Genomic DNA, 72089 nt, shown 5'->3' on the forward strand with positions numbered 1-72089 from the left:
ATCCATTGGAAGAATCACTAGCAAACAAGAAGTAAAAGAAATGAAAATCAAATATTTACAGGGGAAAAAATCACAAACCTTTCGAATGGGAAAATAGAGACGTAGTAGATGAATGAACCGGTGAATATGAATTGATCGATGAATTGGTATCAATCCGCTACCGACGATGTTGCACAGTGGCGAAATCGAAGAAACGCCGGTGTGGAGGCGAGATAATTTTGTGAGCGACCACTGATTGATAAAGGGATGTTGGTTTTCTAGGGTTTAACTAATTAAGGAGAGATTAATTGAATGATTTTTTACCATAATTAGATATACCAAGTTTACTATTATACCCTTTTTTAATTTAATTAATGATTTATTGTTTCTTGAATTCTCATTGGTGCATTTAGGCACACAGTACTTGTCAAAAACATTTGAACCTAACTCTATATATATATATATATATATATATATATATATATATATATATATATATATATATATATATATATATATATAAACAAGAAGCTAGTGAAAAAGAAAACGATTACATCAAAGTATGTAAAATATGGCGTTGAAGCCACAAATTCTAGTCAATATGGAACTTATACTTCCTATGAACCACCCAGCAAAAAGAAAAAGAAACAATATCATCAACAAGTCTATCATTTCTTAGCCCGATAAAAAACACACTTGTTCCTAAAGTTCCAAAGACACCACCAAGTAGTAGATATAATAGCATCCAACACATCTTTACGCGCTTTAGATAAGGAAGCCAAATCAATCACCCCCCCCCCCCCCCCTCGAGCATCACCAACTAGCAACAAAGAAGAAAAATCAAAATCACACCATTGGTCAGCCTTGTTCATAACCTTATTAGCAACATAATATGATAGAAACACATGATTAACATCCTCCACATGCACACCACAAATCGGACACAACACATTAGGCACATCAATACCACAAAGAAGAAGATTATATTTGGTAGGAAGATGAGTTAAAAACACCCTCCAACGAAAGATGTTCACTTTAATGGGAATTAAAGTGTCTCACTTGTTATGTAACCTACCAATAGGAAGAGTAGCATCATCAATGAATAAACAATTATCTTTCATTGTGAATTCCATCCCATTTGTTAACTCCTAAGACCAATTGTTAGGACAATCTGAGATAACCATCAGATGGAGAAGATCTAAAAGAGCTAACAATTGAGCTTGTTCGATACCTCCCCTCAGTCCACGTCTCCATCTCCATCTCCAATCTTGATTTTACCTCCTATCAGTAATCGAGCAATCCAAATCAGTTTCAAGAGTCGTAAGCCTAGGAAACACTAAGGAAACTCCACGTTTCCTAACCAAATATCTCTCCAGAACAAAGTGGAACTACCATTACCCACAACTTTTTTCAATGTATTCACAGAATAATTTGTTTTTCATAGAGTTTTAAAGTTACAGAAACAATGTCTGACCAAACACCTTTAACAGGAAGCCGAGAGCCCTCTAGGAATCCTCCTGGAGCAAAATTTAGATTTAACATAAAACAACATCAACAAAGGGGATCTAACATTATTAAATCCTTTTAAATTTTATATAACAAGGAGTAAATTACAATCTTGGTCCCTGTGGTTGTCCAATTCAACACTTTTTGTCTTTTTGTTGGAATTTTAATACCAGTGGCCCTTATCGGAGATTTGGGTAACAATCAAGTCATGGACTTAACAATCCTAACCAAAGGGCTGTTGAACTTTTGAAAAAGATTATTTTGCGCTTCTTGCATATTAATGAAGATATGCTTTACATGCTCGAATTTTTAAATACACAATTCTTTACACAATACTATATTATAATGAAAAATACACTCTTTGCCGTATAATTTCTAAAATGTATTCACAATAACACGCATCATACATTAATGAAATTAACTAAAATACCCTCAAATTAACTCCCATTACCACCAAGGGTTATAAAACACATCATACATTAATGCAATTAGAATTTATACATAGTTTGTCTACATTACCACCAAGGGTTATAAAACACATCATATATTAATGCAATTAGAATTTATACATAGTTTGTTTTGTTATATGTAAATGAAACCCATTAGATTTTGACTCAAAAGAATCAATTTTGATACCAATAACATCCATGGACAAATTCAATGGTGTTTGACTCTAGTATTTATTATAAATCTAAGAAAACTTCTGTAAAAAGTCTGATATATTTCTTAATTGTTTATTGTAATAAAATATGAAGACTTGTTAATCATTAGAAACTTGTATGGAAATCTGAAAAGAATATAAGGGTGATCAGAATTCATACATCTAAGCTTTCTTTTTTGAAGATCACAAACTCATAGACATTTTCCAGCTTTTTGCTCCAAGATCATTGATAGTGAAATGTAATCCATTTGTATAGATTCACAGTTCCAAGCAGGTGAAGTGAATTCAATATATTAACCATTTTAAAGTATGATCAAGAACAATTAGGTGAATGTCCACGCATTGTTCATGTTAAAGTTATGTGGTTAAAATTTTGAAAAATGTACTGTTGAAAATGATTATGTTATTTACATTACCTTTATAATAATAATTCTTATATTAAGTTGATAGATAAAATTATACCTTTGTTAACTATATGAATAGATAGACATATATTAGAGTCACACTTTACAAATAGTTTCCACCCACGTTTTTACACATGAATAAAATAAAATACAATAATTGAATTAGTATTATTTTTAACAATTGTTATGATTAATTAATATTACTAATTATTGATATGATTAATTAGTTTTAAAAGTAATTTATTTGATCAATGTTAAAACCTAGTGAAACATATTTACATGAATTACCTAAAAATCTCAATTGTAAAACACATAATAACAATAATAATAATAATAATAATAATAATAATAATAATAATAATAATAATAAATGTTACTTGTTTAAAACATATTGTTTGAACCTCATTTTTCACGACTTTCAACTGAATGCATATTACGTGTATTACTCGTGGATTTAACATATCGTCAAGTCATTTACAACTAATATTAAATTATTTATAATATATTATTCATGTCATATACCATCTTCTAACAAGCTTTTTGATTATTTTACGATTTCATTTTTTAATACTTTGTAAAATGACGACAAATAAAATAGCTTTGGAATTGAAAATAGAGCAGTTTAATATGAAACAATATGAAAAATATTAGAAACAATATGAAAATAACAAAAAATAGAAACAATATGAAAAATACATAAGAAGTTTAAAATAACAAAACAAAACATAAAGTCAAATAATAGAAATAACTTTGGAATTGAAACTATATTAAAATAACAAAAAAAAATAAAGTCAAATAATAGAAACAACATGAAAAATACATAAGAAGTTTAATATGAAGATAAAACAAAGAAAAAATGATAATAATAATAATAATTTATATGACCAACATGTCTATCATAAAAAAAAACTAAATTGTTGTTTATTTTCTAACCTCTAAAGTAGAGTTTTATAGAAATAACAAACAAACGAACATAATCTAATAATAGAAATAATATATAAATACAAAAAAGAAGTTTAATATGAAGAAAAAACAAAGAGAAAATGGGAATAATAGTTGATTTGCCCAACATGTTTATTACAAAAACTAAACTATTGCTTATGTTCTAACCTATAAAAAATCTACCACACAACCATCCATAATTCTTAAAACCCTACCAATATATATATATATATATATATATATATATATATATATATATATATATATATATATATATATATATATATATATATATATATATATAACGCCCACAGATTCGGGCTAGTCAATTTAGAGACAATAAACGTTAAATATGACTTTTTGATAGAAGATTATTTAGAATAATCTTAACCAAAGTTATAGTATATCTCACAAGGATTCCATACATACAAAAAATGTTGAAATCCAACTTATAAAGAAGAAGTTATGACCCGTCGAAATTTCACGATTAAACCGGCACGGCTCCACGTATCGTAAAGAGTAAATTTTTGGTAAATTGCTTTTTAGCCTTAGTAATCTAAATGAAAGTCATAATAGTCGTTAAACTGAGAGCGTGCATATAGAGAACTTCCAAATCTGACTTCATTATAGGAAATTATGATTTTTCTAAGATTTAGTATAATAGTGTACAACTTCGAAATCGAATTTTAGATCGGTCGATCTATAGCAAAAACAATCTAAACGAGAATTGAAGATCTCGTTAATAGGAGCTCAACGATAAAAAGGAAGTCGAAAACGGAGCTCGTATGCGAAAGATATGGATGAAACTTAGTCCTTACTCTTCGAGCACAACGAATTCGATATAGATTTATAAATCTGAGATAGAATGAGAATTAGCCGATGGAGTCTAAATAAAAGTTGTAGCACTCGGAAATACCAACATGTGGATATAAAGAACGTCGAGAATAGAGCTCGTATGTGTAACACCCATAAAATTGAGCCAAATTAAAACATTTTATCTCATTCAAAAACCATTAGGTTCATACATCTTGTTTTCAAAATAGTTTAAACATCAGAGTATCCCCTAAAACCATATCACATAAATCATAAAACATGAGGAGCGGTACGATCACGCCTTTGCCTTGCCATGATCTCCAGAAGTACCTGAAACAATACACTGAACTGTAAGCCCGAAAGCTTAGTGAGTTACCCCCAAAATACCAACCACACATAAACATACTCATAACATATCACAAATAGAACAACAGTGCACATCGGGTCTACTATGTGACTGGTCCGCCCTCACCGGGCCTTCAGTCCACCTGGTCCACCCTCCGAGTCTAGCCATGTACATCGAGTCTACAGTGTGATTGGTCCGCCCGCACCGGGCCTTCAATCCACCTGGTCCACTCTCTGAGTCTACAATATGACTGGTCCGCCCACACCGAGTCTTCAGTCAGCCTGGTCCACTCTCCGAGCCTCGACACGTCTGGTCCGCCCTCTTGGGGCCTTCAGCCTATCCGGACCGCTCGCTGGGACTTCGAAATGTCTGGTCCGCCCTGGGTATGTTGGCCTACAGCACAAAGCAGGACCCGCCTCAACCTAACCCCCGTCAAACAACCATGTGCACATACAACAATTATTCACATAACAAATCCTTAACCAGACAAACAGTCTAAAAGATCACATAGCATATCAACATCCTAATTAGGATTCCGACCTAACCGGTCACTAGCATAACATTATCCTATATACCGGGTATCGACTTTAACCAGGTCACTAACATAACATTACCCTATATACCGGGTATCAACCTTAACCAGGTCACTAACATAGCATTACCCTAAATACCGGGTACCGACCTTAACCAGGTCACTAACATAGCATTACCCTAAATATCGGGTACCGACCTTAACCAGGTCACTAACATAACACCATCCTAAATACCAGGATGCAGATCTAGCAGAACAATAGCATAACAAACAATGCCCGGATTTCCATCCGATAAAGGGCCGGCCTTGGTGCCGTAGACGCTGTCGATATAGTGAGGATAACTCACCTGCAATTGCCGACTGAAGAGATGAGACCAAGCTGCTCCGACCACCGAAATGAACTCCACCACAGAACACTACCAAAGAACCAATTCCATAAATACCAAAATTACCAAAATACCCTTGGAAATCAAACTGGTCAACTCTTGGTCAAATTCAAAGTCCTCAGTCAAAGTCAACCCTCCTAGTTGACTCTACTCGCCAAGTCAGCCCGTCGACTCGTCAAGTTCCTATACTCAGGAAATTCCCACAACACAACTCAACTCGCCGAGTCACCCCAAGAATCGTCGAGTTGAACGATCTCGGAATTCCATCCTGATCAACTCATTGAGTCGCCAACCGACTCACTAATCCAAAACTTTAACCTAAAGAGGTTGGTTTCTGCGACCAGACTTGCCGAGTACAAGAACAGACTCGTCGATTCCAAGTCAATCTTCAACAGACTCGATGAGTTGTTCTTCCAACTCACTGAGTGCATGCACATGTTCATACAACTCGTCGAGTACACCCACGTGACTCGCCGAGTCTCTTCAGTTCTCAATCCATACAGAGGCTTTTCGAACCATGCAGGGGCTCCAATCCATAGATCCACTCTTCTACAGCCTAACCATCACATAAAGTTGCAAACTTTACGTGAAACCAAGGAGATATAGGCCCAAAATGGATTGGGTTTTAGACAAAGGGGCTTCACCAACAACTCAATGACTGAAACTTTATGACATTATGGACCATCACAAGCCTAGATCTGAAGTAGCAACCTCAAATCTAAGCCTCTAACTCAAAATAGCTCTTAATCATACCAAAGTGCCCCAAATCTCACATGATAATAGATCTAGATGCAAAAGAGCCCAAGCAACAGATTATTACCTCCAATATAAGCTCCAACTGAAGTAGATCCTGGATCTACACCCCTCCTTTGCAGCAAACCTCTTGATCGTCAAGCCCCTTTCCACCAAAATCACTTATTAAGGCTCCAAATTGCTTCCAAGGGTTCTCACTCACAATTTAGGCTTTCTGAATCTCAAAAGGGTAGCAAAGAGGCTGAGGGTGGGTTATAATGCTCTTTATATAGGCCACAACCCCCTAGATTAGGGTTTTCTCACTTCAGCACCAACTCGTCGAGTCCAAGCCGCCAACTCGACGAGTTGGCCACTTAAACTGCGACAGAATCCCGCTCTGACTTGGCGAGTAAGCGAACCTACTCGTCGATTCCCTTTCCTAAATTTACACTTTTGGCCCTTCATTGAACATTAGAAATTTCGGGTGTTACAATATGTTAAATAATATAGATGAAACTTAGTCCCTACTATTTGAGTGCGATGAATTCGATACAAATTTGTAAATCTGAGATAAAATGAGAATTAGCCGACAGAGGCTAAATGAAATTTGTAGCACTCGGAAATACCTTCACGTGGATATAAAGAACGTAGAAAACAGAGCTCATACGCAGAAGATGCGGACGAAACTTAGGGCCTACTCTATGATTAAACCCCTATAAACAGAGGATGAATTATTCATGTTTCCTTACTCCATTCCTCTAAACTCTCTCTAGAATCCTTCTTTCTTTCTTGTTCGATTTCTCCTAGTTTTAGGTTGAAATAGAGAAACTATTAGTCGTCAAAAATACAAAGAAAATAAGTTTTTAGAGTTGGAGTTATGCCCGCGTAATTTCTCGGTTTTCTTTAAAATCCATGTAAGTTAAGCTACATTATTTTGTTTTCAGTGTAACTTATATTTATAGTCATAAGTCATTATTATGAACCTATAAATAAGATTTATTAGTAATTCCAAGTCGTTATACTAATTGATCTACTTACGGAGATGACGTCTAGGCTGGATTTAGTGAGGTGTTTAAAGTGGGATTTCCAAACAGTATACTTCGTATACCAAACGGACCCTACCTCCGATATGATCCTGCTTGGTTGTTCCCTACTTAATAGATCTTGACGAATACTTTGAGTTAATGATGAATCTATACTAATAATTAGTCGTAATAAATAATAAACTAAGATGCGGTGATAATGATACTAGGTTACGTCAAAGGAAAATTCAATTGCTAGAAGAGAAGCGTTGTCCGAATTTCGAATCATCACTTTACACTACTAGAAAAACAGCCTTTTACGACGTGCAATGCGTGTCGTAAAACGCTCAGACGACGTGCAAATGTGTGTCAAGGAAGGCCCTGACATAACAAGGGACGACACGCTTTTGCGCGTCGTCTATAGACGACGCGCATTTACGACACGCATTTATGATGCTCATTTACGACACACAATGCGTATCAAGGAAGTCCCTGTCATAAAGGAAGACGACACACATTTGCGTGTCATAACCTTACGACGCGCATTTAGGACACGCATTGCGTATCATTAAAGCCCCTGTCATAAATGAAGATGACACGCATTTGCGTGTCATAAACGTCATCAACCATTTACGATATACATTTACGACGCGTCTTTACGATACTAATTTAAGCATAATGCAAAAATATGGAAACAAACATATACCAAAACAATCAATTTCATCCAATAACATCATGTCAAACAAGTTATCAAAAAATTGCTATACATTGATATTAAGGGGATCTAATACTACATTGTTATTAAGAGGTTTTCCCTAACTATATAACATGATACTACATCCCTATATAACCTCATCCTTCGTGTCATTGGTTTGCCACCTGGTGTACCATGTAAAAATGTTAAACTGAGTGTCATGGGCGGTTGTCCACTGGGCGTGGATGGCAAGTGAGGGCTTGAAGTATTAGATGAAACAAAATAACTTTTATTAATCACACAATCAACAAACTTTAGAAGTACCTTATAAGCAATACGACTAAAGGGTTGTATTGTTCCTGATCTCATAATTGTAACAAATCTTTTTGTTCGTCCCAATACGACTAAAGGGTTGTATATTAAACTTGAAATGTCAAATTATAGAATGCTATAATAACAAGTATATGTTTCATAACTCTACATTTAGTCCCTACTTTCATCCTAATGGTTGTTATATATTGTATTAAAGAGTGTACATCCTGTCAAAATGAAGTACCTGATCTGGATTTATGGCAACAAAAAGCTTTGATGCAACTGCTATATCTGAGAGAGAAAGAGCAGCATGTACTTCATCGAGAAAAGAAAAAGAAGGAAACCATTTTTGATAATTTCACCTGTAGCTCATTTTTTACTATTCCACCCCGTCAGAATTGAACAAAAGATAAAGTAGTGAAAATGACTATTTTACCCTTCTTAATCCTCTTCAACCAAAAAATAAGATTAGATTTGAGTAGCATGCACTTGTGATGATTTGATTTTATTGGAGTTGCTTCTGCTTACTACTTACTGCTTAGAGAAAGAGAAAGAGAAAGAGAAAGAATGTAGTACAGTAGAGTAGAGTACCTTGAGCATTTCGTTTTTGTCGACTTGATGCTACTGATTCTAGCTCATGTAGACGAGCCTTGGCCAATGATAGTTCCTGATCCTTCTCTGTGTTCATCTTTTGGACTAAATTCGCAATACATCTGAATGGTGAACTACCCCTTCCTCTCACCAAGCTTTTTTCACTCTTCTCCAATAACTGTGCTTCTAAGCTAGACTTTGATGGACCTGTCTTCATTAAACTAACCATTGCTTCCAACGACTTGTAATGTTCAAACAAATTGAATCATGTTGTTATGCTTGGTGTTAATTCATAACATTCACATACAACATAACAAAGTAATATTATGCTTTTGTACCTTCTGCTGATACTGTAAAGCTTGAGCTTCTGCATGGATTACAAGTTCAGATATATACTATGTACATTGCTTCATCTGAAAAACAATTCCCAAAAATGTGATAAGAAATGAATCATATAAGCAAATTTATATGTGATGGTTTTCCATTTTTTAGGGTCCAAATGTTCCACCTCATTAGCTTGTTCTGCTCTTTCATATTCAAGATCTTTTATCTGTTCTTGAAGTTTCCTGTGACCCCACCAAAGATACCATTATACAATTAAATCTAACAGTAAAAAAAGGATCCTTGAAATTTTAGAAGAGAATACGATCCAGACCTTCAAATTTGATACTCATATTGGTCAAGGTTACTGTTATTAGAATCCATGCAGTCTCTAAAGCTTTCAACAGTTAACAGTCTTTGACTTAATGATTGGAGTTCCACTTCCAATGAATCTCTTATCTTATGTTGTCTTTGTAGCTCCTCTTCCATTTCATTCACCTAAAGGAATGTTAAAAGTATAAGAAAGAAAACCCAACAGGTTCTTGAATTTTCTTCATTTCAAAATCACATAAACTAACCCGTTTCTCCAATACGTTTATGGCATTGTCAAGTTCTTCAACAGAATTTTCTAGAATCTTAATCTTCTCATCGTTTTGTTCGGCATACATTTTTTTGCCTCTGACACCTGGATAATGGTAAAGAATAAATAAATTATAAACAAACACTAATATAATGAGTGTCACAAAAATTGGTTACCTGGTGTACGCCATTTCAAGCTTTTCTTGTAAAGAATTAACTTGTTCACATAGCCGGTATCTCTCACTGGAAGCCCTATTCAGATCATATGTAATCCCTTCTAATGAAAATAAGATCTGTTCTTGTACCGAAGATGCTTCACAATCAATTTCCTTTTCTAAAGATTTAACAATCTCCTTTTGTTCTTTGAGTTTCTCTTCGGTTTCTGACTTGTTATGATATAAATCCTCTAAAAGACTTCTCAATTCATCATTTTGGTATGACAGTGCATTCATAGTTTCTTCAGCATGTTGTAGACAAGTTTTTGAGGCCAAAAGAGCAGATCTAGTATCAGATAAACAAAATTCGAGTTTTTCATATCGAATCAGCATATCATCAAGCTGAGTTGTTTTCATCTTTAGCTCATGTTGTACTTGTCTTAAATCTGGGAATAACTTTTCAACTTCATCTTTCATGTCTTTTCTTGTAGAAGCTGATTCTTGTAACAAGCTAAAATCGAAAAGTAAACCATTTAACAAAGTGTTTTTCCAATAACATCTGAATGGTGAACTACCCCTTCCTCTCACCAAAGTGTGAGACCTTTTTACACCATTTGATTCATGTGTGTTTTCACTGGGACCCAAATCATTTTTCACCACCACAGCCACTGCAAATACACCAGAAGAGCCCAAATCATCCGCCATCAAACAGGAAACTGTGGCTCCTGATTCCACCAACATTAAAATGATATTTATAGCTTTAAAAAAAGGAAATATACATACCTTTATAATGCATGATATAAACAAGCTTAGCACCGGAAGACAATTCCCATGTGTACAGAGATCCCTCACATGTACACGTACATGATTCCATAGCATGTTGATACACCGGCTACAGTGCCACTGCAAACCACACAATTACATCACATCATTTCATTGTTTCTAATTAAAACAACTTCTTAGATACATAGGCTAATGTAAATGTAACTTGGATCCAAATCATTTAGCAGAATCAGATGTTGCTAAATAGTTGTGTTCTGTTGCTGCACTGCAAGAGTAAAAAAAACAATATGGATAAACTGATTCCTTAAAGAATTTATAGCTTGAAGTGTTAATCCTTGATTTAGCCTCATGTAATTGAGTATCTTTAAAAATATGGATAAACTGATTCCTTAAAGAATGTATAGCTTGAAGTGTTTGATGAGAAAGAAAATTCCTCCAACAATATTCATAAGCAGATCCTTCTCTTTCAGCTTCTTTCCATCCTTCATATGCACGCACAAGTGCCATATGATCACTGTAATCCTTTGCAGAAAATCTTGATTTTGCTATACTAGCTTGCTGAAATAGACATACAAAAGATATCAGGAAAAGACCAAAAGACCAAAATGCCCTTGTGTGAAAGTAACGGAAATACAAAATACACAAACGATATCAAGAAAAGACCAAAATGCCCTTTACAGAAAATCTTGATTTTGTTGTACTCGCTCTTCCTCATTGTATGTATCTTGTTCAGTGAGCATGCTGAAGAGCCCAATGTCAGCACCCAATGGTTCATAATCTTGGCTTCAGGGAATGTTTTTAAGCTGTTGCATGTCTATGTGAACTATTCACCCCACTCTGCAATCTTCATGTTGTTTCAATTACTATTATCAAATGTGATGACCAGTCTAAGTGTGTTCCCTTGTTCACCTGTAAATGAATGTCTAGGGGGACATTGCACACATACTCAAAAACTAACAGCCTGTGATTCCCTTTAATGCAAAACCCAGCTAACCATACCATATTTTTATGTTGTGTACAACTTAATACTCTCACATCCTAATATAAATCAATAGGAGTATTTGAATAAACTTGTTAAGAGGATATAACATATGTATTGAGATTGGAATTAATGTAATAGAAGCTAACATGTCGGACATCGCCTTTAGCTTGATTTCCAGGTTCGTACCTCCTTGCAACTTCGCTTGAAACTAACAGACGTTGATGAACTAAAGCTCCTTGATATACAACACGCATTCCTGGTTTGTCCCTGTTGTGAACGATCTCACCCAATGTTTTGAGCCAAACCATGTATAAACGTTTCTCATCACAAATTTTCAAGTTCACACATGTCTGATCAGTACAAACCGTATGGTCGTCTTCTCGGTTGATGTTAATTCTGGAACAACATATGCGTGATACAACCAAGGAATTCATCCATTGTTAAGAAAAGAAAGTATGAATAACATCGTTATCTACCACTATTATTTTCGGGACATCACTTATTCTTTCTAATTTCAGTATTTTACCTCTAGGAGTGATCTCTGTGTAAACCCAAGTAATTCCTTTTTTGCGTCTCTCTTTCCATTCTGTTCTATTATGCGAGCGTACCCCTTGATCCCGTTGAAGGACTTGAGACGTTTTTGGTAAGGGAAACCCATAGAAATGTTGATCAGGGTTTAAGTTGGGTAACACGCTTTGGATCTTCTGATTCTCAGTCTTGGGCCTAGACATCTTTTCCCCTCTACTACCAGTCCAACCCAACACAGATGGGTCTTGAGTTGAATAATGCACAGGACTAACTCTAAGTCCAATGTTTGGTAGATTACGGAAACGATGGGATAGAGTACCGACTGAAGGAAATAACCCCTCCTCAACGTTGTTGAGGAATTAGATTATTTCATAACATAACAATATAACAAAAGCACTTACAGAAACTTCAAGTATGAGGTGGGGTTTTAGGGTTTCTTTTGATCGATGAAGATTTTAGGAACTTCAAGTATGAAATTATCGATCTGTTACACACAATGCTTTTAGGGTTTCTTTTGATTGGATATGATTTTACAACATCAGAAGAAGAAGAAGGACGAGAGTATCAAGGTGGGGTTTTTGATTTTTTGGATTTCATTCTGCCCTGGCAATTAAAAAATTGGAGAACGCGCGTTCATAAACAAAAATATAAAGCGACAGTTTTAGACGACACACTTTTTTATGATAGGTGTCCTCCGTGTTTTTAATTTTTTTTGTTGGACACTATTTTTAGGGCACGCACAAATGTGTGTCCTCTATCCTTCAAATTTTGCAAAACTGACATTATTTTTTAGGGCGCGCACAAATGCGCGTCCTCTATCAGCGAGTGTCAATGTTTGCGCGTCATTAAAGGGCTGTTTTCTAGTAGTGTTAACAAGTGAGTACATAGTTACTTTCATCTTACACATATATATGAAGTATTTAATATTAATAAATGCTATACGTGCTTATTATCTGTCTTCCTGATAGCTATGCTAGACGACGATTTATACATGTTTTACTTAATCTAAACTGTATATGTATTTTTATACCTATAAATATATTGGGTAAATATTGGTAGATGAAAGATGATATGGATGATGAGAGGTGAAAGATGATATAAATGTTGAGAGGTGTAAGATGACGAGAAGCCTTTACTTTAAAGTTAATCCAGTCATCTAGCAAAGTATAGATGACGACCACATACTATTCTAGACAGTACAGTGGAACGCTAGCAGGCTCACAACCTGTAGGTGTTTGTGAACAACGTGTTCACCAGATGTACTCTAAAAACCCTGAAAGCTATGGACTTAGTGCCTTATGAATGAACATTGGAAGCTATGGACTCGGTGCCTAATGGATAACATTGGCAGTTGTGTCTAACAGATAACATCGGCAGTTATGGACTTAGTGCCTGTTAGATAAACCCTGACAACGATGGACTTCGTGCCTATTCCTCAGGAAAATCCTTAGGAATAAATATTAAAGAATAGATGATTCTTAGGGTAGACCCTTAAGAATAAAAAAGATAATGCGGATGGGTAATCGGGATAATTATTGGACATGAAGTATGTGAAGAGACAAATTAACTATATTATTGTGGGTTAAAAACCCTATACTCACCAGGTTTCCCAACCTGACCCACTCAGTTTATTTGTATCATAGGTATCAATGGGAACATACATTACACTGAGAGATTAAAGGAGATGTAAATTGTTAGTGTAAATGAATGTAAGGTCTGTTTATGATTGTGCTTATGTATTGACGATGACATCCCAATGTTTTAATATAAATAAAATACATTTCTTCGGAAATGCTTGGATAACATATTTATCATATTTTTGAGGATAAATTCCGCAATAATATTCTTCAAAAAAGATACTTCGATTTTAAAATAAGCATAAATAAATTTTTTAAAATGACCGTGAATTTGAGGATGTCACTATATATATATATATATATATATATATATATATATATATATATATATATATATATATATATATATATATATATATAATAGTCAAGGGTCATAAGTCCCATTAAATATTATACGTTAAAAAACTCTTGAATGATTCTTATTAATTAGATGAACATAAAGAGTTAGATGGTTTAAAATCAATATGATGCAAGAAAAAATGCTTCTTTCATAAGGTAGATAAATAAATAGATAAATAGATAGAGATAGACATATATCGATATAAATATAGGTAGATATAGATAGATATAGATAGATAGATAGATTTTAACGTTCCTAACTAATTATACCATATCCAGCCACAAATCCATTACACATATATATAACATTTGTACACATTAATGAAAGTCAAGTTACACGCTTTACACATTAGCTAGTAATTCCATCATTTTTTTTATTCATATCTTCTGTTGATTTTTGATCTATTATGTATTCTTAGGCTATACTTGACCTTTTTCGTATGAATATGTGTACATTTCAACACTAACACTGATTTGTTTTGATGATTTTTTTGTAAACATTGTATTGAATAATGCCAACCCCTTACAACTTCTTAGGTATAAGAAATTTTTGGTGAAACATTCATCAATCATAAAACTTACAAATATAATATAAATTCACAAAGCAAGATATCAAATGGATTTCTCGGAGAAATAACATCAAAAGATCATAGCTAGTGGCCTCTTCCAGGCATTCTTATTTAGATGCAGATCTAAAAGCATCAAATGAATGTATACTCGACGAAAATTCCTCACTACTCGAAGAACTGGTGGTAGGTGGCGACACGACTGAAAACAACAAAACCACCTGATTCTCTGTTTCCTCATCCTCATCTTCTTCACTCTTATCACTAGATTTTATATTAACATCATTCATATCTTTGTCTTCATTCTCATTATGTCTACCATAGTTTTCCTATATAACATTGTTTCCAAGGTGAGTAGTCTCCCCTTCCTGCAACATTCCGTTGATATGAAGTTTCTTCAACACAAATTAACACATATGGATGCGATGCGAACGATATTGACATCAAAAGAATTCCACGGAGTCAGAGATTGAAATTTATGATAAAGGAGAGTTCAGGAGTTTTGGCTACTAGAAAAATAGCTGAGTAGCTAGCATTATCAGATTGTCAGTACATTCGAGCAAAGTGGTTACGGATAAAAATCAAACCTCTTATTCATTTACCAGAGTTTTGGTTTTTCGGTGAGCCGCAATTCCTTTATAAAAATAACATATCCAATAATGACGCCGAGTATATCGCTTTCATGAGTAAGGGAAAATTTGACTTTTTACATCTTAGTTGGAAAGGTTTAACAGAGCCTAACTGAGACATGAACATGATTCCAAACTTGAAATAAGGACCAGTGGTGTTAAAATCGCAATAGAAGACTGAAATATTAAAATTAGACAACTACAGGGACCAAAACTATAATTTACTCTAGACAAAATTGCAAAAATGGTCCCTGTTATTTGCCAAAAATTATTACTTTGGTCCAAAAAGTTTTGGATTAACAGCACTAGTCGAAAATATGAATTTTATTGCAGTTTTGGTCCTTCCGTAAAGTAAAAGGACTTAAATGGTTGATCTGCCATTCTTATTTGTTGGTTCTTTTGTTTATGTACTTAATCTTATTAAAATAAACAAAATTTAGTGAGTTCCCACGGTCATCATTGGTACCTGAAAAATATTTAATCCACAACTATATGCCAAAGCTTAGTGAGTTCCCCAAAATACCACACACAAGAATATACATATAATGCATACACACCGGGACCACAACACAAAGACTGGATTGCCCTCGAGCCCACAACACGAAGACTGGATTTCCCCTGAGCCTATAGCTTAAGACTAGATTACCCCACTCGGGCTACAACCTAACACTGGATTGCTCCCGGGTTTGTTAGCCAACAACACAAAGTAAGACCGCCTCAACCCACCCCACAAAAATATGTCGACATATGAAACAAGAAAGTAATCAATTAATCATATAAGCACATGCAACTATCTACCTTAGGCTACTTGTCTGACAACTTACTACTACGTACCCGACCTCATACAGTACTACACCACTACTGGAAGATCTCTAAGGAATGCATGGTTATATGTATCCAGAGGTGAGATAAACATTCGAACAGGAAATCCCACTTTAGAGCCACAACCGAACAAGGAACATGCAAGAAAGTCAAGATCAAGAGTTCTTAGGCTATCCTACATAACTACATACAACCCCTAAGGAACTCCACTATTCGATCACCAACCTATTGGTACTCTAACCAGTACGTCACTACCCTTATATCCTAAAATACAATGATATACACTGCAATACATAGTATAGTGAGGAAACTCACCTGAATCGAAGACCTAAGGAAACACAATGATAAGCTCACACCCTACACTGATCACTCTCACGAATCAATTAACACCAAAACAAGGTGGAACCTTAATCAATAACCCAATTCCCTCAAGTTTGAACTAAGGTCAAACTGGTCAAAAATTCAATGGTCAACGGTCAACAAAAGACAACAGTCAACGACCCCCCATGACGTAGCAAGCTATTGGCCACGTCATGGCCAACAAAGGACAAAACAGTCGATCATTAGAGCACCACCACGATGTGGTAGGCCCTTGGCCACGTCATGGGAACTCGTAGAATGCCAACTCCTTCATTAAGTGCTTAATTCCTATAGATCTAAGCCCAAACCTTCAGATCTACTCTTTCACACTGATTTATGGATAAAGTTGGAAACTTTATCCATCAGAACTCCATACTAAGGCTAGATCTGCAATCCTAAGTCCATTAAGTCCTTAATGAGGCTATAACTTGAGCATGAATACAATGTACATCAAACATGGTCCTTTTTCTTATTCCACAAAACTCTAATGTCCTAGAAAGCCATCACAAGCTCTGTAGTTCTTTAAACTCTAAGTGCATTCAAGGAAGAGACCAAAATCTCATTAAAAGGACTCAAACTTGCACCAAGAAGAACATAAGTCAAGATGAGAGTTTTATAACTCTAATCATTCAGAAATCTGAAGTAGATGGTAGATCCAAGCTAGTTCCTTGCTCCCTTGTACCAAGATGATCTTCCTCTTTCTTCAATCTCCACCAAAGACTAAGAAGTAAGATTCAAACCAAAGGAACAAACTCTCAAAGCTTCAAGGAGGCTAGGGCTCCATTTGGAAGGGATGAAGCTCGAATAGTATGCCCTAAACCTTGAGTTTAAGGGCTTAAATATTGAGGAAACCCTAAATGATCATGGGCTTGGGTTGTAGTTGATGCCACGTCGTGGCCCTCCTCTTGCTATGTTGTGGTAGACACCTGAATGCACGTTCATATATATGGAATTCCATGACTTAGTTCTCCATTTGTCACATCATGGCATAATGTTTTTCCCAAAAATCATGCCTTTGATCCTTCCAAGCCTTCAATCAATCTATTATGGGAAACGGTGTTATAATATCCCTATTTTATAAACTTCATCTCTCTCTCTCTCTATCTCTCCCTATATATATATATATATATATATATATATATATATATATATATATATATATATATCTTCACTGTCCACCAAAAATTAACTGGCCACCAACACTACCCTTGTCTTCGAAACACCATTGAAGGCTTTCTCAGGTCAATTTCAGCGCCACCGGCTTTTTTTTCTGTTGCTACGATCACCATCTCTATCTCTTTGTCTCTTTTCTACTGCTACAACTGTCGGTGCAGTTAAATTGCTCACCGGATGGAGCTAGGGTTTAGATCTGCTATAAGTTGATGTTAACGGAGGTAGACAAAGGTGTTTAGATGATTGTATTATAATGTTGCCCCCTTCTCAGTTCGTCTTCTCCGATAAGGTTCTCCAGTGATATGAGTTTATAGCGACGTCATCGATAGTGATATACCACCTAGGATCATTTCATATCTAGATCTCAAAATACCCTAATTGACCAGCCCTTCATCGTCGACTTCACCCAACACCATTAGAAAACCTTAATCAGTTGGTGGTGGTGGTATTTACAGATTTGGATGTCGACTTTGTCTTTCTACCTCTCTGTCGAAGGTGTTAAGCTACGATTGAGACATCTATTTTCATTTTTCCCTTTCACCAAGCAAATAACAGAGAAAAGGTTTGCACATGATAGTGGTCCAACAAGGGTTTACACATAGATACTCTAACGACGATGTACATATCTGGACGACTTCATCGGTGGTGGTTTGGATGGTCCGACAAAAAAGGTATCTCCGATGAATAGGGTAGCCCAAAGGGCTGAGGTGGTTGTCCGACAGACTAAGGTGGTCTGGTATGCTAACATGGTCCGAAAAGTAGTGGTGGTCCAACAAACGGTGGTGGTCTGATAGGCAGTGGCAGTGGTCCAACAGTAATGAAGAGAGGGAGAGAGAGAGAGAGAGAGAGAGAGAGAGAGAGAGAAAGAGAGAGAGAATATAGCCAATGAATTTAAGAGTACGAGGTGGGTGATGGGTTAGTAGGTGAGGGTAGATATTCATTTTATGTTTTCGTTTTAATTAGAAAATATTAAAATAAATAAAGAAAAAAGAAAATACCAATGATAAACTTGTTATTTAAAAAAAATCAAAACAAATTAAAACAAATTCTTAATAAAATCAAAGCTTTAGACCTATATTAATAATCAAAAAATTTTGGACGACTTTTTTGTCTTTACTCTATTACAAACTAGGTTAGAGACCCGTGGAAACCACATGTTTATAAGATAAACAATGAAAGTAGATTGATAAAATAAAAAAATAAAATAAAAATTTAATAATAAACTATATTGAAGTATGATTGTCAATATAAGATAATATTATACTTTAATAAATAAGATTTGTATGATTCTTAATTATATTTTGTTTTTTTTTTTAAATAATTGTAAGATAATATGATCTAAATAAAAAAATTATTATCTTTTGATGAAAGAAAAAAAATAAACATCGTATAGATCAAAAAAATAATTAAGTACTACAATAAATATTTTTATATGATTTATATAAAATTATGTCTTCCATATATATATATATATATATATATATATATATATATATATATATATATATATATATATATATATATATATATATAAAATAATGATTAATGATTTTAAAATTTAAATCCTGATTTGATTTTTAAATTTCAAAATATAAATATTGATATTTATATTGTTTTAAAGTATTAAATGTGAATAAAATTTCAAGAATGTGACATCATTAGAATCATATTCTATTTGGTTTTTAAAATTCAAAATATAAATATTAACATTCATATATTTCTTATTAAATATTAAATATAAATAAAATTTTAAAGATGTCATTAGAATATACTCTAAAAAATATAGTAATTTAGATAGTTTAGAACTTCAGATTTAGTTATCTGTTAAATATAACTACTCGTCGTGAGTCATGATATCAATATAAAATATAATACTAACTTAAAAACATTAGTAAACCCTTTCAAATATATGCAGGAACACTCCTACCCTACGCTTACCCTACCCCCACCCCCATTCCCACCCCAACCCTATTTAAAAATATGCAAAAAGCCCAATGCTTTCTCCCATGCACTCTTTGTCTTCAACCTCCAACAATTTTACTTATTCTTATCTCTTTCTCCATAACTTTTTCTCAAGCTTATACTCTCTCTCTCTCTCTCTCTCTCTCTCTCTCTCTCTTATAAATATATAGGTAGTCACATTCTTATGCAATCATACTTGTGATCATTAATTTGTAAGACTTCTCTGACAAATTAATAAGGAAAGAAACCCTTCTTATAATACCATCTCAGTTGTCCCTCTAGATCTCAATGTCTGGCAGAAGATCTCGATCACGGCAAACTGGAGTTTCCAGGATCAGCGACGATCAGATTGCCGACCTCGTCTCCAAGTTACAACAAATTATACCTCATAATATCCACGCAACCCGTTCTGACAAGGTCATTGTTTTCTCCTTTTAGTCTATGTTATATAAATTCATGTTTATACGTATACATATATATACACCTTTTGTAAGTGTATGTAATTAAATTAAATACTCGTATATATAACATGAGCTACACAAATCTATTGCAAGTGAGGTACAAGTACTACCCGCAACCCACCCCACAATGCATAAATGGCTTATACTACTTGATGCATGTGTACTCTGTGTGTGTGGGTGAGTGGGTGTTCACATATGTCTATTTTTATTAAGTTATTGTGTTGCATGGAATAATAGCTGTAGGTGAGTTCGATAATCTGTAAAAAGGACGTAAAATTTACAAATTAGTTATGATTTATATTTTAAGAGATGAAAATGTTTTGAGTTGTGATTTTAACGTTAAAAAAATTAAACACCGGTTGATGGTATATACCCACAATAGAGCCAGAAATATTGATCGATCGTTAAACCAAGATTTGTAGGTTTTACGAGATGGGGTATGAAGAGATCGAAGTCTTTCTATAATCTTTTTTATGTTCAATGTTTTAATTTATATTTTGCTATAAGAAAGCCATCGAATGGAACAATAAATCAATTAATTAATCTTTTTTTTGAATGGTATTCCGATCACTTCTTAAGTCCTTAGTAAAAATAGTATAAGGTGTAAATGTACTAACCTGATATGATATTTTTTATATTCGACTTTTCGATCGTTTAAAATTTAAAAGTCAAATCAATCATTTTTAGCATCAAAATCAATCTTAATCATTTCTAATAAACCGTACTATATAAATACAGAAATAAAAAATATTTGACTTAGAAATTAAACTAACTAAAAACATCTAGATTTATTCACATTTAATTTTAAGATACTAATTTGAGCTTACAAAATAAGATATAGAATTAAGTAGCTAGATTAAATACACTAATTTGCAGACATCGTTAGTATATTAAAGTCGTAACTAAATAACTAATTACTAGAGCTAAACTTATGTTTTTTTCAATGGTATAATACAAAGTTATATGTTGAGTTGGAAATTATCACTTACGCATTACCTAAATGATATCAAACGCAGGTTTCTTTATCTTTGAAAAAAACAAAGAATACATTTAATAGAAATAATTGGTTAATTGATTAATAATTATAAATTTGGGTGTAGGTTTCAGCTTCAAGAGTGTTGCAGGAGACATGCAATTATATCAGAAGCTTACACAGAGAAGTGGATGATTTAAGCGAAAGACTTTCAGAGCTTTTGCAATCTACGGACGCCAACAGTGCTGAAGCAGCCATTATTAGGAGCTTATTTATGTAACTATATTGTTAACAAATTAAGCAGTTAATGTAAGGCTTTTCTGTGTTAATAAATCAGCATAAATATGTTTTCTTTATGTCCTTTAATCTCATTTTTTATTTTAGAGTATAAATTCAGGACTCCAATCCAGTTCTAAAATTATAATTTATGTGGTTTCCATCTTATAAAGATCTATTTCATAAAAATGTCAAAACATGTAATTTGATGCATGTAATAACTTCTAATAAAGGGCTTCTTGCGAAGGAGGATCCAGAAAGAAAGAACCTATAGTGGATGACAAATGTACCTTTCTCTATAAAATTACATCATGTAGAGTAACAATTCACCATCTTTAACCTGATGTAATAGTGCATAAGGCAGTGTGAGTCAATTTGATGTCCATATGATGTTTAGAAGTTGGTAACATGTCGTCCTAGGAAGCTTGCAAATCAGATGTTAGCAGTTAAAGAAAAACATTGCTAGAAAAAGGTAAGGTTTCCTACAAAAATTTCTTAAGACCAAAATTTTTTCGCTACTTCCTAAACATTACCGATGAGCTTCCAAGGAAAAAACATGTTTTTGATATTTTCTTAGAAGTTTCTTGGTAACAAGTAGGAAATAATGATGAACCATTTGTCACCAAAAGTGTCACCAAAGACGGTCAAAAAAGTATGGTCCTAAGAAATTTTTCGGAAATATATTTCTTAAGATATTCATTGGAAAACATTTCTTAAGAAATTACTCGAAAATATATTTCCTAGGAAACTTATCAGAAAGATATAAACTCGAAAATGCCTCGGGACTTCCAACAAAAATCTCCTCGAAAATCCCTCACAAAAAGTTTCTTAGAAGGGTTTTTCTTATGCACACCTTTTCATCGATGTTTCCTCGAAAACTCTGGTTTCCTGAAATTTTCGAGGAAATTGTCCTCCGAAATCGGCGTGTTTTTTGTAGTGAATTTAACACCTAAAATTTTTAAACTTTAGAATGCTATGGTTTTAAAAATCTGTTCGACTATTAATCCACATTTAACAAGAATCGGTCCTACAAAAACATTTACAAACATTGGATGTTACCATTAAGCATCATACAAATCATAGCAAAAAATGAGAATGACATCAATACAATATATAAGGAACTTAAGAAGTTTCACTTCATTCTCTATCTCTTGACTTTTAACATTTATCTATCATCCTCTCTTCTTAACTGTGACCTGAGATACATGACATTAAAAGAGATACGCATGACAATAATGTCTCTTGAGCTACTTGGGTTTGTGACCCAAAACATTTATCACATTTTCATCAAAAACATTCCATCTTTGCAAAACATAGTTTTAGACCATAAAACATTGTCAAGTATTTTCAAGGAAAACTCTTTTCATACACATCATAAATATTATTTCATATCTTATCATTTCATTTCAAAAGACATTTTTCTAAATTTCTTTCTCTTTTATCAATGACTAATTTCAGTATTAAATTGTTGCCAATTTTTATACTTAGGGTACCCCCAAGTCTAGACTAAGATGGAAAGAACAAATCAATTCACCAAGGTATTGTGCTAACTAGGACATCTACTTCGTGAAGGGGATGCGTCACCCCAATAGATTCCTATGGACCTCTTAAGAGACATCATGACTCGGGCAGCTTTCATTCATTATTTACTTTTTTTTCCTTTTTACTTTCTTCTTAGCTTTCACTTTTCACATTAACAATACTTATATCATCATTTACAGTATCATAGGTTATTATGAAGATATACTTTGAAAAGACACATTTCACATATAAAACATCCGTTCCTCCAAGACATTCTTACTTTCAAAATATTCTTTCAAAACATTCTTTTCAAAAACATTTAACGCTTTCATTTCAAAACATTTCATATATCAAAGCATTATATTTCATTATCATAAAATCATTTTGCCATGTACCCCAAAGTGGGAAAATGCCAAGACGTACCTACCTCAATCACATGAAAGTTAGTTAGTCCTCTTCTAGTCCATTTCCTTAGAGTGATACTCTCAAACACCACCTATACAACATGTATAAAAGTCAATAAATGACCAAAATACCCCTACAAGGGTTCTACACATTTCCTAATCTTTAATATGATAGATATATATGTTGAAAAGGTTTCAGGAAGGTTTCAGTACATATAGGTGAAGATCAATGATTTTTGGAACAATCTTCACCGTAATGACAGTAGAGTTCACCGTAATGGTGGGAGGTTTTACCCTAACCCTACGGTGAACCCTACTACACACTCAAATGTACAGTTTTTCTCATTAAGGCCATGCACTTTATATAGTTCTTGAAGGCCCTTTCTAATTCACCTTGTACCATTTATATAGATTCTCACACATGATTAGGAAGTGTTTTATCATCCAAAAACACTCCTCTTAATCCATTAAGTACTCATTGAAACCCTTCAGAACATAATGATCATCAAGTTGTAAAAGAAAGGTTAACTAGTCTATTGTTCAATTGCACATTCCAAAACTCACATAGTTTGTTCCGAACTCATTGAACACTCATATAAAAGTTTTCAAGTATATAAAAGCACCATTAATCTCATTATAAGTACATAAACTAACTATGGAATCCTTAATTCCATTATATGTTTCTCAAATTGCCCTTTAAGTCAAAACAATCACTAGATCTAGAACTTCACTAGAATTCCTTCATGTTAATGTTCCAATAACATATCTAGAGTGTTAATTAATGTTCATGAATGTTGTTCACTTATTAGATGTCAATCACTATGTAATTATGCACAGATTTCCTAAAATGCCCTTATGACCAAATATTCCACACATTCAACTAAGCATCATTAAAGTCCTTATGTTTTTGCATTCAAATCATGTTATTAGTATCAACTCATGTTTATGAGTATCATATACTTATCAAATGCTCACATACAACGAATTCTATTGTTTCCATTCCAATTTCTACAAAATTAATACAAATCCATGTTTATACTTGATTCTACCATCATGGATGAATTTGAGCATTCTAATTGGTTATTGGATTTGTTACTATTAAATATCATCTAGGTCATAGGATCCAATCCCATTTGATCATCAATTATAATATCTCTAAATTAGATTTCTAGGGTTCATGGAGTTTTTTTTTCCAAATCATCAAATCCATCAATGAGATGGTTGGATTGTGGTCAGAACCATGAAACCCACTCAATGGAGGTTAGAAAACCAAATCCTAATCATTTGTTGTAGCCAAATTCGATATTGAGGTTCAACCCCAATCATAAACTCAAAAATAGAGTTAGAGTTGGATGATTTATACCTTCTTAGCCTTTAATTACTTCTCTTCTTTGCTTGAATGTTTCACAACTCCACTTGGATCAAACCCTATATACCAAAGAGCGAAGAGTCACCATTTACCTATCCCCTTCTCCTAATCTTGTTCTTCCCAAGCATATGAGAGAGCAGACCCATTAACTAGCTTTGAACTTTCCCAACTTATCATTTTTGGTCCTTTTTTGCATAAGCTCTTTCAAAATAACTCCAAACTAACTTTGAAGCTTTAGTTAACTTCCAAAATGCTCCCCCTCCATCCTAATCTTCACAAACATAGTCCAAGTTATTAGTTTGGTCAAATCTATAGTCAAACTAAGTTTCACCCATTTGTCACAAATGCCCCTTTAACTTTTAAGATGTTATGATGTTCACTTATAACTTTCTAAACTTCATATCTACTAATGATATGATTATCCCTTGATGATTTATTATTTACTTTATTAATTTAAGAACGTAGTCATAATATAGAGGATGTAACAGTAAATGTGTGTGTGTCTATATATATATATATATATATATATATATATATATATATATATATATATATATATATATATTCAGAACATAACCAAATTATAAAACATATCATCAAAAAGTACATAAAAATAAACCATGAATATTAAATGACATGTTCATAAATGAACATAAATTATTTTCATGTGTTACGTGTTACTATTATGTGTTATATATATATATATATATATATATATATATATATATATATATATATATATATATATATATATATATATATATATATATATATATCAATTGTTAAGCATAGAATCTGTTAGTTATCCTGAAACATCCCGAGATTTTTGCAGGTATTTCTGAACCCTCCTCTATCATTACCTTGTCATTTATAGTCCTTGGGGTTGGAAGTGTAGAGCCAAGATAAGTTTAAGGGGCAAAGTTGCAACCTTGGGCCAAGAAGGAGTGTGTTGCGCGTACATAAGAGTACGTTAAGTGTATTAAGGTCTGCCTTAGTACGTTGGGTGTAAACTTGTGTACGTTGGGCGTACTAATGTCAGGATGAAACCCTAATATTTAGGGTTTGGGGGCTATATAAGTAACATTATGAGCACCTTCCCTTCCCTTACCCCAGCCTCCACTGCTTAGAGTCGTTTTCCCCAAACCCTAGCCATTTCCTTGAGAGTTTGAGCTTATTGAGTGTTTTAAGAAGAAGTGTTGCGTCAAGGAGTTAGAGAAAAAGATCAAGCTTGTAGATCTGAAGTTGGGTTGTGCCTTAGAAGCTCCAGAAGGTAAAAAGCTTCAAACTTTATGCATATATGTATAGATCTTGCCATTTTTCTTTAAAGAACCATTTCTTGTCCTAAAAAGTCCCAAGATGGTGCATGGTGTGATTTGGACAAAAAGAACTATCCTTCTAGACTCTTGAAGGGGCCTTGAGTGATAAAAATGAGGTCCCAACAACTAAATGTGTCCCATGCATGGAGTAAGAAGGTCTTAATGGAGTAAGACCAAGTATTAAGAGCTTTTTGGACGTCCAAAGTGATAAAGTTTGTGACTTTATGGGTCCTAGGCACGTTAGGTCACTAGATCTAAAGTGTGGGCTTAAGTGCTTAAGCCATTAAGCACTTATTAGGGTTTTGGCAAAACCCCATGTACACCCAACGTACTGGGTCAACCACCTCGATGGTAGTCAACATCTGGACGAGTACGCCCCGCGTACGTCCTCTGTTGGGCCTTTGACATTTAGGCTTCGAGTTTTGGACTATTTATGGGCTAATTGGATTTGGGCCTTTGCTGGACTTTATGAATAAGATGTTTTGGGCCAAGTTTTGGATATTGGATCTTGGGATTAGGCCCAATTAGGGCTTTGCATTAGAACTTTCAAGGCTATGGACCTGGTATTGGGCCTTGGCCCAATAAAGAGAATGTACATGATGGATGGTGTGGACACTTAGTCAAGACTGTAATGTTGATTATTGACTTGATATTTATTATGTGATAGTTCGGGATTTCCGGTGAGACATCGATCAGAGGTTTACGGTACTTCGGCACTACTTGCAAGGTGAGTTACCTCACTATACTAAGGGGTCTAAGGCACTAAGGTCGGCCCATTGGATATGATATCCTAGAAGTTGGTAGTATACTGAGTATGAGTTAGTGTTGCATGCTAGTTGTTATGCCAGTTAGGTAGATCTGTAGGACTACCTGTAGTCAGTGTTGTAAAAATCCCGACTAGGTCCCAATTAATCTCCGATTAATCCCTAGGCGCTACCTGACCGATTAGAGGGCGTCTAGCGATTAATCCCTGCATACACAATGAGTGAAACAGTAGAACCCAATAAAATTTTAACACTTTGAAGAAGTTATATCTCAATATAAACTATTTAAGGTATTATTATTCTTTTATTAATCATATTAACCTATTTTGTTATGATATTAGTGGTATTTATGAACTTTTATATGATGTTAGTCATATTTAATGTTTAAAAATTCAACAAATTAGCATTTAATGGTCTCCGATTAATCCCCTGATTAATCTCTGCCTAGCCGATTAATTCCTTAACCCTAGTCCACCGACTAGCTAACGTCAAGCGATTTTTACAACATTGCCTGTAGTATTATGTGATTATCTGTATGTGTATTAGTTGTGTTATATGTCGACATATTATGTGGGATGGGTTGAGGTGATACTGCTCCGTGCAGTAACCAACAAACCCGGGAGCATTCCATGTACGAGCTGAGGGCCAGGTGGGGCATGCCAGACTCGTACTGTGGGCTCGGGGGCATTCCAGATACGAGCTGAGCTCGATGACAATCCAGATGTGAGTTGTGGGCCCGGAAGGCAATCCAGACTCACACTGTGGGCCTATGGGTAGTCCACTCTGTTAAGCTATGGACCCAATACATGCTGTTATTTATATATGAGTTATGTGAAGTGTGTCGACATTTTGGGGGAACTCACTCAGCCTCGGACTTATAGTTTTTAGTTTATTGTTTCAGGTACATCAGGGGATCGCGGAAAGGCAAATGTATGATCGTACAACTCCTCATATTTATGTTTATGTTTCCGGGATACTCTGATATTATACATTTTGAAAACAAGTTTTGTAATGATTAATGGTTTTGAAAGGTTTTTAAAAGTTTAAATCTGACATGATTTTTATGGGTGTTACAGATCAAATGTAAATATAAGCATGATAACGTAATATTCCTATTGGCTTGCAATCGTATCTTAATTTCTTAGGTTTAACAACCTATCTTATGGTAAATCATATGACCTTATCCTAAGTAGGTATTTTTACTTAAGCCTTACACATATTATGTTTAGGTTTGAGTTTTAACACCTAACTTGCTTAAATTATGACTCTGATAATAACTTGTAACATTCTACCTTTTATATCATAATCGGTGCATCCTAAAGATAGGGTAAAGTACGTTTGGGTTGTCTTTTACATGGTGTTTAATCTTATAATTTTTGTGAAACGTATGGATCTATTTATAAATTTGCTATTAAACATGGATCATTTTTTTAACTTTATGAAACATAGGGACCATTTATGTTATTTATTTGTTAGGCATGGGTCATTTATGTAATAATATGTAAGTTCCTTGTTAGGAAGGGACCATTTATGTAACTTTATGAAACATAGAAACCATTTGTGTAAATTCTCTAATATGCATGTCCATTTATGTAATTCTATGAAACACAGTACCAACTTTATAATCCTACTCCTAATAAAACAAACCTCTTTAGCCACGTGTCCATTCAGTAAACCTTATTCACCATCAACTAAAATTACCACTTTACCCTTCTATTCTTTAATCTTAAAATTACTCTTCTTTCTTCTAAAATCTCGCTTCCTAAATCGTAACATTGATAGGATATTCAAATTTTGAAATATGAAACTGGTACCATCCCCAAATCTGGGTACAATCGACAATCATCTCTTTTTTCTTCCCTGATCCACGATATCTCATTCTCTTCTTACAGTTACCCTCTCTCCGATGCTTATCTCGCTTGAATATATTCTACACTATATATTGAACTTGAGATTAAGAGAAATGAAGTGAAAGGTAAAATGATACGATTCTGTGTTTTTTTTTTAAAGAAAGATGTTCATCTTTGGTTTTTCCTGATTCATGTTCCATTATGGCATATTTATTTGATGTTTTTGTTTTGATTTTTGTTTTATGTTCTTGTAAATCCGGTTTGGTCAATCAATATGCTAAGCCTCGATTGGTTCCACCCGATTTCAAGTTTGTTGAACCGTTTTCTTTCGATTAGACTTAGGCTTTATTTGATGAATCATGAGTTTTAATCTGTAGGGTCGACTATTGGCAAGATAGCATCATCTCTCTTTGTTTGTAAGTTATAGTTATATTTCATAATGCAGGACAATTGTTCGATGATTTGCCCAAATGAAAAACTTTGATGTGTATGGTATCACAAAATGTTATATTTGTCTCCTTTGGTGTTTCTTTTTAACCTAGAATACCATGATAGTTTAGTCTTGCAATTTTATTTTAGTTTTTATCTTAATAAAAAAGTTATGGAAAAGAGAGCCCCTTTAAACATCAGCATTTACATGTTCTTGTGAGTTAATACTTCAATTTTTGATGTTATTGGTTGAACCATTATGCTACAGATCATGATACTATGATGGAAACTATGATGTGAAGATGATAGTCGAAGGTCCTTTTGATACCTTCAAGAACAAGCTTGCAGTCAACCTTTCTGCCAATAATGACTTTGGTTGATAAAAAATGTGAATTAATAGTTAAGCATTAATGAAATCCAAGTGTGTGGCTTATGGATATAAAAAGGGAAAAAAAAAGGAACTTGATGAATGCCTCCTGATCAGTTTCACTATCAAAAAACGTTGAATATGGAAGGTTTATATGTGGTATTTTACAAATACTAGATTTGGTGGAAAGGAATACTTACAAATTTTTTGATAAAGAGTTGAAGGGCTTTAGGAGTAAATGTTTGATTTTTAATTTATGTCAAAAAATGGCAATTTTATCAAGGTGGTTGGATTGGTTTACTACGGAAGGGCTTTTTGGTCTTTTTTTGAAAAATTCTATTGGAAAGTGTTATATTCACAGTTAAGGAGTTTATGGGGTTGGTCTCTTTCCTTTGCCAACTTAATTCGAAAATGAAGGGTATAATTAGTATTTTATAAACACTAGAGTTGGTGTGACAAAAACTGAAGTAGGATGCTAAAGTTATCAATGGAACGAAAGTATAATGTTATTTATTTAATTAGGTTAATAATGGTAAAATGTTCAAAGTAATGAAAATGCAATATAATTTTGAAAAGGTCAAATGCAAGAAAGTACAATGTCGTTTCCTAGGTTTGTGTAAGGGTTGAATGCAAGAAATGAAAGTAATTTTGTGGTAAGTGAATAGTTATGCACTTGTGTGGCTATTATAGCAGCAAATTTTATATTTTTTTTATGTTAATTTTTCTTATTAGAAAGATTTTTGTAGTAAACAGATGGAATCAAAGAGAAAGAAAATGAAAGTTAATCAAGACAAAATGTGTGCTTTTTGTCGAATCTTAGAGTTGATTTTCTATTTTAAGAATGTTTACTATATATATATATATATATATATATATATATATATATATATATATATATATATATATATATATATATTTGGATTGATACTTTATTATTTAAACCATTTAATGGGTTATTAACAAAACTAACTAAAAAAGAAATAAATAAATAAAACATCTACGTATCTACTAAAATAACTGCTTGCAAATAAATGATTAATATTATGCCTTTTTAAAATTTTAATGTTGCTTGATTTTGTAATTTATTGTGTTCTATTTATTTATGTTTATTACACTACCGTTATATTTATTTTTTTGTATAAAAATATCATTTTCATGATTGATTGTGTTTTTTATATTTTATTCAAACTTATATTGCATTGTACAAAATCATAATTTTATTAAAACTCAATACATACGGAATGTATATCAGATATTCAAAAGACACTATTCAAAATAATATATATTAAGTTTAACTAATCATTATAAACTTATATATAAGGCTTATATCGTTGTAATTTAATAAAATTTTGTAAATTTTTGATTTTTTATTATCATTTTAAATTATCAATAATATTTTTCCTTTTTTCCCGTAGTTTACAGGTTTTAACCTAATATTTCAATTAAGCTGAGACCATTTAGTTTTTTTGTGAAATGAAGGGATATTTTTTTAGTTTTTTAAATATAAGGACAATAAATTCATTACTTGAAAGAGACCATTTATGTAATTTTATGAAACTTAAAGACCATTTCTATACTTTTCCAATTAAGCAAGGACCATTTTATAAATATTGCCGACTTCCTAAAATCCCCCGAAATTTTACATTTGCCGATATCAAAAAAATATAAACAAAGTCCTTTTACATAGTGTTTAATCTTAAAAAAATTAAAAAATTAAATAAAAAAGGGTTTGTAATCACCAATTAATTTCATCCACGTATCCTGTTTCAACGTGTGAAGTTGTCCTTGATTATTTGTGCAGAAACTTCTAGTTCTAGCAATCGACTCCACTCTCTCGCAAGATCTCGCCATATCACTGAAAGATAAGAGGTACGTTACCATTGGATCGAGTTGATTCCTATTTTATCTGATGTAATCTTTTGATTTAATACGATCTTTTGTTACTCTATCAGCTCGTTCATGTTTTTGATTTTGATTTTGATTTTGACTGATTGAAGCACTGTGTGAACTTTATTGAAGGTAATTGTTGAATCCTTTTTTAAAGAACATCAGTCGATCTGTAAATCTGTTAATGTGATTACGAATTACCAAAATTAAGTTGACAATACAGTACGTGTTATTGAAATTACTTAGGGTTTGCAAGGTTCCATAAAGGAATTTGATTGAGAAGAACATTTTCTTGAATCCCTTTTCTTTTTTATTGAGATGCAGCAGCAACATCGTATAATATTTATGCTAATAAATGTTGATTCAAATTCAGTTGCATCTTGAATCTGAGGATTAGAATCACAAAAGTAATTTTGCAATTTTCAGTATCCTCTCTTTTAGAATCCATCTACAATTGGGTGTTTAATTGTTTTCTTGGTTGATTAATTATTATCAGGACTTTTTGATTTCTTCTGTTTCATGTTCGTCTACTTCTCTACCCATCTAATTTGGTGTAAAAGACTTTGTAGTTGTTTTTGCCTTTTATTCTACTCTTTTATATATGTAGATCAAGGCAAATCACAACCTTTTGATACATATATTGGTTATTTATGTACATGTTAATGACTAATGAATGATCTTTTGAATTTGGCAGATTTGGATATGACTCTAGAACATATTGTTGAAGTTACAGGCCTTTCCCCTAGGGCTACGGATCAAGATGTTTACAATTTCTTTGCTTTTTGTGGCGCGATTGAACATGTTGATATTGTCAGGTGATTTCATTTTCTTAAATTTATTACTATGTGAATTGAGTTAAGTTAACAACTCTTTTGGTGTAGTTAGTAAATAGAACTATAACCTATCAAGTAAAAGTTAATAGTTATGAAAGGGAAAGGAAAAATAATGTATATACTTAAGCTAAGAAAGGGAAAATGACAAAACAAGTCCCTATACCACACAAGTATAATCTAATTAGACATTTTTTTTATCTAACAGGGCGGGGGAATACGCGTGTACGGCTTACGTAACCTTTAAGGACGCGTACGCTCTAGAAACAGCTGTCTTACTTAGTGTAAGTTCTTCTTATGTGGTCACATCATGACATTAAAACAACAATCATTAAACCTTAATATTTTCAAACTCTTTTAGGGAGCCACACTTTTGGATCAAACCGTTTGCATAACGCGATGGGGGCAAGATGTGGACGAACCCGAGTTTTGGAACCAACAGTCGTTTTCACATGATGACGGGAGTAGTTCAAACGTAACATATCTTTCTCTTTATCTACAAAAATATTCATTAAATATAAAACTGTAAAAACACGTCCCACATGGATAAAAGAGCAAGACAGATTATAAGAGCATCTCCAGTGACAGCTGCTTCTTCTGTTTTTTGGGTTAAAAAAAGCTTTTTAACATTGGGGTAGCCTTTTTCACTCTTTATGCTCTTATTTGACAAGATTAATCAAATAACCACTATTTTTTTTCGTTCACAAAACACCATTGATTTAAGAAAGTACCAACAAAAGGTAAGCAACTCGAACTTTTTGTTCACAAAATATTTTTATTTTTATAGTTTTTAATGGTATTTTGTGAATGGAACGTTCCGGTTGTTTATCTATAAAACATTGGTGTTTTGTAAAAGAACAAATAGCCTTTTTTACTCATTTATGACATTAATCCTCTTTTTGGGTTTTTATTTATTTTACCTTGCTAGTTGTTTTAATATGTTGTAATAACATATTAAAATATAAATTCTAACTAAAAATGCAAAATAAAATATCCACAAATGTAACCACAATTTTTTTTAAAACTACTAAAATTAACAATATACTCATACCAGCGTTTCAAAAAGCTTATTAAGTCTTTTTTTTTTTTTAAGATTCTTCCAAATATACCCTTTATTAATTATAAAATAAAAAACTCGATCTTCTACATCCCCTTTTATGTCATTTTAGATATTTTAGCTAGCTTGTCAGTTAGTTTACCAAACTTTGTTTTTTTACCTGCCAGCAGCTAGCTTTTCAGTTAGTTCACCAAACATAGTCTTAGTATTTTAATTAAATTTCTAATATATCAATTTGTACAAGTTAAAATTGGTGGGACAACTGTCATTATCAACTGTCTACTGTCAATTATCAACTGTCTACTGGGTTACAAATACAATCTCTCTATCAATCATGACAGATACACGCAGACCAATACGCATACACAGCTGGCGAAGCGGTGACATTAGCTCAAGATGTGGTGAAAACGATGATAGCGAAAGGCTACATTTTAGGCAAAGATGCTCTCGGAAAAGCCAAACAATTCGATGAGTCACATCAGGTTTCCGCCAGTGCGGCGGCAAAAGTGGCGGAGTTGAGTGAGCGGATGGGGTTGACCGACAAGGTGTTTGCCGGAGTTGAGGCGGTCCGGTCGGTTGACCAAAAGTATCATATATTGGATACAACTAAATCGGTTGTGTCGGCCACCGGAAGGACGGCGGCTGCCGCCGCTACTACGGTGGTTAATAGTAGTTATTTTTCAAAAGGCGCTCTTTGGATGTCGGGTGCTTTGAGTAGGGCGGCGCAAGCGGCGGCGGATTTGGGGTCTCATGGGATTAGCAAGTGAAGTGAAGTGGTCGGTGGGTTTTCCTTGTTCTTGTTCTTTTTTTTTTTTTTTTTTTTTTTTTTTGTTAAAAGAAGTTGGAGTATTGTAGTTTGTATAGGTATGCACTAAACTTTAAAACTATTGTTTTTATTTTAAGTTTTATAAATAATTGATATATTAAATATGATAGGAAAAATTAGAATAAGAGTAAGGTTTTCGAAATAAACAATTTGTTTTGTAGATGATTGAATATATTGAGCGAGTTTTTAGACTTTTTTTTAATGAGTTATAAATATAATAGAACTTTAATGGACCATTTTTTTTATATGAAGTGGATGAAATTGGTATATGAAAAAAGAATGAAGTGCATGTGAAAGTAATATTAGTCTCAATTTTGTAACATAAAGCTTGAATTATTGGTGGGTTTGTTTCCTCACATGATCTGGATGACTCATGCTACATTTAAATTTTTATATTGATGAACTCGCCGACTCATATTTAGTATAGGGATGTAAGTTATAATTTGTTGTTTCTGTTGTAAACGTTGAAAGCTACTTAAAATGAAGAAATGTATCAAAAAGATCGTGATGCTTTAGAGAGGTCTAATTGCATAAAGTAAGGATTTATCGAAATCCAACATTAGTGTTTAAGTAATATACCTTTTGTTGTCTACTTTAGCGAAAAGCAGGTATTCCATCTGTTTTAAACTTTTAATGTGACAATGATAATCATTGTGCAACTGTGATACTTAGCAAAATTGCAAGCATTATATCTAAGGGTTATAAAACAAACCAACCAAATGGGTTAGCAAACCATTAGGTGGAAAGTTCCTTTATATTTATTTATTTAATAAATAAATGAACAAGAACAAGTTTTTTGTTCATTTAGTTAAATAAATGACATATGTCAGCATCTATCGTCTGTGTTTGTGAACATTCATTTATATTTGTTCGTTTATGTTCAAAGAGACATTGCAAAGTACGATCTACATATCGGTTGTGTTGTAAACTTAAACAAATGAACATGAACAAACTCTTGTTCGTGTTCATTTTTACAACACTTAATATACATGCGTGACAACTTTTTTTTTTTTTTTAAGTATTATCTCAAAATAAGTATCTAGCTCATGAGCTCATGAGTTTAGGTTGTAAAATCATGAATAAAACCACATCCCTGTTCATGAGTTTAGGTTGTAAAATCGTGAATAAAACCACATCCCCATTCACTTTCATTTGTCCACCTTACGTACTTGATGTTGAAGTCATGTGTAAACTTTGAGGAGTAGAAACTCTCTTGTGAATATAATGGTTTTTGAGAACATAGGTACATCAACAAAATATCTTTGTCCCCAAAGCTATCTTCAAATTCCTTTTTTGTGGTATCCGAGGCATGTATAATTTCTTCATTTGAGTATTTGGATTTTTTTTTCATATTATTTATAGTCTATTGCAATTCGATTACATTAGTTTTTTAATTCCAGCACTGCCCAACTGTAGTAGTGCTCTTCCCTTTTACATCATGTTTAACCTATTTACCTTCGACTTTAGCCACCACTCTGCCACCTCTAGATCTTCTACCGCCACCCCTTCATCACTAGACTCACTCGCATGTCTTTTTCTTTGTACACTTGGTCTATTGGACATCCTTCCAGCTAAAAAGGGCAAAGGTTTGGTGTATGCAGTTCTAAGTGACGAGCTACTTCCATTAACATGTAGTAAGTTAGTTGTATATGTTGCCTTGAACTTCTCTACATCAAACCACATATTGATAAAGTTCACATGATCTTGCCCAATAATATATAAAAGGGTTAATGCTTATCCATGTATATAAGGAATACTTGACATCTCCCAGAGTCTACAAGTGTATACATGTCCCTCTAAATCAATAACATAAGCATAACCATTCCTTACTTCAAAATCAGTTACTCTACTTGGGTATACATGACAATTCCTGTAATGAAATTAGTACTTAAAATTACTACTTGTGCAATTCAAAAGGAAAGTAAAAAGATTACAAACCTCAAGTCCTCTCCAAAAGTGTGTATCCCACTTCTCTTCCTTTTCTAACATATGATAAAACCTATCGATCATCCACAAACCTAATTTCCTCAAGCATAGTCAATAAGGATTTCTTTCTAGCAATTATAATAACATTGAAGAACTCTACAATTCCATTTTTAACTGCATCACATGCTATTTCACCCTTAAAGAAAGCCATGCACCATGTTTGCGGATCTCTTTATTGAAGATGATCATAAGCACTAACATTCACCTTATTGATTTCGTCCATTTTTTTCTTCAGAAAATCACCCTCATTAGTAGAAAATGCTTATAGCTAAAACATGTTTTTGAATTCAACATTACTAAAAGTCTTCATAAAGTTAGCATATATGTGTCTCCCACATTGTTTTGTGCTCCACATATGGTAATATTTTTTTGTGGCTTCAATCAACCCTCGTAATGTATTAAAGAAATAAATTAGTAAATAAAAGACACAATTTTGAAATAATAATTTGACCAAAAGCATATCTTATGTTGATCAGAAATTATACCCATTCCACTTCCACCTTGCAGGCCAAGATCCATATTAACTATTTCCACAAACCATTTCCAATTACCCTTGCTCTCAATAACAACAATTGCCCATGCAATAGGATATACTTGATTGTTGTCATCCCTTCCTATTATTGTAAGTAGTACTCCTTCACATGTACCTTTTAAGAATGGATTAACTCGTGAGAGTAATTCCACACCTTAAAATAATGGTTTATGAGTTTACCTTGTCTGAGGCTCATTGCCCTATACCTTGATCTATCTGTAACACTTAGACCAAGACACTTCACAATGAAACTTGCTTTTATTTATTAATTGCATGCCCTTACATTTCAATTATGTTTTCTAATCAAATCCTTCACAAAGTATATTACACACAAAGTTAGGTTCATTAAATTTGCATTGTTGAATTTTCTAACACATTTGTGTTTGTCAACAATTCGTTTATACCTAAAAGGATATTTATTGAGTCATCCAGGAAGATTGAAGTTTAGATGTACACTAAACTCTATCATTTTTTGTACCGTATCTAAAAACTAAGTGAACGTTGTTACACTTTACGAACATTAAACTATAATCATTGTTTATAACATAATTTGTCAAGCAAATTTTCAATTAATGTGGTGATCGGTACCTTTTACGACTTCATCTTATTCCATTTTACTATTGGATCGTGTATGACGTAATGTACACCATCCTCATCTCCTAAATCACGCACATTATCTCCTTATGTATCATCAATTTCCTCCTCATAACCAAATTTCTTTTCCACTTCATCATACTCGTCACCATCAGGTTCAATGTTAACGTCTTCATCTCAAAAACATATAAGAAAACATCATTGCATCTCTTCTTAGCCTGTGCTTTGAAATCCTCTTCCAACTTGACATGTATTAGATCAACCGTCAACATCAAAATTTTCCTCCTTGTATCCATCAGAATAATAATATGTTTTGCTGGTTTCAGCTGCAAGTAAACATGTATGTCAAGAATATACTTTTGACTAAAAATCGGTGTACATGGATGGATAATGGTGTGTGATTTACATTTTACGGACATGATATTTGCACGTTAAAACCTTAATTTCTCTTACTAGGATTCGTTTTTACCTTCACATATGAAAACCCCCGTTAAAAGCCCTTAGATATTCATATTGCATGCCACACACGATGCCATACAAGCGTGTGATGAGTTGTCCATCGGGTAACCTTCTACTTTCCTAAAATTGATTAAAATAACAAGTAATTTGGATTTAATTGCCAAAAAAGAAACATTAAGGTTTAATTGAATATAAGTTTAAAATATAAGGATTAATAAAAATATTTACCATTTGAATGGAATAGAATCAAACTTGACGTAAGCATACAAAAGAAATTGGAATCCGAATGGGGCCACTTGCAAAAGACTCATCGACCGCGATGCCGACATCATACTTCACTTTCCGCCGATCCAAACTAAAATATCCCTCCGGCCAAATTTGACCGTGGTTGAGTGTCGGTCACTTCGTCTAAACTCCACGTCTTCATCGCCGCCGCTAAAAGTCAACATATATTCTCAAACTCAACTCCAGATCTATTTCACTGTAATGTGTAATGTGTAATTTGTGAATCCGAGTTTGAATTAGAGGCGATGGATTCGGTGTCGATCCGTGTTCCTTACAAAAACCTCAAGCATAATGCCGATGCGGAGGTTGAAATGATGAGTTTCCAGGAAGAAGCTGATCCACGGATCGAATCCGATAATTCGAATAGATTTTCTAATGGAAATGGCTCCAATTATTCCTCTTCTTCACCTCAAGGATTGCCGACGGAGAATTGTAGCTTGATTACGTTGATTTTGAGCTGTACGGTGGCTGCCGGAGTTCAATTTGGTTGGGCCTTGCAACTCTCGCTTCTTACGCCTTATATCCAGGTCTCTCTTTTAATTTTAACATATTGACAGCAAGTTTTGGTGAATGTATGAATAGATGGATATATGTCTATGCGTTGATCTGCGTGTGTCCGCTGTCATCCATTGAAGCTTGTGCGCTTAGGTTGAATATACGTATAGTGATTAGGTTAGATCCCTGGTGATAATACCTTGCTTGTCGAGGGTTCTAATCCGCTTATCCCTTTCCTGATTGAGAAAGAACTGCCTGAATAAAGACTTGGTGATTGTAAACTTATTAGGCTATGTGCTGCATATTTGGTTTGATTTTTTATATGCTTAATCTGCGGGTTTTGAGATAGTACATACTTAATATATCCGGGATTCATGGTACCTTAGAGACGAGATTGGTTGGAGATTCCAATTCTGGGTACTTGAAATTTGAGTTAGGAAATAGAGGCTTGGTATAATGCTGAGGCTTTGCCCAACTGACCAAAAATACTCAAGATAGGACTACTTATCTATGCAAGTGACATACTGATGACCTATGCAAGGCCATAACTATTATTGGAAATTAGGTGCATGCACGCAGCATCACACACCTACACATAATGCCTTCCTCTCTCAGGAAAATCTAAGTGGTTGAGAGATCATATCTTGCTCTTATCTGTAACTTGTCATTTTTTGTGTACTTGGAATGTAAGTCTTGAAGTGGAATCTCAATTGCATAGTGTAAGTTTGGGTGCTTTCAGCATGTTTGACAATGATGGTGGTCGATGAGAACTTACTTTCATATCTAATTTGAACTGAAAATGAAATTTCAGTCTCCTTCCTATACTTCCTAGCTGGGTAATTCTGCATGACTTTATGAAGGATTCGTATGAGAAGGTCATGTTGAACATGAATAGAACCAGTGCCTGATGCACCATGGCTTTATGCAAGTTGGGGAGCATAATTGTTAATGCGGTGCTTAGGCACTAAAAGTTTTTTTTAACAAATTGGATCCTTGAACTGGCTAAGGTCCATGATGTTGATGAATAGTAGCTTGGCCTCTGAGGTGCATGAGCCCTTTTGATGAATCATAAAATATTTGTATTGCACCTTGTTATTTCAAATAAGACTTCTTTTGCAAATAGCATATCTGCTTAAAAAAAGATAAATAAGATTCAAGACTGTTAAACATTGTTTTAACTAATGTGATGATATGCACTTGAAAGAGGAAAGAAAAGACTGAACTAATATGGATATGCTGTGCATATGCCTCTTATCCCTTCACTTGTCTTCACTTATTTCTTTTGGTGATCTTGTCAAATTTAGGTGCAAATGTGTAAGTTGTTCTTAATGTTAATGGTAGAGTAAGTAGTCAATATCAATTAAAAGTTAATGGAATGGCAGTGGGCTAATTGGTACGTTCTCAGTCCCAAACTTAACTCAATTATTCCCTTTTTGAGAATGTCTTAAACTGAACAAAAATTTCCCTTTTTGGTAAAGTTTCAATGCATTGTGCAATTACTAGTATTAACTTAGATCCACAAGAATGGGTATATTACAACGTGAAACAACATATATCTGTGTTCTGATATCATATCATACTAATATTCGTACATTAGCAAGACTTACCTTTGGGATAACTTTGTCTTTATCAGTTACAGGTCAAGTTAGTTTGTTATTTTATTTTGGTGGTCAAACTTTTTATTGACTCCAACTTTTTGTTTGTTTCAGACACTTGGAATAGGGCATGCGTTCTCTTCGTTTATCTGGCTTTGTGGGCCCATTACAGGTCTTGTGGTAAGTCAACATACTATTATGGCTGCACTTGTATACTTTGATAACTGCTGCATATTAGGTAGAAATAGAATTAGTTACTTTCGTTATCTGTATTTCTTTTATTTTTCTGATATTTTAAGGCAAGAAAATCTTTTTTTTTATACATGCCCATTAGTTACAAATGGCCATACCTGATCACATGCATGCATTTGTTTATACTTGATACTGATATGTTATTTACTTTTTACTTCATCAATATATAACAATATCTATGCAATCATTATATAAGTCACATGGTTGAATGAACAGGACACGTATCATCCTATGTCTCTCATAAGAGTAAATTACAAAATCACCCCTGATATCAATTGCATCTCTATGTTAGGGTACCAAACATTCTGCTGTTATACCGACTAAATAAACATTGTTTTTCTTCCTTCTTTTTACTTGGTTTTTGTAAATTGATCTGAAATTATCATATGTTTTTTCAGGTTCAACCTTGTGTTGGTATTTGGAGTGATAGATGCACTTCAAAATATGGGAGAAGACGACCATTTATCTTAGTTGGATCCTTAATGATATCAATTGCTGTGAGCATTCACATGAAATAAATATATTTTGTTAAGCAGTTTTATCTTACTATATTTTGTATCCACTGAACTACATTTTTCACTTTAGGTGATAACAATCGGGTTTTCTGCAGACATTGGATACTTGATTGGAGATACAAAGGAACATTGCAGGTTTCCACTTTCTTCTTTATAGTTTATCTCTCTCATTGTATTTCATAATAATTGATTGTATATAACATAATTACATAATGCAGTGTGTATAAAGGTACACGAACAAGGGCAGCTTTTGTTTTCATCATAGGTTTCTGGATGCTAGATCTTGCTAATAACACCGTTCAGGTAACAATTTATAAAAAAATTGTTTTTATTTTTTTAAACCATTATTTTAAATACAAAGTAACAATTTTAATAATTTCAGGGCCCTGCTCGAGCTCTCCTGGCTGATTTAGCAGGTATGTGTCAAGTTTTCTGAATTCCTCAATCTTAATTTAGATCAAAACCCTAAACCCAAATCTGTTAATAGTTTCACCTTATGATGTTTATGTTATGTCTCTAGAAATGCTAATAATAATATTTATTCATTTATTTGATAGGCCCTGATCAGAGGAACTCAGCAAATGCTATATTTTGTTCATGGATGGCGATTGGAAACATCTTAGGGTTTCTATCTGGTTCTAGTGGAAATTGGCACAGGTAAATTATCCATTAACAACTATTGGAAGTCTTGTTATCAAAAAGTTTTATTTGAATTTTGTTCATTGCTTTTTCTAATTATTTTGATCATTCTCCATGGCAGGTGGTTTCCTTTCTTGAAAAGTAGAGCTTGTTGTGAAGCATGTGGAAATTTGAAGGCAGCCTTTTTAGTTGCAGTGGTGAGTTTTTAATAGCTAAATATAAATATATCTAAAAATTGATAAATTGACAAACAAAAAGCCTTCTGATGTTTCTATCTGACAAATGGAAACTTGGAATATATTAAATGATAGATATAAAACATGTTGTTGGCAATGGCATGTTTGCAGATTTTTCTTACATTTTGCACACTGGTGACACTCTATTTTGCAAAAGAGATCCCTTTAGCACCAAAACAGCATAAAAAGTTATCAGATTCTGCTCCTCTTCTTAACAATCATCATCAGACTGGGTCTGAAAATTCAGAGTCAAAACCTCTGACAAATTCGGTTGACCATAAAGTTGTTAAATCATCTGAGGTTGAAGAAGAAGATCAAGTTGAAACTTTTAATGATAATCCAGGGGCAGTTTTGGTCAACTTGTTGACCAGCTTACGCCATTTACCAGTAGGGATGCATTCAGTGCTTATTGTGATGGCTCTCACATGGGTAAGTTTTCAAAAGGAAACTAAGGGTAAAATGGTCATTGTGCTTTTATTTACTTTTTTATATATGTACATGTGCAGTTGTCATGGTTCCCTTTTTTCCTTTTTGATACGGATTGGATGGGGAGAGAGGTTTATCATGGGGACCCAAAAGGAGATGCTGCCAAAGTTCAAGCCTATGATGAAGGTGTTAGAGAAGGTGCCTTTGGTTTGCTATTGAATTCAGTAAGCACAAGAGTTTTGCATTTTCCAAATTCTAAATAATCACTAATTCATATTTATAACCATTTGTCTGACCATATTAAGTATTGGGCAGGTGGTTCTTGGTATCAGCTCTTTCCTGATTGAGCCAATGTGTAAGTGGTTGGGTTCAAGATTAGTGTGGGCGTTGAGCAACTTTGTTGTGTTTGCCAGCATGGCAGGGACAGCTGTCATTACCTTAATTTCTGTTAAACAATCTGGAGGAAATCAAGAAATTGTTGGAGAAAATGAGGCAATCAAGAATGCATCTTTGGTTATTTTCGCCATTCTTGGTCTTCCCCTTGCTGTAAGTACTACATCTCCAATATTATAAATAAATCGCCTTCTTATTATAATTTATAAATAATAAATAGTTGTAATTATGTATGTATTAATTTGTGTGTATGTTGCAGATCACTTACAGTGTTCCCTTCTCTGTCACCGCAGAATTGACTGCTGATACAGGTGGCGGCCAAGGTTTGTACCATAATTTTCACCTTTTTATGGATCTAAGCATATTTTATTTTTTGATTATTATAGTAATAATTGAGTAGCTAAGTCAATAAAAAGGTAACAGTTTAGTGGCTAAATCATTAAAATGCTGAAAGTATATTGTGCTTTTCTGTAATGATAAAATCATTATATCTTTTTTTGACTGTTTCCGGTTTTGGAAAAAGGTTAAAATACAGAAAAGCACAACACACTCAAGTTTCACCCTTTTATTGATTTTGACATTGAACTATTTTTTTTATGATTATCATAATAATAGTTCAGTGGCCAAATCAATAAAATGATGGAACTTGAAATTACATTGTTTTGCCCCGATTTGGTGTCCGCGAAAATTGGTTAATTTTTTTAAATGGTAAAAAATTGTATAAGAAAATAGTTGAATGGCTAATTTTTTTGTATGTTAATATTAACCCAGTTTGACTCATTCACTGAGTCAAATTTGTCACCTATAAACGCAACTTAACATTTGCTTATTTTAATTGTTTGATGGATGTGGCATTCAGGATTGGCAATTGGAGTTCTAAATCTTGCAATCGTTATACCTCAGGTAGCTTGATTCTTTCTTAACGGCTGTTTTCTTTTCTTAGCTAATTGTGCTATAATTTCCATATATATATATATATATATATATATATATATATATCCTTCAAATAATTTCAAAAAGACAGCACTCTCTCTTACTTTTGAGTATGAGGAGGGAGGGAGTTTTTGTCTTTTACAAATTTTGTTCTTATTGACATCGGTCTGAGTCTGAGTCTGATATGATGAACAGATGGTGGTGTCACTTGGTGCGGGCCCATGGGATGCGTTATTTGGTGGAGGGAATGTTCCAGCATTTGTTCTTGCTTCTGTAAGTGCCCTTGCTGCTGGTGTATTTGCATGGCTAAAGCTTCCGACTCTCTCAACCAACTCTTACAAGCCAACAGGTTTTCATTTTGGGTGAAACAACTGCCACCCTGTACACAGTATTAAGCCCCAAATGTACGAGGTTTTCAAAGCCATTCTTAAGATTCGTTCATTTTTCACATGTTTTGGGTTTGTACCTTTATACATACGAGCACTGTATATCGTTTATAGTGAGAAAGAAATTTTAGCGTAGGACAACCAATTGATGTTCTTTTTGACAATCATGTAATCTATAAACTAAACCCACTACATTATTATATCAACGTTAACTTTTTGGTGTAAAATAACTCTTGTAGTATTCTTTGGGAATAATATGAAGTATGAGAAAGATAACCTCGAGATTTAGTAAGATGTGTGTTTATGTTGTTTTATATAATTGTATGCATGTTTAAAGTTGTTTTAAGAATTGTAATTTGAGGCTATGAGCTTATTAAAAAAAATTATGCTCTATAAAAAACTACTATTTAATTTGATTTACTCTTTTCTAAGTCTCGGGATCCGCTCTAGTCGAGTAAGAGATTTCAGCAATACCAGCCAGAACCTCTGATGAGACCTATCCATCGTAGATAGCGCTTTAGTAATAAGATAGGGCTTTTTCAGGAATCACTCTCCGTTCACACGGTTCTCAAAGCAGAGGAGGAAGGGTGGGCAGCAAGTCCGAGAGAAGTGGTGATCTCATCTTGCTTGCTGGGAGAGCAATTCTCTGTCTTCGTTCGTGATCATGTTGGGCGAAAGGTAGTTGTAGAGGAGCGGCTGTGAAAGGGCTCTTCCCCCCTATATAAGCAAGCCGTAAGATTGCTTCAAATAGATTTGTATTTTATGGAATTTCACGTGGTCCCCACTCCAGGCCATAAATCGCACCCAAAGTCCCAAACTAATCCATTTCAGTTTTCCCAGCTTAATTGGCGTAGAAGTTGCCACGTGGCTTCTGCACACCATCATCCCACTTCAAACTCTTCAAAACTGATCACCATTCAATCCTTAACGGATAAAACCACCACCTCCATCATGGCAACGGCCGCCACTGCTACGACCACGACCACCACACGCCTCCTATCACCGACCACCACCTCCATCGCCCATCAAACCCTCCGTTCCACCTTATCCTCCTTCACAAAACCCGCATCCCTTAAAACTCTCAGACTATCCACCAAACTCCACGTTTCTTCCCCTACCGACAAACCCATCTCCACCACCACCACCACCAAACCCACCCAAGAAACCATCTTTTTCGACGGCGGAGCACACTACGGTGACCTCGTCGCAAATCTCCTCCTGGGTTTCACTCTCGTTTGGCTGCCACTCACTCTAGCCGCAGTTCTCAGAGGGTTTTTCTTGCGATACAGATTCACAAACTTACGGGTCACCGTGATATCCGGGTTAACGGGTCAGGACAGGAGTGATTTTTCATATAAAGTCGTCAAAGATGTTCAAGTTGTACCAAGGTTTATTGGTGAATGGGGTGATGTGATCATCACTTTAAAAGATGGAACTAAGGTTGATTTAAGAAGTGTCCCCAAATTTAGAGAAATTGCCAAGTATTGTTTGTCCATGGTTGAGAAAAAAGGTGCTGATGAATTGGAAGAGAGCGGTGGTGCTAAAGGGTTTTGATTTTCGATTATGCACACCACCTGTTCGATTATATGACACCGGGAAGTTGAGGTTTGAATCTGGTTTATGGTGGGTTTTCTTTGATCAGAAGAGGTATGTACATTTTCATAATTGCTAGTTTGATCAAGATTTTCGGTTATATATGGATGGTATAATTTTATGTTTAAGAAGTTACTTGGTGTTGAAATTTGATGTACATTTGATATTTTAGTAAATTGAAGGTATCAAAATTTTCTGTAATTTGCGTTTGCAGAAAAGAAATTTACCATTTAATTTTTATCTCCAATTTACAAATTTGTTTACGCTTGTTCACGTACCCCAATTGAAATAAATGTTGATCATTCATTTTTTTGATGATTAGAGAATTTAGTGGTAACATATATGGAATAAACACACAACTACTTTTGAAAGTTAAAGCTACTACTATTGCTAAAGACAAGACTTCGAAAATTTAGCCATGACATATGTCATAGCACTTACATTATAATATAGCAAGTATATCCAAATCCCATTTGGATCATCAAATAACTTGTTGCTTATACATGATGTTGATAGTTGATACTAATGTCATTCTATTATATTGAAGGCACATAAGTTTGATATAACACAATGGTTTGTTTATATATCCTTGCATATTGAGGCTTATTACATACAACATGGGCTTCTTTTTCCTAATGGACTTTTAACTCCACAAAGCCTATTGATGCATTAATTTGACCCAAGTCTTCTCCACTATGATGACCCATTGGTCTACCATATCCTTTCAGTTATAGTAAACCTAAAAGCCACAAACAATTGGATTTATCCTTTCCCCCTTTTTTTTTACATATAACATGACTTCTACCATTAAGAAGTTTAAACCAATCTTTTGGTTGTTTTCCTTTATATATAGTCTCACAACAAGCTCAACCATAATGCCTTTTAGACCCGTTTGTTACACAACACAAAAAATAACACGTTGTATTGTGTTTGACATACATTAAACTGATACAACTGGTAGTATACATATCATGTATTGTGGAGTTGTGGAGGAAGGTATAGGTTCACATGCATCAATGACTTGTAATCCTACACATTAAGTAGTTGTACTTATGTAACAGTAGCAAAATACATAACAGTTTTATGTGTCAGTGAGTAGTGATGGAAGCCTGGAAGGACCCTTTAATTTGAGAGGTTGGAAAGGAATCTATTTGAGTACCTTCACTTATTATTATTGACTGACTTCACCATACACACACACACACACACATATATATATATATATATATATATATATATATATATATATATATATATATATATATATATATATATATATATATATATATATATATATATATATATATATATGAATATCTTTTCCCAAGTACATTCCCTCTTAGCTAGCCAAAGGACAATCATTCTCCTCCAACTCATAAAAAACAAATTTATCAACATTTTAAAATAAAATCAATCTTTATAAAAAAAGTTTTTCTTCTTAATACCATATCATTATGTCCGAAAAACAAACGTCGTGTAAGATGTAAATTAGATATATATTAACGAACTAGATGAGCCGACATAAGAACACGATATCTACAAGGAGCTTAATCCATATTGGAATTGGAGAGCTTAATCCATATTGGAATTGGAACTTGTTATGTGAGTTGTTGAAACTTGAACTCTTAAAATAATCAATTGGTGACCATTTTAAAATAAGATTTTTTTTTCTACAAAAGGGTTATTTTTCTTGCTAATTCCAAGTTGCTCCACAAAGTTTTGTCCTAATAACATCACGTCAGACGTAAATCAGATATACGTTATCCAACTATATATGCTCAAATTAGAGCCAAATGTCACAAGAACCCTAATCCATATTAGAATTCAAACTCATATCAACTCTTAAAACAATCAATTTGTGACAATTTTAAAAATAAGAACATATTTCTACCAAAAAGGTTATTTTTTCTTGCAAAATTTAAACCAGTCCACATGGTTCTATCTTGGAATTGAAACTTCATATTGTTGTTCAAGTTTTTGAGGAAGCATTAATTATTTATGCAAGCATACAACCCTGGAAGTGTGTTATGTTGTGGGGGCTTAAAAAATAAGACAATTTTATTAACATTAAAAAAGGGGGGCAGGAGTAGGAGACACCATGGATGCTTTTGATCTGTATTTTGAGTGATTCCATGGTTTCTTTATCTGCCATTTGTTATGATACAAGTTATGAGGCATGATGGGGATTAAAAAAAGAAGGATCCTAGACGGTGGTGTCTATTCAAAGTGTGGTGGCAGGTGGTGGCTCCGCCTTACCCCTTCCTCTCTTTATTGAAATATGTTAAAGAGAAAGAAGAGGGCCTAATGGTTGCATACTTGGTTTCTTCTTTTTTCCCTTTAGAACTTTGCAGGCTGCAATGGGTATGTTCCCCTTTTTAACCCGAACCCACCTCCAAAATGAGTTTCTTATAAAATGGGTAAATTATTTAATGTGGTAAACTATATATATATATATATATATATATATATATATATATATATATATATATATATATATATATATATATATATATATATATATATATATATATACATATATATATATATATATATATATATATATATATATATATATATATATATATATATATATATATATATCTTTTCATTTGATTTAATACAAAATGAAATGAATAACTTACTAGAAAAAATTGAGGAAATAATGTTTTCTTTTTTAATTATTATTTCTTTCATTTCTTCAAATATAATTTTATTTTCTTAAACATTTTAAAAACATCATTTATCAATAAAGAAAAAAGAAAATATCCATAATAACCACTTTTAAATGTTTTTACTATAAAATAGCAAAAAGAGTTAAAATGATCTTTTTTAGCCACAATTTTCACAAAATGCATCGTCGTCTGTCAAAGATGACGTCATCCACCAAAGATGATATCATCTGCAAAATTATATATATATATATATATATATATATATATATATATATATATATATATATATATATATATATATATATATATATATATATATTTTGCCAAAACGATATCCTTACGAGGGTGTTGATTGTGAAAATCCTTGGTTGACTGCGAATGCTGATGTCATCTTTCAATTTTTTTTTTATCTCATGCATTGTTTTATTATTTTGATGAATCCCTACGAAAATTAATAGCTTTACCTATTAAAACAAAAAGGTTCCCATTAATTTATTTCTTATTTATGATACCAACATCCATGGATAAAATTGTATTTGTATGACACAATTGCTGCATAGGATTCCTAATATTTATTTATTTATTATATATTTATTTATGTTTTATAACTTTTAGGAGAGCAGTAAAAGATGACTCAAAATGAGGGTGTAAAGATGGAAAAAGGTAGTTAATAAAAATAAAGAAAAAGATATAATATGCAGAGAGATAGCAACAGTAATACTAGTATATATCTACTGCATACTATGACTTCAAAAAGGCAACTCCAATGTCCACAAGAACCCCACCTCATGGATCCAAAGCAAACCTAATTTTTATGTATACTATTTACATTCTCTTTCGTATGCAAACAACATAAATTATCTTATTCTTTTCTCTTTACAAATGTCAAAAATAATTTTCATTTATTGAATATCTTTTCACGTTGATACAATAAAGGTTTAACTTTTTCAAGGTGATAAAATAGTATTAAGTTTGCTTTTTGTGTAATTTATTTTTTTTATTGCATTTAATATGATATTTTTTTTATTATAATGCATTTCAATTGGATAACTATGTCATAGCAGATGACAAGGTTGACACGATGTCAGCGTAAGGTAAACCCGAATGAACAAATTCCGTCACATTGAATATCATATTGAGTACTGGTAGGATTCGACACTAGTTTATACAGTTGAAATATAACTTAATAGTGTAACGAGATCCTAAAAAAAGTTTATTCACCTATTAACCCTAAATTAAACATGTTGATAAATATAAAAATATCTGGCTATCAAAAAATCATGTTCGTATATGTTACTGATTTTTTTTTGGAGCATAATCTCTGATATATAATTTAGTGAAAAGATTTAAGAAAAAGTGGTGTGTACTCTTGTTTGTTTGTTGCTTGTGGATGTGGGGAGGGGATTAAAGTACCAAATTCTCCCTTTTATGATTTCACTTTGTATTATAAGTCCAACTTAGAATTAGAGATAATATAAAAGAGGGTCTCGAGGGAGCGTCTACTGCTAACCTACATTCTTCTATTTGGGCCCTTCATATTAATATACAATTAGAGATTATCATTATTATCGTTAGATTTATTATTTTTATGTGATTATGATGAGAAAAGATATGTTCATACAATCATATCACGTGAATAATTAATGTATCAGTTTTGATATAAAACATTATTGTTATAATGGGTTAATATAGCTTTCAGCCAACTAACTATTTGAAATATCTATTCTGTTAAAACCTTGGCTTTTGTTTTTAGTTCCATTTATGTAAAGCAATTGAGTGAAAATCACTACTAATTACCTTGAGATAATGAAGAGGAGTAGAAGTTCATGTTTTGCACTTGAGATTGTTTATTGGAACAATTTACTTGTCAATCTAACCTGTTAATGTAATCATTTACAACTAGACCTAGTCATACTTATGCTTTTATATTTCCTTGGTACTCAAGTTTACTTGGTACTCAAGTTTACTTGGTACACAAGTATACATTTGAGTGTAATGGTATTTTTATTAGACTATAGGTTACTACACACAATAGTTAGGTTTATTATTTGTGTATATAATGAACCATTTGTTGGAAACAAAATGGATTTACCTATTTTCCAAAAAAAGGGTTTTCCCAATTTTGAACATAAATTCATAACTTGATTCATTATTGAAATATATCACAGTTATACATTTGTGTGTCTCCTCCATGATATCTCAGGTTTGGTATATTAGATGCTGATGATGGAATTATGATGAATGGGAAATTAATATCTAAAGTGAGGTTAATATCGGATAAAGAAGTTGAATGAGTTTATGTCATCCCACATAGGTGGAAGGAGGAAGAAGTGAGTTTATAAGTACAAAGGCCTTTAAGCCTTTTAAGACTTATAACACTATCTGATTCACTAAACTCGTATACAATCGCTCAAGATCACATGTGAATGTACCACCGATTGACAATAAAAGCTTAGGTGATTTTTAGCAAATATTTCTTTAAGAACTAGAAATTTATTAGATTTGTAGTTACAAAATTTGCATTAAACATAGTTTTAATCATAGATTGTCGATTTTAATTTCATGGTCTCATCTTTACAAAATTGATGTAAACTTGTAGGTTATAGATTTCTCTCAGTGATTATGCACCTTGTGTGATAGGTGAAACACACGAAATACTATTAGACACTCTACTCCTCTACTTCTTACTTGCATTCTTCTATTGTGTTCAAGGTAAATACCAACTTAGCTAGGTTTGGGGGGTCTAAAAGAACCACTTTTAGTTGTTGTATCATGGATTCATCGAAAACGAGGAACTTAGAGAACTTAAGCAACTGTTAGGTATGTAAGGTGCACATAGAGAATTTACATATGAAGTGTAGTGAGTATGTGGATTATCTATAATTTAAAGCGAACTTGATCTTACACAGCCTATCATGTATGTCACGACGATTCAGACACATATATAAAAAGAAACATTGTTGCAATAGTTGAACTTTTATGATGGTGGTGCATTTGTAAGAGAAAACCTTAGTTTTAAGAGATCAACAAGGCTTAGAAGCCTTCCTACTTATGTGAGATGGATTAAAAACACATTTAACCACTTTTTCCAATTTATCAAACTCTCACTTTGAAGATTAATTTATCATTTATTTTACTTTCGTTTTGAGTTGTATAATATATTAAACAAATGTATCACAACAGAGATCACAACTATATAACTATTTATTTATTTTAATCACATGTATGGTTTGGAATTCGTGTTTAGAATTTGAAAAACTCATTTACGAAAATTGGTTGAACCAATTTAGTCGTGTTGCGCATAAGCTGGTCTAGACACCCTCGTTAGGAGTGACGCTTCTTTCTAGAAAAAAAGACTATAATTCAAATGCAAATAATAAAAATATATATTGAAAGCATTTCAGAATTGCTGAGGGCCATTTGATGGAAGTTTAACCCCTCTGATCAGGGATTTGTCCCGAGCACTTTTCACATCAATATGTAATCCTTCCATATATCAGAAATCTCTCATCAATTTTGAAATGCTTCCATATTTCATCTGGATTAAAAGTCAACTTCTATAAGTCTCGATTATTGGGCATGGGGGTTTCAGATCAGGAATCTAAGGACTTATCAAGAGTGTTGGGGTGTGCTGAAGGATCTTTCCCATTTAATTATTTGGGAGTACCAGCAGGAGCAAACATGGGTCTGAAGAAACATTGGAAACCCATCATTGACAAGTTCAGATCTAAGTATTTGATGGTAAGGCCAAGACGCTCTCATTTGGTGGCCGCATTACTCTTATCAGATCAGTTCTAAACAACTTACCTACCTACTTCATGTCTCTTTTCAAAGCACCACAAGGCATTCTTGACACTCTAGAAAAGATCAGAAGGAATTTCCTATTAAGGGGGAGGGGGAATTAAAGCACAAAGTTCACTGGATTGAATGACAAAAACTAACAGCTCCTATCTCAGATGGTGGTCTAGGGGTCTCGACACTAAAAGCACATAATTTGGCACCACCGGTCAAATGGTGGTGACGTCTGATGAATGAAAATGGAAGCCTATGGAAAACAGTTGTTATTAGTCTACACAATCTGGCGATGAAACCTGCACACTTCCTTCCCAATGCTTAGAACTTGGACTAGAACCATTCACCATTAAACTAGGGACCTTAAACTTCAAGTTTGTGTAGTTTGCCATGGGTTTACGGCCGTAAACCCTGGGTCGTAAACTCCAAGGGGAGTGGTCCTTGGGCCGTAAACTCAAATGCAATGCCTTACACCCCTTTGATGCATCCCAAAGGCCCTCTAACACTTAGACCATTGTGTTTTCCATGTTTTAGGGTGTTTATACTTGCTTAATTGGTGTTATAATCACTAATTAGATACATATATATATATATATATATATATATATATATATATATATATATATATATATATGTCTTTATATGCTAAATAGGATCATTGTGTGTACTCAAGTCTTCACTTGACACCTAGCACCTTGTCCAACACTTCCATACAATCCACTCACTACAGGTGAGTTCATACCCCTTAATCAACCTTTTAAATGTTTTTAAATGATTTTATGGGGGGGGGGGGAATACAAGTTGAATCATACTAGTTATTATATCAATCACATGTGATTAATAACTAGCACACAAATGGATTTACTATACTTTAAACTGTTTTGTCAAGAAAACTACTTGAAAATGATTATCAAATACTTTTACATGTTAAACTCTTTATAAAACTTAGTCTTAGTTTCCAAATCTTTACTTTCAATTCTTTAAACATTATATATTGTCAAATCATGCCCAATGCATATATAGTTATATAAGTAAGGTTTGAAGGACTTAGGACTGAGAATACACTCTATTTCTTGTTCCGTGTTTGGTTGTGGACTTAGAGTACCCTATTGTTTGTCCGAGTGTCGTTTGACCCTTAGTTACATATCATGTGTATATGTATAGACATAAAAGCTTGTTATCTTATTTCAATACACTAAGATATACACACAACATTACCATTAAACTATAATAGGTATAGTTTAGAGATATACTACTTACTATTTCTAGTACAAAGAAACATACAAAGAGTCGGTTCATACATGAGTCGATACACACTATAAACAATACATATACTACACTATACAACTGAACATACTATAATGAGAGTCAGAGAGAATATACTACTCACTAGACAGAGAGAACATACACTAGTAGATACTATTCATACACACTATATATTATACTAGAGAACTTACTATGATGAGAATCAGGGAAGACATACACTACACTAGTACATACACTACATACACACTATATCATAAATGTGAGGCACTAGTTCGGGGCATGGCATCTCTGTGATGGCTCGTCTTGTATCCAGAGTCTCTTGAAGGGAGAGCGTGAATTCGTGTATAGATCTATACTAGACTGACCGTCTTACACCTTACTGCTAGTTACAGTGGGACCTGCAGGTCTTCGGGTGATGAATGTCATAACATCTCGACATCTTTGAGCATCGTGTTTCACTAAGTCGATCAAGTATGGTTACAATTACATCACATTTTACCTTAATTAATAATTGACTTAAGGTAGTTAGTGCAATAGTAGTTATAATATCATAATACTACAGTACTTCATTATTTTCCCTTTACATCTACTTTGTGACCTCCTCACGTAAAGAGTAATGTAAAAACTATATTTTACTAATAATAGTCACATTTGGGAAAGATACTCACTTTTACAATGAACATACATACAATACACTTGATGCCTCTGTAGAAGGCTGCTTTTAAATGGAAAATATAGGATTTTCTAGGAGATACAAACAATTACTACAAACATTTTACGTACTCTTACATTCGAACACTTACAAACATTTTCATACAAAATATGACACTAAATACTTATGAACTCACCAGCTTTAATTCTGATAAATCTTTCAAAATAACTTGTATTCTCAGGTCGTTAGTAGACAGGTACCGAGGCCAGCTTTTGAGAAGATGGAGCACATACAAGACTCATATTTTATTTTTGATTCATATTTTTGGTGTCTTATAAATTGTACAGAACACATTTGTATTAAAATACATTATTAATGAATGGATGATGTTGTTTGCTTGTTTACTATTATTCTGTGTTGTGATACTATATATGAGGTCCTCCGCCTCAGAACGTTTCCGCTGTTCTTGGTTTTGGGGTGTGACACTCTACCAGGGTTTGGTGTAACATACATAAAGTAGTTAAAGCTAGGGGGTATTGGTATTGATATTCATCAAATATTCAGACATATTCCTGGATCTGATATTCAAATTCTGTTATGGAAAGACATTTGGTGTGGAACAACAACATTTCAGAAAAATTTCCTCATCTCTACAAAATCGAATCTATTAAAAACTGTTTATTGAGGGATCATCTGTCCTCAAACGGATTCTCTTGGTATTGGAAGCATAATCCATCCAATCCGGTGGAATTACACGAGTTGCTACAATTATACACGAATATAAGTGATTTGAACTTCAGTGGGGCACCATCCACATATGGTTTCCGATTCAATATAACAACTGATGGAGACTACAAGGTAAATGACATGAGACGACTCCTCGATTTAAAATTGATCCTCTCCATAGGTCCTAAGATCTGTTGGTAAAAAATAATCCTGTTAAAAGTTAAGTGTTTTTTTCTGGTGGACTTCGATGGGCAGGATTCCTGTGGCAGATAATTTATTAGCAAGGGGATTAAATGTTACTAATCAAATGTGTCTATTTTGCAACAATACTTAGAATTAGTGAACCACCTCTTCCTCCATTGTGAGTTTGCCCAAAATATACACTCTTGGATCTTCAAATGGCTTGGGATTGGGAAGTAGAATGTGTTCAACTGTCTTAGAATTTCTTAACTTAGGTAATGGGTGACATAACTGTCAGTTACAAGCACTGATTGGTAATATAATTTTATATTGCACACTCTAGACCAGTTGGATTGCCAGGAACGATCTGATTTTTAAAAATATTTGAGTATCTTCAACAAAGGTTGCAAATGTCATTATCACTAATTCATACTCACGGTCCAAATACAAAAAAAAAAAAAAAAAGATGGTTGTCACGACTAGCTGAATGGATTTGCTCACCTTTTACTCATTTATCCTTGTAATTTGTTTTGATATTATTTTCTTCTTTTTCTCCTTGTATTGTTTTTCTGTCGCGATTTAGTTACTTGCTAATCGCCGACCTTTTAATGATATTTGCCGTTTCAAAAAATAAAAAAAAATAAAAAAATAAAAAAAAAGGATAATGGTAAATAAATTGAGCCGAACGGGGAGTTGAGATATTTTAATGAAAGGAATGTATGGCCAAGTCGCATCCAAATCCAAATTAATATATATGACTAGTGAATAAGTTAGCACTCAGCACCTATAGTTTATACCGTTAAATTGCCAACAACCAACTACATCTATAAAGAAATGTTATGGAAGAAAGTAAAAAAGACAAAACGGCCCTCCACCATCGATCCCTTTTGGAAATTGGACCTCTCCAAATGCATAAAAAAAGCAACACGTTTAACAAAGGACAAAGTTACGTCTTTTTCCCATTATTATTAACATTAACTAATTGCCATTGACTGATTTCGATTTTAGTTTCACACTCGTGTTAATATTGCAAAATTAATAGAATTTAGTTATTTAAAAATAAACTATAAATATTATATTTATCTTGGTGTCAAAACTCGAAATACTAATATTCAGAAACTCAGCTCGAAAATTATCAAATGATGAGTTTAATTTAATTTGTTCAATGGTATCAAGATAGAAGGAATATAGTATTCTCAATTCTCTAGTATTTTTTAGTTAGTTTATAAAACAATCTCTAAAACAGGGCTAAATGTATATAATAGTCTCGAATTTTTATAAAGTTTTATTTTAAAAAGTGTATATTTTATTGACAAAATAAAAATATAATTTAATTTATGCTTGTTTATAACGTTTTTATTTTTATTTTAAAGCAAAACCGTTATAATCAGTTTCATTGTTGAATTATGATAATATTACATTGTTTTGTGTAAAATAACGAAAATATATTGCCTAAAATCCATGACGACCACGAACTATTCTAGACAGTCTAGTGAAATGTTGGCAGACTCGCAACCTGTAGGTGTTTCTGAACTAAGTGTTCACAAGGTGTACTCCACCCCCCTCCCCCAATCCCACGATTGCCTTACTGACATATATTGCGAAGGAATCCCCTAAGCATTATTGTCTATCCTAAATATAATCCTCATGATAGGTCCCTTGAATTAGATGCTTTAGGGACAGAGAGTTATGATAACGGGAATGGGTAATCGGGTTGAATGATTTGATGAAAATAAATAATTTAATTACTATGGGTTGAAAACCCTATGTGCTCACCAAGTTCCCAAGCCTGATCCACTCAGTTTCTTGTATTACACGTAGTGACATAAGAGCAAATGTGTGATGATTAGATGAGAGATTTATGAATTATAGGCCCGTAGAATAATAGATGTTTGTAAGGCCTATGTTATTTCTGTTTATGCTTATGTACTGTATTGACGATGACATCCCGACATTTTTAGTATAATTAAAAGAAATCTCTTCAGAAATGCATTGATAATATATTTATCATATTTCGTGAACAAATTATGTAATGTTATTCTTTAAAAGGATACTATGATTTTTAAATAAAGCATAAATAAATCAATCTTTTTTTGTCGTGATATTGGGAATGTCACATTCAACGATCTAAGTTCGAAGCCAAAGCTGATGAATGAGTGCTTTTAGGTTACTCTAGTGTGTCCAAGGCTTTCAGGGTGTTCCAAGAAAAACTATTGAGGAAACTGCTCATTTTGCGTTCAATGAAGACTTATTCATTCATGATCGGATTGATCATCCCTCATCCATTCTAAATGAACTTACCTTTAATCTATCAGACCTTGATTTAGAATTCTTCCCAAATGTTACTGAGCCTGTTGTTCCCAATGTTGATCATATTATCAACTCTCAATCTCACTCTGAAGATCAGCATGTCGTCTATAAAAAAGTTGAGCCATTTAGTTAGGATGATTTTGTTCCAAATAATTCAAATGAATGTTCCAATCCTAGAATTCTTCATCCTGAATCTTAAATCACTGGAGATATAAATTCTAGGATTCTCACTCATAGCAGATTCAACAGCAACTTCTGCATGTTTGTGAATTTTATCTCAATGATTGAACCAAAAATGTTGTTGATGACCTAAAGGAAGCTGATTGGATCAAGGATATTCAGGATTATCTGAATGAATTTGAATGTCACCATGTGTAGACTCTTGTTCCCAAGCCTCAAGGAAAAACTATCATTGACATTCGTTGGGTGTCCAAAAAAAATATGTATGAAGATGGGATAGTCGTTAGAAACAAAGAAAGACTTGTGACCCAAGGAATTTTCCAACTAGGAGTATTAGACTAGGACAAAACGTTTTCCCCCATTGCTAGACTTGAAGCAATTCGTTTGTTTCTTGCTTTTTCTTCATTCAAGAACTTCAAATTCTATCAAATGGATGTTAAGACTGGCTTCTTACATGGGAATCTGAAAGAATAAGTCTTCGAAAAGCAACCTTCAGGGTATGAAAATAAAGGGTTTCCCAATCATGTATATCGTCTTGATAAAGTTGTATACTGTTTGAAGTAGGCACCTAGAGCATGGTATGAGACATCGGTGTGTTATCTTCTAAATAGTGGATACAGACATGAAAAAACTACCAACACCTTGTTCATCAAGCATTCAAGATCTCACATCATTCTTGCTCAAGTGTATGGCGATGATATCATTTTTAGGTCCACTGATGAGAAACTAAGTTATGGGTTCGTTTATCATCTGCTGGTGGTGTTGGCTGAGCTGGAAAGAAACCTACCGTGAGGTATATATTGGAATGTCATATATGAAATCTTTATTTCTTATTTGCCACAGTCGTGGCTCCAACTCAACAAAACGTGTCCTCATGGTGTTGTGCACAGTTGTGCCCTCCTCTAGCTCATCACCATGTTATCGCCATGAAAGGTATACCGGAAGGCCTAAAATATCTTGCTTACCCTCCCACCTACACCCCAACGTACACACATATATATACATATGCATGAACATACACACATACACATACATACACACACAGGTAGCGCACCTTGTTTTTTCACCGATTTTTCAAAACACTATGTGTAACATTCATGTGTGTGATTTAGTTGAAAATATTTAGGGGGGAAAAGTTCTTTAATTCCATCACAAAATTTAGTTCTTTATATATATATATATATATACACACACACACACATATATACACACACACACATACACATAAATGCATGCATGCACGTATTCATTTATGTATATATGCATTGTTGTAAAACTTGGGCTAGTACTTGGACTCAACCTCTTTCCGAGGTGAGTTAAGCCAACTTGGCCAAATAACTTGGAATTCGGTCAACCTCGGTCAAAATCGTACCAACTCGGTTAAACTCAGACCAACTCGACGAACTTGTTCAAACTCATATAACTTGGTCAAACTAGTTCAAATGGTCAAAATTGACTTAAAATGAGAAAAAAAATCAAGAATTTCACGATTAATATATGTATTTTATATCTAACATACCAACCTTAAAATTGAAGTAAGATACCAGATAAACAAATTGTATATGATTTCCCCTCTCTCATTCCCATCTTCAAGATTTTCATGATTGAAATCTTTAATTTTTTGGACTATTTTAACATTCAAACATGTATATTTTTATTGATATTTCACATACTTTGTTATGAATTTTAATAAACTTTTGATTTTTCATATATATAATTTCTCCAACATTAATTACTTTATAAAATACCATATCTGAGTACTCCCCGTCTAGGCCAAGTGCTCGCTACTCCCCAGTCAACTGAACGAAGACCGAATAACGAGTTCTGCAACATTGTATATATGTATGTATGTATGTATGTATGTATGTATGTACATATGTATGTATGCATGTAATATATTATTGGATTATGTGTCTAAGCTAATAACTAAATTGATATATACTTGAATTAAAGAGAAAATCAGTTTGGGTTGCCTTTACAACTAGTAATTGACTAGAATGACTTTTGGAGAGAGAGATTGATTTATTGATTTATTATATGATTAATAAATAGAAATAAATAATTTGTTAATATATTATGAGACTAATATATTAATTAGAAGTACTATTATTTAATTAGTAATTAATCAGAAATTAATTGGAATTAATTTTGGGATTAACTGGATTAATTAAAAGTGTAGGGACTCAAGTTGTAATTGTTCAATAGTTGAACAAGAGAGGTTCCAGAACCTTCCGTGGGTTATGGACGGTTTTTAGGAGTTTTTTTTAAAGGATTTTAGATTAATCCTTAAAGATAATTAATGAGTTGGATAATTACCAAATTTGAAATAATATTATTATATTCAAATTAAGGTTTCTAAGGCTCCTTGTATCAGCTATAAATAGAGCCCATTGGCTCCTCATTTTCGGCCATCACTTCTACCAAAGGAATATCCGCCGAAAATCATATTACCTCTCCCCTCTCAAGTCTTCTTATTTGCTAGGGTTTTGGTACAAACCATCAGATGCATTAGATTTATGGTGCTTGCTTTTTAAGAGCTTTTTGAAGAAGGTTTTGGTTGATTATTTGCAATAACAATCAAAAGGTATGTAAACCATAATACCTTGTAATTTTCGATTATAATAGGTTTTCTTTAGGTTTTGTGATGTTCATAGATTGCTGCTATCAATAGAGAAAACTTAGATCCAAATAGGTTGCATGTGAACTTACGGGTTAAGTTTTTCCGCCACATGTTTTAATTATAACATATAAAACCCAACAATGGTATTAGAGTCATAGTTTTCTATTTGATTATGTATAATGAATAGATCAAAATTAAGATTTATAGAAATTAAAACCTAATAGCCATGGATTTTCAATTTTTCTAGGGTTTCTTTAAACCCTAGCCTCCATAACCTTATTTTCGAAAATGGGGGGTAAGGGGGGGGGGGGGGGTCCTTTAGGGTTTTATCTTGTTTCCTTAATTATTATTTTAAAAGCTTTTAAATTTGAATAATTAAAACCTGATAATCCCAACACTAATTTTCAAAAATTAGAAGGGTTAAGTTTGGATTAAGATTAAATTTGAATTATTTTAATAATTATTTAATCCCTAGATGATTTAATTAATTTCAATAATTTTTTAATTAAAAGATGAAGATAAATCATAATTGGTTTAACATTAATTAATTAAAAGGTTTAATTTATATAATTAATATTTAAACCTTGTATTTTGAAAATTTTAAAATACACCTTATATATACTATGAAAAGTTAAATATATTATATGTATAAGACAAGTCAGTCAAATCGCTAGTACGCCTCATTCATTAAGCCATACTATAAGAGAGGTATAAGGAAGCGACCTATAAAATGACCATCATTGGGTGTCCACTCTCACCCGCCGCTCATTTGTATAATGGAGGGTCGTTAGCTGAACGAATTTGATAGCACATAATCTCATTAAAAGTATAACGATATAAAAGTACTAGAACATTCTTAAAAAATCTCACTCTAGTTAGTTTTGGAAAAAATGTGAAAAGTATGCTAATCCATGAAAATGCACATTATACTTTAATATGTTGTTAGTGGAGTGTGTGTGGTTAACCGACCCACTAATAGGGACTTTAAAGAGAAATGATGGGCATCTAAAAAAATATCATTGTTAATGGAGCGCATGTGGTTAACCGACACATTAATTAGAGATGATAAATAACTTGGAGGTTGCCAAGCATGTTTGCATGATTATTCATATCTTGTTTTTGATCCTCGGCATCCCAATCACAAATAGAATAGTATAATAAGAGATTAAACATGTCATTGATAAGATTCAATAAATCTCAACAGATCTAGGAATTTCATAGATTGAAATTGATGAATTGTTTTACATACCTTCATAAATTTACAATAAGATTACGTCATTAAGGAATAAATCTCAAAAGATCTATCCTTGAATATTTATTATGGGTTAAAATATTAAGGAATTTATATCAACCAACTAAAATTTTCTTATACCATAGATGTCTATTTCCAATGGTGATGCCTCTGCTGCTAAACCTCAACCAACAACAACAACTTCACTTTACTATTAGTCCTCTCCAAAGAGAAACTAGCCGGTCCAAACTACATGGACTGGATGCAAAATCTCAAGATGAAACTTCGATATGAGGGCAAAAAATATGTCCTCGAAAAACCTCTTCTTGAAATCGATGAGTCAACTGCTACTCTTGAAGAGATTACTACTTATAAGAAACACTATGGCAACGCAACAAAGGTCGTGTGCATCATGGTTGCAAGCATGGTACCTAAGTTGCAAAAGTCCTACGAGGACTACTGGCCATGTGGGATGTGCTTGGATCTTGCGGAAGCGTTCACAAGAAAGCGCGTCAATAATGCTATCAGGTCGTCAAGGCGTTAATGGCTTGCAAGTTGAAGGAATGAGACTATATGTGAACCAATATGTAGAGAATGCAGAGATATGTGGAGAGTTTGGAAAAGCTCAATGTGTCTTTTGACATAGAGTTGGTCATAAACATGGTCCTGACCTCTTTTCCTCCTAGTTATGATCAGATTATCTTAACTTATCATTTGAACAACACAGTGACCATATTGACCCATGTCCATAACTTGTTGCAAACTGCTGAGTCGGGGATGAAGAAGAATAATTCCCCTTCTACGATAAGTGCTCCTGTCATTTCCATTAGAAAGAACAGAGGAAAGAAGAGGAAGGCTAATCCTCAATCAAACTGGAAGGGCAAGGCCCATGCTGAAGGGTCTAACATTGGGTTGAATGTAAAGCCCAACGTTGATATTCCAACTGTATCTGATCCCAAGGAGGCCACTTTCTACTATTACAATGAAAAGGTACATTGGAAAAGAAGCTTCCCTAAATACTTGCAATACATCAAGGATGGCAAGGTCAAGCCATCGTTGGCAGGTATACACATTATTCAAGTGAATAAATCACAATTTACTAGTTCTTAGGTCTTTGATACATGATGTGGTTTTCACATTGATTCTGATTTGTAGAGGCTAAGAGAAAGTGAGGAGGTAGAGCATGGAAGAATAAATTTGATCAAGGGGAATAGGAGATCTTCACTTGTTACCAAGATTGGAACTTATGGTCTTATGCTCGGTGGTGATGTTAGATTAGATTTGATTAATTGTTGCTATTTGTCAGAAATGACGCGAAACATTATTTCTTTTCATGCATTGTTCAGACAAGGTTTTCGATATTCATTTGGTGGTGTGAATGGTTCGATTTTAGTTTATAAAAATGGTGTTTTATGTTTAAAGCTTTGCCTTGTGATGGTGTGTATGAAACTATGATTTGTGTTGATAGCTTAGGAAATAGTGCATTTCACATTAATTCGTCTAATGGTGTAGAAAAAGCATGTTTGTGGCATTGTCATCTTGGACAATTTAACAAGAAATGCATCGCCCAACTCCAAAAGGATTGAGTGTCGGAACCATTTGAATTAAGGTCAGATGATGAATGCGAGTCTTTTCATTTGGGTAAGATGACAAAATCACCTTTCATTGGGTCTTATGAAAGAGGTGAAGGTTTGTTGGATCTCATACAAATAGATGTGTGTGGACCCTTTAGATCTACCACAAGGGATGCCCATCGATTCCACGAGACATTTACGGACGATTATAGTAGATATGGATATATCTACTTAATCGAATATAAATCAGAAACCTTTGAAAAGTTGAAAGAGTTTAAACACGAGGTCGAGAATCAATTGGGCTATAATATAAAGATGCTTCGATCAGACAGAGGGGGAAAGTATCTTAGTATCGAGTTCCATGACATTCTTAAGGAATTTGGAATAGTTTCACAATTGACTCCTCCTAGGAAACCACAACTTAATGGTGTGGTTGATAGGCATAATCAGACCTTGTTACACATGGTTCGTTCCATGATGAGTCGAGCTCCCCTTCCTATTTCTTTATGGGGGTATGCCTTGGAGACATCTGCCCATATCCTTAATCTCGTCTCTACTAAAAGGGTTGCCAAAACACCTCACGAAATGTGGATAGGGAAAGTTCCCTCACTAGCTCACATCAAGATTTAGGGCTGTGAAGTTTTTTTTTTTCAGACAAGAGACTCATGACAAGCTAGAACCTAGAAGTGAGAGGTGTATTTTCATTGGTTACCCACATAAGTCTCTTGGATACTTTTTCTACATACCTAGTGGGAACATGGTCTTTGTGTTGGATTTGGTGTCTAATCCCATAACTATTTTGGTATGTACTTGACCCGATTGTGAGCATGGTCCTTTTAGGTTGCCTTCACCATAGCAACTGATAGTATGAACTAAGGAGAAATAGGATTAATTATGATTTATTAATATATTATATGAATATTATATTAAAAGAGAAATCATATTGTTTAATTAATATTAGTCAAGAATTAATAAAAATTAATTTTGTGGCTAAAAAAGATTAATTAAATAAAGGGGACTGATTGTGTAATTATAAGATATTTGCATAAATAGGCTAATTGACTCCATAGAAGTTGGGGTGGACGAAATCTATGGGGAAACCCATAAGAATTCGTCCAAGGCCTCTAAGGAAGGAGTCCATGGGCTGCTTAGGGCCTAAGCAGTCAAATTAGGGTTTCCTAGTTGAAAACCCCAATAGCCTACCTGTATAAGGAACCCCTAAGGCCCCAAAAACGTGGTGAAGTAATCCCTAAGGGTTCTTGGACGTTTTTGGTGCTCCTCCTCATTCTCCTAGTTCTTCTTGTTTCTCATGGTGTTTGTGACTCCATTAGAGGTGTAACATTTGAGGCACTAAGCTTTCAAAGGTCAAGATCAAAAGGAATTGTGATTGTTATTGCTACATAACAATCAAGGTAAGATCTAAACCCTAATTCATATGTTAATTCGATTATTGTATGCTAGATCTAGGGTTTATGAGCTTTGGATGATTATTGCATGTTCATTAGACAAACTAGATCCAAAGATTTAGGGTTTGCATGTACACCACAGGATTGATGTAGTGCTCAAAACCCATTTGTGGTATCAGAGTCTAGACTATTTGTTTGATGTATTTGATGCTTGTTTAATCATTCATTTCCTGAAAGTCAAAGTTTTTGGTCCTCTGCCTGACTGACTCGGTGAGTCAGTTGATGAACACAGCGAGTCATGCTGACTCGGCGAGTCCAAGGGTTAGACAGAGGAAACTTTAGGATTTTTTTACTGATTTGGCTTAGGAAAGTTACCAAAACTGTTTTTAACACCGAAAATTCGACTTTTTATGTTTGGTATTGATTATCCTAACCCACAATAAAAGATAATTGTCAAATTAATTAGATAATCATTGCCTTATGTGATTAACTTGATTTATTTGAATTATTTGATTGGCTTATCTTGCCATAAAATTGAATTAGTTTAAATTTAGATAATTCCCAATTATTTGATTAATTGAATTATTTGTAATTTGATCTAGATAGTTTTGAAAAATTTCAAGACTTGCCCTCAAATTTTGGAGTTAAAATTTTTAATTAAAAGAGTTTAATTTTGAAATATTTAAATTCTAAACCCTAATGTTTTGAAAAGTTTCAAAAGTTTTCCTCAAGTTTTGGAATTTAAAATTTTTGATTAAAAGTTTAATTTTGAAAAATTTTAAATTCTAAAACCCTAGTTGTTTGAAAAGTTCAAATTACACCTTATGGTTTTATTAAATTAATTAAATGTATAATTAAAAGAGAGTTAATAAATCCATAATGATATGGTTTGTATTTAATTAAATTAAAAGTATAATTTTCTTAAATTAGACCACATAGTATTTTAAAAGTGAAAACACACCCTTATACTATATAAAATTAAAAGTCTAATATATTATATATGTATAAGTAAAGAGTCAGTTTTACCGTTAGTAGGTCTCATTCACGAAGCTGGTCTATAAGGGGTGTTTAAGGAAGCGGCCTGTAAAATGACCTCCATTGGGTATCCATTCTTACCTACCGAACTCTTGACTAGTGGAGGGTCGTTAGCCGAACGGGTAGGATAAGACGCAACCATCCATTATAAGTATAATGAGGTATGAAGTAACTAAACACTTTTATGAATTCCCAAATCTTAGTTACTTTAGGAAAAATGTGGAGTTGGTGCTATTCCATGAAATTACACCTTGTACCCTTGCTAAGACGTTAGTGGAGCGTGTGTGGTTAACCAACCCACTAATTGGGCTCTAAGCAAAGGTGGCAAAGGGTGACTCGATGTTTGTCATAGATCGATAGAGCGTGTGTGGTTAACCGGAACGTCGATTAGGTGACTGTAACATTGGGGGCACCATGTATATTTTTATGGTTATCCACAACTTGTTTGTGATCCTCGGCATCTAGTCACAAACGAAGGACACGCTCAAGATTTAAACATGCCATTGAAAAGTTTAATGAATCTCAGAAGATAGAGGAGTTTCAATTCATTTAAAACTTAATTTTAAATTTTCGTTTTTCATGGTGAAATTGGTAAATTGTCATTTACCTACCTTCAAATGTTCTGCAATTTGGATTACGACATCCCTCTTCCAAATTGTAGAATATTGTGTTGGGTCCTAGCCTTGATATCTCATTTGGGTGTTTTTATTAAGGACTCAATCAACTAACTTGAATTTTCTCCCGTTTTGTAAATGTCAAAGTCTGACAACTATGGTCATCCTGAATCTGTTGGAACAAGTTTTCCTCATGAAGATGATATTCCATGATTTGATCATGGAACTCGAGATCATTCTTCACTCCCCCACCTCCTCCTATTGTTCTCTCTGACCGACATGTTCGAAGACTTGAAAATTTTAAGGTCACTCAAGCCCTATTGGCAATGAAAAACAAAGATGGAAAGTCTGTATGTGCTCATGTCTTGGATATGAAGTTGCATATTGATAGATTGGGAATGTTGGGTGTCGATGTCTCAAGAAAGTTGGCTATTAAGTTGGTTCTTCAGTGACTTCCCTAATCATACAGTGAGTTCATTAGAGAGTACTATGTGATAGACCAAGACGTAACCCTCATTGATTTGACTTATTTGCTTATTGCTGCTGAATCAGCGATGATTTGGCACACTGGTCAAGGAACTTTGTCTGGTAAATCAATGTCCCATTCTTCTATGGGAAATGGCAACATTGGAAGACCAGGAAATTTTTCTCTACGTAAGAGAAAGGCCGAGTCTGAGATAGTCCCATGTACCATTCCAGAAGAATCCATATGTTTCTACTGCCAAAAGAAGGGGCATTGGTGTGACATCCCCAAAATCTCGGCCAGAAAAGACCGGTTTCATTTATGCTTTTAAAATAATTTCAGAGTAAATCCATTGATTTAAAAGAGCTGCGGAATTTGTTCCTAAAACAAAATATGATAAAATAAAGTTTATCAAAGCATTTCATCAAGAGATGCATTTTCATTATATAACAATATTCGGGATGTCATGGTCCGATAAACAGACTAAAAGCATAAACAACAAAAGATAGACCATACAACAGTTACATATAACAACTAGTCTAATATCAAAAGATCTTGATAAGTCATCCAACTTATGCCCTCGTGCCACTTCCTGTAATACAAATAAAACTGACTGGGTCAGGCTTGGGAGCCTGGTGAGCATATAGGGTTTTCAACCCGAAATAAATAATTATATTTAATTTCACCAACCAACAATAACCCGATTACCCATTCCCGTTCTCCTCATTTTACATCCCTAAAACAACATCTATCTCAAGGGACCTAATCTAGGATTTTCATCGGGACGGACATTACTGCAAAGGGGTTTCCTCAACAATAGATGTCCTAAAGGAAACCATGAGGGGGATAGAGTACACCGGTGAACACATCGTTCACAACACCTACATGTTATGAGCCTGATAGCGTTCCACAGGACTGTCTAGAAAGAGTCTGTGGGCGTTATCCGTACTCCGCTGAATAACTAGATCAACAACAACAACATCGAGGCCTCTCATCTATTTATCACGCATCAACTATCTACCCAACATATTAGTAGATAAAAATATATATTTTTATACATAGTTTAAAACCTGTATGGCATTCTCATTCAATACATATCCAATCAACAGATGAGACACATATACATAACATGTATTTCATAGAGAATAAATCATATCTATGAGATAGAAGAAAGTAAATATACATTCACACATATAACAACAAAATATACACATAACACGTATTTTGTATAAAATACTTCATAATTATGCGTTAGAAGAAGGTAACTACACACTCACTTGATCAGAAGATGATCAGACAACAGTACGGCTCTATGACTAGTATTCTTCGGTGAAACTGGGTTCACTTCACTCACCGGGGCTTCTTACGGGCAGAGCTTCGGCTCGGAAACTCTTTTCTTTGCGGGATATTTGAGCTTTAGGACTTGATACGGGTCTCGGGATGATACCATGGCTTCGGGGGTACTTCTTTACACGTAAATCGAGGTAATATGCCTGAGAGGAGAGAATTTGAGCAACCAAACTAGGCTGGCCCTTCAAATATATTTATAGGGCAAAATTTGCCCTTGCGACATCATGGTACGGTTTACCACGTCGTGGTGGCTGGGTCGTCACTACATCTGTCATTGCAAGTGGGTCTGACAAACTCCAGAGCTCCTGCCACGTCATGACACTTTTACCACGTCGTAGTGGCTAACAGTTTTGGGGTTTCGCGCCTCGAACTTCAGAAATTCATAACTTTCCCATACGAACTCCGTTTTCGACGTTCTTTATATCGACACGTAGGTGAGAATACGCTCTACAACTGTTGTTTAGACTCTGTTGGCTAATTTTGAATTTATTCTAAATATATTATAAATGTATTAATTTTCTATTATTTTTAGTAGGCCAGGACAGGAAAACTCTGTTATGAATTCATAACTTCTTCATCTGACGTCCGTTTTCGCCTATCTTTTTATCGTTTCACTACTATTAACGAGATATTTGATTCTCGTTTAGATTGTTTCGGCTGAAAATCACTCAATCTCAAATCGAGGATTCGGGCTGGATACTGCTAAGTCGAAACTTCGGAAAAATCATAACTTCCTCATACGAAGTCAGATTTGGGCGTTCATTTTATGGACGCACTCAGTTTAACGTATCCTACGACTTTCGTTTAGATTACTAAGGCTAGGTATCGCTCTATCTTAAATTCATATTTTACCTCATTCCGTGTCGTGTCGGTTCTGTCGCGAAACTTCGACAGGTCATAATTTCTTCGTTATAACTCGGATTTTGGCATTCTTTATATATTCGGAAACCTCGTTTCAACTACTACAACATTATCCATAGATATCGACTTTATCTAACATTTCATTTTGACGCTTATTTTTATCCTTAATTTATTTAAGTGACACAGTTAAGCACAAAACACATAATTCTCAAATAATACACTTATATTATTTCAAAATGGGTTACAGAGGTTAACCTAGACAATTATATCAACGTTAATGACAAGCCCAGAAACACAGGCGTTTCAATTGTCTCCACATCAGAATGATTCCGTCCCTCGAATCACACATCAACAAACAAATGCGGGTAGCGACTCATCATGTCACTCTCCGTCTCCCAGGTGAGATTTGGCCCATTCGTGTGTTTCCATCGGACAAGCACTAACTCGACCATCTTGCGTCGCAACTTCTTAGTCTTTCGGTCTACGATTGCCTCTGGTTCTTCAACCAACCTTTTGTTCTCATCGATTCTCAACTTCGAAAGTGGAATCATGTCGGGAACTTCTCCCATGAATTTCCTCAAGTAACACACATGAAAAGTGTTATGAATTCCATTCAGTTCTTCGGGTAATTCGAGCTTGTAAGCTTGGTTCCCAATCCTTTGAAGAACTTTAAACGGTCTAATAAACCTCGGACTTAATTTTCCTCTTTTACCAAATCTTATAAGTCCCTTCCACGGTGTGACTTTAAGCAAAACCGAATCTCCAACTTCAAAAGTCGTCTGTCTTCGCTTGTTGTCAGCATAGCTCTTTTGACGATCCTGAGCTGCTAACATTCTCTCCCTAATTATTTTCAACTTTTAAGCAGTTTGATGGACTATATCTAGTCCCATAAACTGCTTTTCCCCAGCCTCAAGCCAACAAGACGGCGTACGACACTTCTGTCCGTACAAAGCTTGATAAGGTGCCATCTTAATGCTCGAGTGGAACCTATTATTGTAGGAAAATTCTACCAAAGGTAAATGTTCATCCCAATTACCTTGGAATTCCGGGGTACATGCTCTCAGCATATCTTCAAGTGTTTGTATCGTTCAGTCGCTCTGACCATCAGTCTGTGGATGGTAACCTGTACTTAAACACAACCTGGTACCCAATTCCTTTTGTAGACTTTTCCGAAATCGTGAGGTGAAACGACTATCACGATCTGACACAATTGTTAACAGAACACCGTGAAGCCTCACAATTTCCTTCACGTAAGAATTCGCAAGCTTATCCATAGACCATTTCTCCTTGGCTGCTATGAAATGCGCACTCTTAGTGAATCGATCAATGACCACCCAAATCATGTCGTGACCATTCTTTGTTCTGGGTAGTTTAGTGAAAAAATCCATAGCAATGTCTTCCTATTTACCCAAGGGCACAGGTAAAGGTTCTAAACTTTCGTATGGTTTCTGATGTTGTGTCTTGACTCACGCATAAGTCACGCACTCGGCCACATACTTTGCAATATCAAGCTTCATCGTCGACCTCCAGTAATAGGGTTTCAGGTCCCTATACATTTTAGTGCTGCCGGGATGAATTGAGTACATGGTTTTGTGAGCTTCTTCCATCAGAATTTCTCCGACTCCTCCTGTCTTAGGTATCCAAATCCGATCTTGGAACACATTCAGTGCATGACTGTTTACACCGAACACCAACATTTTGCCGAAACGTTCTTCCTTTCGGTCATTCTTCTCAGAAGCTTCCTCTTGAGCTTTCTTTATACTTTCCACTATTGTCAAGACAACTTCAATTCTCAATGCTCTTGGCCTCTTCCTTTAAAGATTGACTTTCCGACTGAGAGCATCAACAACAACATTTGCTTTACTGGGGTGGTAAAGTATCTCACAGTCATAGTCCTTAAGTAACTCTAGCCAGCGTCGTTGCCTCATATTCAATTCCTTCTGATTAAAGAGATATTGGAGACTCTTATGATCAGTGAAAAGTTTGCACTTCGTGCCATAGAGGTAATGCCTCCATATTTTCAGAGCGAAACTACCACTGCCAACTTCAAATCATGAGTCGGGTAGTTCTTTTCACACTCTTTCATCTGTCAAGATGCATACGCGATCACCTTATCTCTTTGGTTCAAAAAACAACCCAATCCAACACCAGACGCATTGCTATAAACAGCAAAGTCTTCAACTCCATTGGGTAGAGAAAGTACCGGTGCCTCACATGGCTTCTTATTTAGCTTCTCGAATGCTTCTTTATGCTTATCACTCCAAGCATAAGTAGCTCCTTTGTGGGTCAAAGTTGTTAATGGATTAGCGATCGAAGAAAAGCCTTGGATAAACCTTCGGTAATATCCAGCTAATCCAAGAAAGCTTCGGATCTCCGTGAGACTTTTTGGTTGTTCCTACTTCATCACAACTTTAATTTTTGCTGGATCAACCATTATCCCTTATTGGTTGACCACGTGACCCAAGAATTGGATGTCTCGAATCCAAAAATCACATTTGGAGAACTTAGCATACAGCTTCTCCTTCCTCAAGACTTCCAACACTTATCGCAAGTGTCTACCATGCTCCTCTTGGCTTTTCAAATAAATTAGAATGTCATCTATGAGCACTATCACAGATTTATCAAGGAACGGATTACAAACTTTGTTCATTAAATCCATGAATGCTGCTGGAGCATTGGTTAGTCCAAATGACATAACCAAAAACTCGTAGTGTCCATATCGTGTTCTGAATGCAGTCTTCTCGATATCCTGCTCTCTTACTTTTAGATGATGATATCCTGACCTAAGATCGATTTTCGAGAAATAGCTCGAACCTTGTAGTTGATCGAACAGGTCATCAATCCTTGGCAACGGATATCTATTCTTTATTGTTGCCTTGTTCAGCTCTCTTTAATTGATGCACATTCTCATACTTCCATCTTTCTTCTTGACGAATAACACCGGAGCTCCCCAGGGTGATGAACTAGGTCTTATGAAAACTTTGTCCAATAACTCCTGAAGTTGCATCATGAGCTCCTTCATCTCCGTTTGTGCTAATCGATAAGGTGCTTTTGCTATTGGCGTCGTCCCGGATAACAATTCAATACGAAATTTTACTTGCTGATCTGGCGGTAATCCAGGAAGATCTTCGGGAAACACTTTCGGATAATCACACACCACCGGAATGCTCTGCACCTCCTTCTTCTCTTTCTTAGCATCATTTATGAATGCTAGATATGATGTACATCCTTTGGCCAAACACTTTCTGGCTTTCATCAATGAAATGATTCCAGAATTTACTCTGCGTTTATCTCCATACACCATAAACGACTCTTTCCCAGGCGGGTTTACTTTGACTATCTTCTTCTTGCACAATATCTCAGCGTCATTGGCGCTAAGCCAATCCATTCCAAGCATGATGTCGAAACTATTAAGTTCGATAGGCAATAATTCCTCATGAAACTTATTCCCCTTCAAATCAATTAAGATGTTTTTCATACAATGGCTAACAGGTACAAACTTTCCACTAGCAACTTCGACTAATAAAGCATTATCTAGTCTATCGACAAGCAAAGCTAGTTTTCTACCAAATTCATGCGAAATAAAGGAGTAGTTGGCTCCAGAATCAAATAAAATTTGGGCAGGTAGTTTGTTAACGAGAAAGGTACCTGAAGCGACATCAGCTTCATCTTTAGCTGCTTCCAGTGTCATCTGGAATGCTCTCACCTTCGGCTTTGGCGGAATGTTGGGTCTAGTTGCCTCCTTCTTTTTT

The 72089-nt window shown here is 34.0% G+C and overlaps 4 protein-coding genes and 1 long non-coding RNA gene across 9 annotated transcripts; 4 read left to right on the forward strand and 1 right to left on the reverse strand.

Annotated features, from left to right (window-relative positions):
- The first annotated feature begins 19859 nt into the window (after nt 1-19859).
- On the forward strand, nt 19860-21546 carry LOC111896118 (transcription factor PRE6). Its single transcript, XM_023892137.3, has 2 exons — nt 19860-20173; nt 21318-21546. The coding sequence occupies exons 1-2, from the start codon at nt 20045-20047 to the stop codon at nt 21468-21470; spliced, it is 282 nt and encodes a 93-aa protein (XP_023747905.1). The 5' UTR covers nt 19860-20044; the 3' UTR covers nt 21471-21546.
- Nucleotides 21547-31196: 9650 nt separating this feature from the next.
- LOC111896124 (binding partner of ACD11 1) lies at nt 31197-34076 on the forward strand. 2 transcript variants are annotated; one of them, XM_042897609.2, is made up of 6 exons: nt 31273-31355; nt 31439-31505; nt 32068-32188; nt 32412-32487; nt 32565-32678; nt 33602-34076. In XM_042897609.2, the coding sequence occupies exons 3-6, from the start codon at nt 32076-32078 to the stop codon at nt 34025-34027; spliced, it is 729 nt and encodes a 242-aa protein (XP_042753543.2). In that variant the 5' UTR covers nt 31273-31355; nt 31439-31505; nt 32068-32075; the 3' UTR covers nt 34028-34076. The 2 variants fall into 2 exon arrangements, with proteins under 2 accessions (XP_052622582.1, XP_042753543.2); XM_052766622.1 differs by lacking the exon at nt 31439-31505 and having other exon boundaries at nt 31197-31355.
- An 873-nt stretch (nt 34077-34949) lies between these two features.
- On the reverse strand, nt 34950-38016 carry LOC111896099 (uncharacterized). The gene is made up of 3 exons (XR_002851803.3): nt 37886-38016; nt 37668-37777; nt 34950-37524 (listed from the first exon to the last, which is right to left on the reverse strand). It is a non-coding gene; the product is annotated as an uncharacterized LOC111896099 (long non-coding RNA).
- On the forward strand, nt 38006-44104 carry LOC111896097 (sucrose transport protein SUC3). Of its 4 annotated transcripts, none has more exons than XM_023892118.3 (14): nt 38006-38469; nt 40147-40212; nt 40683-40781; nt 40870-40934; nt 41018-41102; nt 41182-41215; nt 41357-41456; nt 41560-41635; nt 41786-42103; nt 42181-42324; nt 42416-42646; nt 42753-42816; nt 43353-43396; nt 43622-44104. In XM_023892118.3, exons 1-14 carry the CDS (start codon nt 38188-38190, stop codon nt 43790-43792), a joined length of 1779 nt encoding a protein of 592 aa, XP_023747886.1. In that variant the 5' UTR covers nt 38006-38187; the 3' UTR covers nt 43793-44104. The 4 variants fall into 4 exon arrangements, with proteins under 4 accessions (XP_023747886.1, XP_023747887.1, XP_042753433.1 ...); XM_023892119.3 differs by having other exon boundaries at nt 38397-38469; nt 40895-40934; XM_042897499.2 differs by lacking the exons at nt 38006-38469; nt 40147-40212 and adding an exon at nt 40555-40577.
- Nucleotides 44105-44559: 455 nt separating this feature from the next.
- On the forward strand, nt 44560-45639 carry LOC111896098 (uncharacterized). Its single transcript, XM_023892120.2, has one exon. The coding sequence runs from the start codon at nt 44575-44577 to the stop codon at nt 45364-45366; it is 792 nt and encodes a 263-aa protein (XP_023747888.1). The 5' UTR covers nt 44560-44574; the 3' UTR covers nt 45367-45639.
- The last annotated feature ends 26450 nt before the right edge of the window (nt 45640-72089 follow it).

This window comes from Lactuca sativa, chromosome 8 (assembly GCF_002870075.4).
Source record: "Lactuca sativa cultivar Salinas chromosome 8, Lsat_Salinas_v11, whole genome shotgun sequence".
Taxonomy (NCBI): domain Eukaryota; kingdom Viridiplantae; phylum Streptophyta; class Magnoliopsida; order Asterales; family Asteraceae; genus Lactuca; species Lactuca sativa.

Bases quoted from the DNA above. Each gene is read 5' to 3' on its own strand.
- LOC111896118 (XM_023892137.3), top strand. From the start codon at position 20,045: ATGTCTGGCAGAAGATCTCGATCACGGCAAACTGGAGTTTCCAGGATC. The intron at 20,174-21,317 runs GTCATTGTTTTC...ATTTGGGTGTAG, and splicing joins ACGCAACCCGTTCTGACAAG to GTTTCAGCTTCAAGAGTGTT.
- LOC111896124 (XM_052766622.1), top strand. From the start codon at position 32,076: ATGACTCTAGAACATATTGTTGAAGTTACAGGCCTTTCCCCTAGGGCT. The intron at 32,488-32,564 runs GTAAGTTCTTCT...AAACTCTTTTAG, and splicing joins AAACAGCTGTCTTACTTAGT to GGAGCCACACTTTTGGATCA. The intron at 32,679-33,601 runs GTAACATATCTT...CAATCATGACAG, and splicing joins ATGACGGGAGTAGTTCAAAC to ATACACGCAGACCAATACGC.
- LOC111896097 (XM_023892118.3), top strand. From the start codon at position 38,188: ATGGATTCGGTGTCGATCCGTGTTCCTTACAAAAACCTCAAGCATAAT. The intron at 41,457-41,559 runs GTAAATTATCCA...TCTCCATGGCAG, and splicing joins TCTAGTGGAAATTGGCACAG to GTGGTTTCCTTTCTTGAAAA. The intron at 42,104-42,180 runs GTAAGTTTTCAA...GTACATGTGCAG, and splicing joins TTGTGATGGCTCTCACATGG to TTGTCATGGTTCCCTTTTTT.
- LOC111896098 (XM_023892120.2), top strand. From the start codon at position 44,575: ATGGAATTTCACGTGGTCCCCACTCCAGGCCATAAATCGCACCCAAAG.